Source organism: Dryobates pubescens, assembly GCF_014839835.1.
Source record: "Dryobates pubescens isolate bDryPub1 chromosome 38 unlocalized genomic scaffold, bDryPub1.pri SUPER_38_unloc_1, whole genome shotgun sequence".
Taxonomy (NCBI): domain Eukaryota; kingdom Metazoa; phylum Chordata; class Aves; order Piciformes; family Picidae; genus Dryobates; species Dryobates pubescens.
In genome coordinates, this window is record NW_026530684.1 from 146,193 (window position 1) to 218,281 (window position 72,089).

Genomic DNA, 72,089 nt, shown 5'->3' on the forward strand with positions numbered 1-72,089 from the left:
GATGTGGTCCTCTGAGCAGCCTCTTCAGCTCCATGAGTTGCAGCAGGCGGATCTTAGGACACAGAGAGAGGGTTCCGTCTGCTCCTTCCAGGCTCCATGGCCTCTTTTCTTCAGAGCGGCATTGCCCTGGGCTTTTCCTTCGCTTGTGCTCTCCTTCTCAGACGCATTGTCCTTCTCCTGTGTTTTCCTTCTGTGTTTTTGGTTCTCTGTTTTTCTTCTACCGAGCCAGTAGTTGTTTGAGTCTTTTTATACAGTTTTTAGTCCTTAGGTATGTGTCCAAGTATTGTCCCTCAGGAAATCAGGGGCCAGGTGGTGAATCCATTGGCTCACCATCCTCTCTTTCCAGGCACCTTCCAATAGTCGTTCCAGTGGCTCTACCCAACACACATCAGATATTGTCTGGGCAAGCAGCAAGTGATTTTATCTTTGTTGAGTCGCACCAGGAGAGACAAGCTTTAGTCTCTCACAGTTTTAATAAATCATCAGTTGTCAGTATCAGACAACTTCGATCCTTCTGTAATGTTTCAAGATCAAATTTTAACTGAAACCAAATGTGGCAAACAAGGATGAATTCTGAAGGAACATCCAGTCCAGGTGCTGAGAACTGAAGGAGAGCCAATGCCACTCCAGGCTTCAAACAGGGCAAGAAAGGGGTCTCAGGAAACTACAGACCAGTGAGCCTCACCTCCACCCCTGGAAAAATGATGGAGCAGCTCCTTCTGGAGGGCATCTCCAGACATTTGGAAGAGAAGATGAGGATCAGGAGCAGTCAGCATGGATTCACCAAGGGGAAATCATGCTTGGCTAATCTGATAGCCTTCTGTGATGTCCTAACTGAATGGGGAGGTACAGGGAGAGCAGTGGGTGTAGTCTACCTTGACCTTTATAAGGCTTTTGACACTGTCTCCCATACCATCCTTGTGAGAAAGCTCAGGAAGTGTGGGATAGAAGAACACACAGTGAGATGGATTAGGAACTGGTTACAAAATAGAGTCCAAAGAGTGGTGGTCATGGTGCCAAGTCCAGTTGGAAAGCTGTGACTAGTGGAGTCCCCCAGGGATCAGTACTGGATCCAGTCCTGTTCAACAGAGTCTGCTCAGCAAGTTTGCTGACAATACCAAACTGGGAGGCTTGGCTGAGACTCCTGAAGGCTGTGCAGCCATTCAGAGACTTGGACAGACTGAGACCTGGGCAGAGAGGAACCTAATGAGGTTCAAAAAGGATAAGTGCAGAGTCCTGTACCTGGGAAGGAAGAATAAACTGCAGCTGTACAGACTGGGAGGGGAGCTGCTAGAGAGGAGCCCTATGGAGAAGGACCTGGGGAATCCTGGTGGGCAGCAAGTTCTGCATGGGACAGCAATGTGCCCTGGTGGCCAAGAAGGCCAATGGGATCCTGGGGTGCATTCAGAAGAGTGTGGCCAGCAGAGCCAGGGAGGTTCTCCTCCCCCTCTGCTCTGCACTGGTGAGACCTTACCTGTAATATTGCATCCAGTTCTGGGCTCCCCAGTTCAGGAGGGACAGAGATCTGCTGGAGAGAGCCCAAGGGAGGGCTACCAGGATGATTAAGGGACTGGAGCACTGCCCTATGAGGCAAGGCTGAGAGCCCTGGGGCTGTTTAGTCTGGAGAAGAGAAGACTGAGAAAAGGTTTAATAAATGTTCATAAATATCTGAGGGCTGGGGGTCAAGAGGGAGGGGACAGGCTCTGCTCAGTTGTACCCTGGGATAGGACAAAGGGCAATGGATATAAACTACAGCACAGGAGGTTCCACCTCAACATGAGAAAGATCTTCACTGTGAGGGTCACAGAGCCCTGGAACAGGCTGCCCAGAGCAGTTGTAGAGTCTCCTTCTCCGGAGGTTTTCAAAACCCATCTGGATGTGTTCCTGTGCAACCTGTGCTAGACTCTATGGTCCTGCTTTGGCAGAGGGATTTGACTCGATCTTTGCAGGTCCTTTCCAACCCCTAACATCCTGTGATCCTGTGATGTTAAGAGGCATGTATGCGACCCAGTTCAAATACTGATGTGAAGAAAAACAAATGTTAAACACTGTGTCCCAACAGACACAGGAAGCTCTCCTCATAAATTGTTTTATTCTTTGGCAGATATACATTTAGGCTGGTTCCAGCAAATGATAATGTATTTTCTATGTTGTTGTCTGGTGAATGTATTTTGCTGATAGTCTCCATTCATGTTACACTTTGTCATTGTATTTGTTGCACAGATAATGTGTATTCTTACTAATTTCTTTCACAATTATTAAAGAGTTTAGTTTATGTAATCTATTACTTGACATGCAGAAGAGATTTTGTCTAGGTTTTAAACCAAATTCTCATTTACAATGTAATTTTTCATTATATAATATTGCAGGATGACCGTATGAGTTATCCAAGAAACCATTAAGAGTATTATAAAGGTTGTGATGGAGGCTTTGCAACCTATGTAGAGTGTTTAAACTTCTGGTTAGCTTTTATGTAACACAGTACTTAAATCATCTGAGTCCCACAGAAGATTACTTGTCTAAGTAGCAGAGGCAGGTAGGAGTCAGCTTTGGTTACTCATCCTCTTTTCAAGATACAAAGTGCTCTTAAACAGCAGGTTATGTGCATCAATGTTATATTTTTCTGTACTCGACACTGTGTATTTTCTCATTTGTTTGTTTTCCTCACCTTACAAGGTGTTGCACATATCATTTTTATTGCTGAGTTTCTGCAGTAGCATGTATGCTTTGAGGAAAATATGTGTAAATATGTTTTCAATATTAAAAAAAAAAAAAGAAAGCTAAGAGTGGGCAAAATAAGAGCCTGATGTAATTTTTTTAAAGTATGTTTGTACAAGTTTAAATAAATTAAACAGAGTTTTAAACACTGTCTGTACTCACCGATCTTGACTTAGTATCGCTATAGTCAGCACGCAGAACCAGCTACCATTTAAAGACTAGTAACAACAGTACTGTCTTTGTAAGGATTATATTGAAATGAGCTATTTCTTATCTTCTCCATGAGGTTAAAGTAAGCTTCACCCCATACAGCAGTACATTCTGTTTACATACATGCTTCAGATCATTCCAAATATTTTTAAACCTGTGTCATGTCTGTGTGAAAGCCAAGCAGTTATATTTCATCCAGGTTAAGAAACACCACAATCACCAGTCATAAATGCAGAGTGCAGTCCTTAACATTTACAATATAGGTACCTTTTTTTCCTTTTCTTAATTTTTTTTTTTTAATTTGACCAGTGGATTTAGACATGTCATAATAATGGAAGCTCTGAGTTTAGCTATCATAGGCAGCACGAGAAGTGACAGAGCTTTCATTGCAACATGAAATACAAAGTTGCCTCAAAGCACAAACAGTAAGCAATTTGTTTTCATGAGTATTTTGGGACATGCTTGCTGTAGTTCATCACTATTGCTATAGCTTGAATTTGGGCATTAATCTCACTATATAGTAGATACATCTTAAAATCTGTTTTTAAAAATTCTCAGCCTGAGAACCAGGGTGTACAAAAGCAGGATATGGAGTTGTGTTGATGGATGAGAAAGAGAAGCCCTCTGCCTGAAAAAAAGCACACAGTACGTCTTCTCTCACTCAAGCATTAAACATGTTTTTCAGTAGCAAAACACTGAAGACAAAAACTTAAGGAGAGAAAAGCGTGCCTAGCTCAGGCCCCCTGTTTGGCTTTCTCACCAGTTTGGGTGCAGCATCAAAGGGTAGCACCTCAGTTGCTTCCATCTCATTGTGGTTCTTTGTGGTGGCAAAAAGTGGATGACAGAGGAAGACTTCTAACTAGGTGAGGCCTGAAGTTCCCAGAAATCTAGAAGATCTGTAGGCTCCTGGACCAGCTTGTGCCTTTTTTGCACACCTTAGAGTACTGCACTTAGCCACACTGCAACGTAAAGCAGACATGACCCATTCATAGAAACAGTTAAAAAAAAAAAAAAGAGTGAAATAGTATGAGGTATGTGCCATGTGAAAGTAAGCATCTCTGTGAACCTTCAGTTTGCCATCTGAAAGCAGGAAACAGCCAAACTGAGAGCTGTTTGCACCTTTTGTGATAAAAAACTTGAAGCATACATGCACAAGGAAGGACTTGGCGCAGCTGTGTTGAGTAAAATACCATCTAGACAGTTGTATCTGTAGAACCATATTGTTTAATGTTGGTGACAAGTCATATTTGACTCCTGCACAAAAAGCCTTGTAAATGTTGGTACCATTCATCAACCCATTAGCAAAAATTGCTTTTATTAAACCACTTCACTGCATGGTTATAAGAAAGGACTGCAAAAAATGTTCTTCATTTGTGGTCAGAAGTATCAAGTACAACAAATTACTCTTACTGAATACTTTCAGTTACAGTATTTGGAAGAGAATTTATTTTAACTCCAGAAAAGCATTGCAACAAAAGTTTTAGCAGAGATGCAAATCAGTTGTATAATACCGGGCTTTCTGTTCCTCATGCTACAGTCCTGCTCCCAGATTCACTATGCCTACCAAGAAATCGGTTGTACTGAGGCAGCAGAAAATTTAAGCAGAAGCTGGCATCATAGCTGAGCTATTTGGGATGAAAGCATTATGAGACAATTGCAGTTCCAGCAGGATTTGGCTTAGGGATTGTGTGGGAAGCTTTTTCACTGCCAGACCAGCGATGAAAAAGAGAGAGGGAATGAGGGGGACACATGCTCCAAGTTGTGAATCACCACTCATGTTGGCCAAGGAGTTTGCAAATAGAAAGTGGAGGAAAGCAACCACTGAAGCTGCAGCCTCACCTTCCCTGAACCCTTCTAGGAAGAATTGCACATTTTGTTTCCCTCTCTGACATATGATCATTAACTGAAGGATATCCCTCCTGCATCCAAATGGCGTTATCAGTGTTAAGTGTGATGTCTGACATTCCTGCCAAATGAGCCAGCAGTGTGACATCTGACATGCTAGCTGTTTGGATGCAACCTATCAATCAGCTCTGCTAGTTCTTGCCTCAGGATTCTTTTTATTCTTTGAGACAAGCATTGCCTACCTATAGTCAGCAGGCTTGGGCTCTTGTAGAGTAGCCTGTGATCGAAGAACCAAAAATCCTGCCATTGACACCAGTCTCACAGCCAGGCATTAATCTGCTGGAATTTCACGTTCATGCCCTCACCAGGCATAGATAGTGGTGGGACAGAAGCAAACACTACTTGTGCTCATGACCCTTTCATCATTTGTCCCAGGGCTCTGAAGTCTTCGTTCATTGATCTCAAACTTTTTGTTGAGATTTCATCATTGACTACTTGGAAAACCATCAACAGAGTAGTGAGTTTGATGGGCCAGGGTCATTCTTAACCCAGGCCCCAGGGGGGCAACATACTTGCCTAAGATATGGATTGCATCTGCATATAGGACACTCAACACCCTTCAGAAGTGAGTCCCCTCTTTTCTTCTTAACTGCAAATGTTTTGATAGTGGGCTTGCTCCCTCCTAGCCTCTCCGAATGACGTAAACTGGACAAGTTCTCATAGCTGCTGTTGGTTGGTTTCCCTTGCAGACCATTGCTTTTGATAAAAACAGGTTCACCAAGAACAGCAAATCTATTCTTCAGGGTCACCTGGGGGGTTTCAGTGGCTATTGGGGTGCCACACCTGCTGGACTTGGAGGAATTTGTCTCCACTAATCTCCAGCTTCTGAGTCATCCTGTTTGGGAAGCTGGCAAGAGGGTAGGGAGCCCTCAGTGTCCTGACTTCTGCATGGCTGTTGGGACTGTTTGAGGGACTGTAAAGTCTGATTTCACCAGTCTAGCTCCCTCTTGCACTCCCTAACAGTCTGCAGACTTCCACCTTCCTGTTTCAGCACAGCCACCAGACTGAGAAGGTCTCCCACCTGCTCACAGTGGACCCAGGTGTAGTCTCTGCAGTCTGCCATGAGAAGCATGACTCCAGCACACTCCACAGCCAGGAGCCTGGATACCTGCATGCTTATTTTGGATCTGTGTCTGGGCTGACACAGTTCTTTTGGAGACAACTTTAGGCCAAGTTGCAATCAGTGCTGTTCCTGCCCGCATGGCCTACCTGAAGAAAACTTCAGCAACAAACCCACACGACTCAACCCCTCCCTCTGCTGACTTTACCAGGGAGCGGCTGTGGCTCCGCTCATGCCTTGCCTGCCTCTTTCCCGAGAGATGCTGGCTCAGGGAAGGAGGAAGGGACACCCTGCTCTCCATGTTTCACATGGTTTCTGTTCTCTAAGAAGCCACTACACTGTGCCACCTCGCTCCTCCAAGCTGCTGCGATGACAGAGCAGCTCCAGAGGCTGAGATCACAGACACTACAGCAAAATACTACTGGGTAAAAGACAGGAGCAAGCACAGGTGCAAAAAAACAGCTGAGGGAGAGGAGTTTAGGATCAGAATTGCACACATTGTGAGATATTCCTCATCCTTGTGAGCACATCTTTTAGCCAGCTGTTTTGTGAGTTACTTCCTACTGCAGGGGACAGGTACCTCTGCAGCTCTGCACCAGATCCAAATGCCCTGAAACTGGAGTCAGCAGAGATTGGCATTTTGGCCAGGTCTACAGTGGAAATGTATGTCTGCCACAAAGTGGCTTCCAAGTCTGCTGGTCTCCCAGGCAACCAGCACCAGAACAAGGGGACACAGTCTCAAGTTGTGCCAGGGGAGGTTTAGACTCGAGGTGAGGAAGAAGTTCTTCACTGAGCGAGTCATTCGTCATTGGAATGGGCTGCCCAGGGAGGTGGTGGAGTCGCCGTCCCTGGAGGTGTGCAAGGGGAGATTGGACGTGGCACTTGGTGCCATGATCTAGTTGTGAGGTCTGTTGGAACAGGTTGGACTTGATGATCCTTGGGGTCTCTTCCAACCTTAGTTACTGTGATACTGTGATACTGTGATACTGTGTAATTTCCCCAAAATGTTCTACAGAATGGAGATTTTACTTCTCCCTGCTCTTGGGCCCCAGGCTGATCTCTCAAACTATGCCAGGCAACTGCACAGGCACTCAGGGAGTGAACCTTAATATAATTTAATTCCTACAAAAGGCCTGCTTTTCACCCTCTTTCCTGGTTTCTGAGGAAACAACTGCATAAAGTGCTTGACCTGGTGTCTCAATACACAGAGCCACCTGTGTCTGTGTCATTGTGCCCATGTCCAAGTCAAACAGCTTGTTTCCTGGAGACCCTGGCGGGATGGAAATATCATGGCGCATCACAGCTTGGAGTGAAAAGTTGATAGTGCTATGGAGAGCTCTCACTGTGACCAACTCTGATGTAGGCATTGGTCCTGTGAGCTAATGACAGCAGAAGGCTTGTTCCTGTGCTTGATGGCAGAAGAGAGGCATAAAAATTGGGTGGACAAGAGTGAGCAGTTTTTCCCCAGAAACCTATCTGTCTTCTAGCAGATATCCAGCCCAGCATCTGTGTGTTCTGGGAAGCATAAATAGACATGTTGCTCCACTGATTCAGCCCCTAGGCTCCCCAGCTGCTTGGCTCGGGGTGGATTTGGCATACAGTCCTGTGAGCTTATTGCAAAAGTAAAAAATTTTTCTCAGCTCTTCCCACTTCCCCATTTCCTGCCAAGACTGTATAGAAATATATTGCAGATTGGATGACAGTTAAGTTTCTTTCATTTTTCTGTATTTCTTCCTCTCAGCAATGTACACACATTTCTTCTGTGGGGTGTTTCCCATCACTGCCGTTTTAGCCAACCTCCATCATGCAGCACTTTGCTGGGACTGGGCTGGGAAAACCATCTGCAGATAAGCCATCTGAGACAGGAGCTGGCCTTTGCATTCCTCATATATGGAAAGGGAGGGAAGAGGGATGACATGTCTCTCTATTTGTTTAAATGGGTATATAGGTGGCATCAGTTAATGATAAGACAGACTGGGAAAGTGGCAGTTCAAGATGAGTGCCTCCTGCTACTGCCACAGAAGCTACACCTCTGGTGTCCTGAGTGTCCAACCCAGTAAGGTGTGCACAGGAAACAGCCTATTTCATACCCATAAATCCTGCACCCTGTAAATCCATCTGCGAAGTCTTTCTCTTCCTCATCCTAACCTCTCTGCTCCCATGGGAGATGCTCCCTGTTGGGTAACAGTGGGGGAGTTATCTCAAGGCCTCTTAGGCCTGGCTAGGCCTAATGCCAGGAGGAGAAGGGTGTGTGTGTGAGTGTGTGCAGTCTCAGACCTAGCCAGCCTGAGACGAGCCTAGCAGTGGTGGGGAGGAAAGAGCCCTGGGGCTTTTTGGGTGTACCCTCAGGTGGAGAGAAGGGAAGCAGTCTATATGCTTTGGGGTATCTTGCCAGTATGCTTTGTAGTTTCTGTTAAACACCAATTGCTTTTCCATTTAAACATTCCACCACTTTTGCAATCCATTTGTGTGATGAGTGTCATCCTTTTGTCCCTCTTGGGGCAATAGAGGATCTGTCCTGCTCAAAACCAGAACAATGTCTTTTCATCCAAGATCACCAGTATAGCATGTGCAAAATGAGCGTTAATGAACTGTGTTGCCTCTGGGTGGGAGAAGGTTTTGTGATATCTCTGTCTACCCCATGCTCACCCAGCCTGGCTTCCTGCAGAGGAGCTTCTTTCCAATGTATGTTATTGGAGATGCTACCTCCTTCCTCCAAAGCTCAGCAGCTGACTGATTCTAGTGTGAGTGTTCAGAAAAATATTCTTAAACCATGGTGTCTCCAGAGTTTTGTGGTAAGAAAACAATGTCATTTGCCCTGTCTAGGAGCAAAAAATTAAATAAAATACACTGGGTTGTTCATTCCAAATACCTGGACATAGCATTCTAGCTGGAGATAAGTACCATAAATTACTTTAATGTGCTTTTTTCTTGTTTATGAAGCAATGCAGTATTTATGCCACAGCACTAGTTCACTGTACAGCACAATTCACCTATTTTTGCATTTTAACGAGCAGTAACTCTAATTGCCATTGATATTGCATTGGGTGTGAAACTGTGCTTTATTGTATTTTCCAAAGGGAAGTGTGTTGCATCAGCTTCTAAAAAAGTTCAGGATAACTCCCTGTATCATGGAAAAATAAGATTTGATTAACACAGGATGCAGAAAGCAAAGTAAGTACTAGAAATGTGTAAAGCAGTTAAGGTGGTGTAGGGAAGTCATTGTGTTACTACATTTTCAGTTGTAGGTATCTGCTTGACAGCGTTGGAGCTATTTCCATGTGCTACTCAAAATCTCAAGTATTGTGAAAAGTTGGACCTGCATTCTTTCCTAATTTGCAAATACTGAAGAACTAGTAATGAGAGAGAAAAAGTGAAACCTTAAAAAGCATGGCCATCACCAAAAAGCTCTGGTGTGCACATGTGGCACCTCTTCTTTGAACCCCATAACTGCTTAAAAAAATTAATCCCTCACATGAAAGGTAGAGGTGATGTTAGATGGGTAGTGGGATCAGTTAAAAGGCAGGAGGAATGCTTTTAAAGATTTTGAGTCCTGACTCAGAGCTGCTCTTAGCCTATTTTGTGTTGCTAACACACAGAGATGCAATTAACACATTGCAGACAAAAAAAAAAGTGGGTGAGAAGCTGAAGTTATTTAAATCAGTCACATCCAGTTAACTTGGTTATGCAGAAAGCATGAATTTTCATGTTCTTGCCCTGTCATTTAAAGAGAAAGGTTCTACTGACAAACCCCATCATTATTTGTGCATATTTAAAAAAAAAAAAAAAGCAAGCAACCCAAAACGGTGTTTGGGGTTTTTTTGTTTGTTTATTTGTTTGTTTCTCTTTTCCAGCAATCATACTCCTTTTAGACTTTCTAAGAGGTGGGTGCAACATGTGGTTAAATCCTGCAGACAATAGTCTTGCTGATCGCCGAATTTTCCAAAGATTAAAATGCAGATGTCTGTATTTCTCAAAACCCCACAAAACTTAAGACCCATTCCCCAGATATGTGAGATGGCCATAAACTCCTTGAATATCCTGGCAAGGTTTCCTGTAACAGACAATCTGCTGAATAGCTCTTAGTGTCTTATTAGCAATTTTAGGTTTTATATTTAGCAAAGTCAAACCTTATTCCTTAGCTTCTGCTTAAGTACAATAAATTATTTGTAAGGTGCACCCCCATGTGTAAGTTGCAATAGTTATTCCAGTTGTGCTGTGTTCATGACAGAGGACCGTTCAAAAGACACATGTAGGGGTGTTGTGTATAAATAAAGAAGCCTCCTAATAAATCCTGCCACTCCTGTGTTAGTGCTGCTTCCTACAGGAGCCTGAGTCCAAGGGGTACTGCCCAATATGCGACCTTGGATGTGGGCTTATCTGGGTGAGAATTTGTGTTACCAGAATAAAATGGCAGTCGTTACCCAGAGATCAGCCTGAAGTGCTCAGGCACTCTGAATTCCTGGTAAAATCTTGTCAATGCAAATATTTATGTTAAGGGCTTGTACATGTATTTATACTGCAGAGTTTTCAGATAAAGTTACAGTGTGATAGATATGCCTAATCTAGACTAGTTGGCAGGAAAGAAGCAGTATTAAGAACAGAAGCAGCACGTGTTCACCTGCTTGAGTGAAATCTAGAAGGTCACAGCATGTGTGTGTCTTTTTCATTTACTTAAGTCGGTTTAAGTTTCTGACATAGTAGCTGCACGCCTTGGGTAGCCATACAGTTCAAGAAATGGAAATACATTTGCTGATGGAAAATGCCGTGCGTTTATGGGATAGCCGGCTGGCTCCATGGCAAGCCACTTTTGATTTTCTGGTCAATTCTCCATTTTAAGTTTTGATTCAGTGGCCCTTTTTGACAAAGACTGGGGCTGAAGATGCTTCTGGCTTCCACTTATCCTGGTGTTTTGGTCCTTTGCAGAAAGCTGCCTGTTTGACAACATTGTCAAGCTTTTCTCTTGTGGATTCAGCTTTTTTCATTGCTTTTCCACTTGAGATTTTTCTTGGTTTAATGCTTCTTTTCTGTTTTCAGTAAGCAGTTTCTGAAGGTGAATTCTCCTGATTTTATATAAACTCCTTTTTTAAATTAACTTGGTAATTTAATTTTCATTCTTCATTTTGAAGATGAAGATCACAGGGCTGTGGTGATTGGAGGGCTTTTGGTTGGTTTTGAGTTTTTTGGAGCAGGGAGGGGAAGTGTGAGGTAAAGGAAATCACACCTCCCAGGGAAGGTGCTGTTGATAATTATGGCTTGTAGATTATTTCTTAGTGGCTCAGATACAACTACTACTTGTGCAAACTTGTATGTGCTATTCAGGACAAAATAAAACCTCTTCTGTATGATCAAAAAACCCAAGCTATTACTTCAAATATTTATTTTATGGGGTCAGGAAACTGAATCTGTAATTCTTATGCATTCTATAGCTCCGGAACCTCTTTCCACAGAGGGTACCCCTGCAGCTCCCCCTCCTACCAAAACTTTGCCATATATCACATTACAGAAGTGCAAAGATGGGCTTTTGGGACCCTGTTACTGCTGGATTCTGGTAATGAGAACTGCTTAGAAATATATGCCATAGGACAGGATTTTTAACCTTGTCCAGTGTCTTTATAAAGTTTGGAAAGATGAAGGTAAAGGGTTGTGCTAAATAGGTCATAATGGTAATGAAGGCACAGCCTGAAAGGCAGAGAAGTTCTTGGAGAATGACAAGAGGGCTGCTCTCTCCTTGATTGTATTTTTTCATACTCCAATGCTCATGCTTTCACCACTTCAGATCCAGTACTGGGAGCAATAGCAGGTACCTTCTGGTGATAAGAAGTATGTGCAATATGAACTGTTCAGATGATACAGGTGTTGAGTCAAAATTGAATGACTCATTCCCAAATCTTCAGATGGGAGTAGATCCATAAATGCCTAAACCTGACGTTCTCCGTATCATCACACAGCTGCTGGCTGGATCCTGGATGGTTACCCAGCATCTGAAGCTCTGCCTTTGAGCACGCCCAAAGATATGTCAGCCTCAGAAGAACCGAACTGCTCTGTGCCAGCCTCCTACTCCCCTATTTTGTCCTGCAGCAGCAGATGCAGCACTCCTCCAGATTACTCTGCAAAAAGGCTACCACAGGCTCTTGCCTTACTTTGAAACACGGCCAGTACTGGGATGCAGCTGCGGTTCCTGCTCTCCTTATCAAATCTCCCAGGGTGAAAATGCTCCTAAGACCCCCTAGGGCTCAGTCTCCTCTTTCACCTAAGAGATTCAAAGCACCTCTCCCATTCTCTCTGTGTCTGAATTACCAGACCTGCATAACTGCTTTGCAGTAGAGTCACTGACCAAAGGCTCCCTAGAGGTCTGCATGTACCAGTGGCATTGTATACAGGAAGTGTACAGTAAGAATGGCTTCTGCACTCTGTGTCCCAGAGTGATTGTTCAGAAAGGTATCTCAAGGTCCATGGAAAATTTTGCTGCTGATTCCAATTAGGTACATTATATGAATGTGGTGATAGCTGCTGAAATAAACTGTTTGCTGAGTGCAGTTCACAGTGGAGTTTGATGTGCCATTTCCTAAGGGTTCAGAAAGTATAGGAACAAACCAGGGCACTGATGTGGAACATCACATACCTCACTAAAATGGTGGTAATAAATCTCAATTTACAAAGCTTGTGGGAAGGGCTCACGTAACACTGGAAAGGAGTTGTTGGTACTTATTTCTTGACCCTCAGAATTTGTACAGCCTGGTACAGGAGATGAAGCATAACAAACAAATTCTTGGTTGTTAGAAGCAAAAAAATACTTGATTTATTGTGCTTTTCCTTCATCTTCATTAACAAAAGCCCATTTAATGAGAACAAGGCTTGTGCCTATTAGCTGCTGTCACTTGTGCACACAAGAATGACAGCAGGCATTGACTCCACATGAGCAGCTACGACATACCTCCCAGAACAGCACAATTTGAAGCAGTGAGTTCTGCTCCATCACAGTCACAGAATCACAGAATATTAGGGGCTGGAAGAAACATCAAAAGCTCATCCAGTCCAATCTCCCTGCCAGAGCAGGATCACCTATACCAAATCACACAGGAACACATCCAGGTGGGTCTTGAATATCTCCAGAGAGGGAGACTCCACAACCCCCCTGGGCAGCCTGTTCCAGTATTCCATCACCGTCACAGTGAAACTTACAGTGTTCTCTGTTCCCTCATCCAGGTTGTTGATGAATATATTGAAATAGCATGGATCCCAGTACTGACCCCTGAGGGACTCCACTAGATGTAGGCCTCCAACTAGACTCTGTCCCATTAACCACAACTCCCTGACTTCTTTCCTTCTAACAGTTCACAATCCACCTCACTCCCTGATTATACATTTGTTCTTTATTCAAAATATAAAGCCACCACAGTGACATATGTGTTACTTCAGAGGATTAAGAATCCACCAATTATTTTATTTATCCTTCGTATAGCCTTATACTGTCAGGGCAGTTGCTTCTGCAATCCCACTTCCTGGCCCCTCACCTTGGTTCTGGGCTGGAAGACAGACTTCCACCATGAGGCGGCCTGCACATATTTATCCCCACCATGTTTGCTTAGCCATCTTGTGAAGGATGCAGCTGTAGAAACAGGACAGGGGAGGTGCATACTGGTTCAGGTACAACCTGCACTCTGCTGTCTCGGTAAGCAGCCATGGCTTGAAGGTTTGACACAAATAAACCACAGATTGTGTGGGTTGATGTTAGGTTGCAGGAGCACACCTGCACATGGGTGGGGTCACTCCTTCACAGCCTTCTGTGGGCCTTCAGGATTTGCCAGCATCCAAGGTATCTAAGATGGAAGATGACAGTGAATCTAGGCCAAATGACAATTATATTAAAAAATCCTTAATTTGGTCCCCTCTATGTCATCTTGATGCATTAGTCATGAAACTAATAACCTGACACACAGTACATAGCCAATGTTTATACATGTGTGGTGTTTATGGTGTTCTGTTAGAAGCATCTCCTCCTCCTGGGAAAAGAGAATCAGAAAACCCCACATTTGTAGGTTCAGAGCTGCAAACTAATGCTTAGAGTTGAGCCAGGACAGACTTTTGTCCAACTCTTTCATGATATTACTGCGTGTTAACTTCTGAATCTCATGCTGTAATGAATCCTGTAGCTTTGTAACTTCTTGTTGCACATTACTAGCAAAGGCTCCTTGCAGATGCATCTTCACCAGTTCCCATTGTTGTGCCATTATTCACGTTGTTGTATTTTAGCTGGGTAACACAGACATTATTCTTATGCTTGCAATCACTATGCGACTACAAATGCACAGACAGCGCACCCTGATTGCAGTACCACGGTCACAGCAGAGTACATTCACCCCCTCTTCCTGCTGACACACACATGGGGTTGGGGTGGGGAGATTCTGCACACAATGCCACAATAGCAGCATTTAAATGGCATGACCAACTCTGCATCCTGAGGAGGAAGCAAGGCTTTCCCCATCATCCTCCCATGGTTTTGGATTGTTTTTTCTATTGTTGTTTTTTTGTTTGTATTTTTGTGTTACTGGCTACCAATATATGGAGATCTCATCAATTTACTGGGGTAAAAACTGGTGGATCAATGACATGTGCCCAATATCATGATCTGTTGCTCCTGGCAAAAGCAAGAGTAACTAACCTAGAGTTACCACCAAGTTAGCTGAAACAAGACCCAGGTTAGCAAGAAAGTTATTTTCTGGTGTTGGTATTGCTTCTACCCATGCTATCATGTCCGTGGTAGTTGTTTCAGGCTTCCCCAAGTGATATCTGAAGTCGCTGTGTTCCATAGGCTGCATGCCAATTCTCACACTGTCACTTGGGAGATATGGGGTTGAAGGGTTGATCCTCCCAGTTCATGATGTGGCTTGACTTTTTTTGCTGGTATCCATTCAGAACCTGTGAGCAACAAAACACAAGCACAGCCCCACTCCCACACTAACAAATCTACTGGCCCTTTCCAGGATGGGTCTCCTTATACATAGCCTATGGTTTAGTCATAAAGGCCAGTGCAGTGCTAAAGTGGCGCTCCGCTGCTGTCAAGGAGAGACAATTTCTGTTTAAAAGATTAAGACTATATAAAGCCATTGCTAGCTGATTGTGTGGTATATCCAGAGAATTCCCCCTTTCTTATTTTAAAAGCAGAACTTTCAATGTAGCATGAGTGCATTGCCTGTCCTGGTTTTTTGTTGGTTTTTTTCGTTGGTTGGTTGGTTGGTTGTGTTTTGGGGGATTTTGTGGTTTGCTTGTGGGTTTTTGTCATCCTTATTTGGGGTTATACAGAATACCTGTCTTATGCTGCATCCCCATTGCTGTAAAAATAGTTGTGTGTTACAAGCTGTGTAGCTGGATGGTCAGTGTGACATTCAACCTGTGGGGTGAGTTAGGCTGCGGCAGCACTCCTGGAGTCTTTGGTGGCTTGGAGAGCAGAGCTGGAATGGTGTTGGTCACAGCAGTGGAAGAAAGGCACTCCAGGTGGAGTGGAAGGGAGGGACAATGGAGATGAGGGGAGGGTGGCATGCAGGAGGATGGAGCATGCCAAGAATGGCATGTGGGATGGCAGGGGGAAGTGGCTGCTCTTGCTGCAATAGGTCTTAAAATCACTGGAAACACTGCAGGGCCCTCATTATTTATTGCCTCCCTAAAAACATGTTTCTAGTCTAGATCCTTTTCCCTGAATCTCCACCAGGAATGCCTGAAGTTGGGGGGTGGGAGAGGTAGTCCACAAGTACGTATTCTAGTTCCTTATTTTTTTCCATTCCATAGCTTGTTTCTCCTGGGGGAGCATTGAGGGGAGCACTCTTTCTCCTGTTGAGATGCGATACCAACAGGTTCTACTACTTCTCCTGCTAATCTTTGTAAAGTCATGTAAATTGGTCACCCTGTAAACAAGACAGAGATAGGAACTGCAAGCCCCAGCTCTTTTTTTTTTTTTTTCACTTCATGCTAAACTCCTGTCCATCCTTCCATCATAGTGCTAAATCAAAACTTCCTTCTGCAGGGAACCATGTACAATATCTCAATATGCAGTTAATCCTCTAGTTTTAGTTAAAAACAAACAAACAAACAAACATAACCAACAAAAACCACCAAACCAAACAGAAAACCCAACAGTAAGCTGGAGGCAATTCCTCACCTCCAGTGTTTGCTGCAGTGTGTGGGTGTGACCATTTGAGGCTGTGCCTTTAAGAAAGGGACAGGGCTGGAACACTCTGGCTGAGTATTTTGAAAAACAAAGATAGGTCTAAACGAATTTCATTGGTAGATTGGTAGAATGCAGCTTTAAGTTTTAGTGCAGTTGGAATAATTTTCAGTTTCTCTCTGTTCTGCCTTTCCAGCCTGTCTGCTTCTGAGCAACTAGCCAGAGTTTTGACCTTGAATACCAGATAAGCACTAATCCTGCATGCGCTTGGAGGCCTAATAAGAATTCTCTTCCTTAATAACTGCATTTTCTCTCTCTAACCCTTTTTGCGAAAAAGGGGAGGTAAGGGGAGAGAGGGGGATACAAGGGGGGAACCCTCCTCTGTCTGGAGGAGGGAATTTTGCTGTTTTATTTTTCTTTGCTGTATATTTCTGTATATGTATTGTAAATACTATATATATTGTGTATATACAACCTGCATTCCATATTGCTTGTAAATATAGCACATCCTTTGCTTCTCCAACTGGGCCAGCCGTGGGTTTTTTTCTTTTCTTTAGGGGGGGAGGGAGAGTTGGGCCTTCTCTCACCACCACAGTGGGGCAGGTGGCTGCACAGGAAAACAGGAGCTAGAAGAGATAAGGCAAGAAAACTACTCTTTCCATATACCCAAAAGACTAAGCTTTGTCAGTTGGACTGACACACAATGGTGAGTTGCTGGACAAGCTCACTTCCCATTAATGCCAGTGGGATTTCTGTGAGAGCTTAGAAAATGGTGTGCCATAAGCTGTTAGAGGGATAACAGAGGAGGAACATATTCATGCAGATACCTGTGAGATTGAAGCCACCTGTGATCTGCATTAAGTAATGCATTCAGGTGATATTTCACAGATAGTAACAGTTACACTTGAACAAAGTGGTCTCTGTGCTTTCTGCTTTACAGATGTGACAGTACTGTTAGTCAAAATACATTCTCCCCAAGTCTGAAATGGTATGTATCACTGCTTCTCTTTTCAAATGTCTGTCTTCTGTCCTCTTTTCTATTCAACTTATTTATGTTTATCTAGATAATGTCACATAAGTACTTTTAAGTATAAATACACTTCTCAATTTTCACTTCTTTTAAAACACACTTTAGAATACTCCATGGCACAAATTAAGCTCTTGACTGCTCAGTTCTGTCACAGAAGGTACTGACGACAGCAAGAGATCCATACGCTGTTCCCAGAAAGAATCTAGTTGGACTGAACAACATATATGCTAGCCACTAGATCTTTCCTGTACTCAGCTTCCTGGTAAAATGAATTAATTTTGACTGTACACAAATTGATTTTGATAGTAAACTGTTGCTGATCAATGTAATGCTGAATGGTGCTGGTGGCCGAGTCATCACTCTTGCCTTAACTACTACACAGCCTAACAAGTAAAAGTGAGGTACTCTTGACAAAGAAACAGGGGCCAGTAGCTAACAATGGAAGGAACATGGAATGAAAGAAAAGGGAATCTAGCAGCCACTTTATGGAGAGCACTGAGAGAAGAATCACTAATGTTTTCTCCAAATCTAGGCTGTATTTTCTGATGCATGTTTTGAAAATGGAATGCATGAACACTGTGCAGGAGAAACTAGCTGAGAAGCAACATCTTAATATCCAGGACAGGCATGTGTGGAACTCTTCTGATTGTAAGCAAGTCTGGGTTCTTAAACAGCCTCTTCCAATGAAAAAAAAAAATTATGTGGGAGAGAATGAGCTTGTAAAATACATTTTTCTGAGTTGCTGTCTGCTTATTTAAAGTATAAATCATCTTACAGAAGTTCTATGTGTTTTCTTTGCATATCAATGTTAAACTTATCGTATAAACGCATCTTCAATATATAAAGTTAAAAACATCCATTCTAAAACTTGGATGCAAAGAGAGTTTGTCTTGGATGCTTGCTGGCATGAAGAGAGAGACATCCTGTCTTACACTTTTTTGTTCTGTGATACAGTTGTAGCATCATCTGGTATCCAGGGCTTTGAAGGATATATTGTAAGCATGTCAAAGACTTCTAAAATTGTTTTTGTGAATATTAGATCACAAAACCTGAGGAGTGAGTCCCACAGGCCTTTATTAAACAATGTGTCCCATTACTGTTTTTCCTGCTTTGGATTTGAAAATAAACTATTATTAATAATAATCTGCATAGTTATTCTTTCAATTAGAAAAAAAAATATGATCACTCAGCACAGTCCCTGTGTGCTGCTTGTGGACTTAGAGAGAAGAGGTGCCTTACATAAGATCCCAATGACCACTATGGCACTTGGCACTGCTGTCCTGATATGAGTTTTTCACCTCCTCAGAAACTTGGGCAGTCCAAGACTAACAAGCTATGGACTTCAACTTGGCAGTTTTACACTTGAGAAGAGAGCATTCCCACAGCAAGTGGTAACTTGCCTACCATATCTCTGGCTAACACCCACAAGTTCGGAGAACAAAGGTAGGTAGGTGCCACATATATTGAGAAGTTAGTGCAATATGACCATGAAGGCTGTGTGGCTGGAAGGTAGGAATGGCTGAGCCTGAACTGAGTCTAGATGTGAGGCTGGGACAAAGTGGGTAGACAACAAATAGCAGCTTTACATAAGAAAGAGGACAAAAAGTAAGAATGGGCAGAAACCCCTCTGCTCCCTTTAAGCTAGACTTACTTCAGGAAATCTCATGTTGGCATGTATTTGTCAGCACCCCTCCAGACAGAGTCCAAACTCTCCTTCAGTCTCCCTCTTCTAAAAACAGTGATAACATTCAATTATTATCAGTTATTCTTTTGGTACCTCATGGTGCAAAGTTCAGTGTACAAACGTAGGAGGTCTTGCTTTGATGAAGTGGAATTTGTGGTTTTTTTAGCATTGTTTTGAAAAAGTCTAAGAAATTAGTACCTTTTAGTACTAATTAGTATTAATATTGTAATAACTGGGAAAGGTAGAAGAATAGTCAAATGGTGAAATGGAAGCACTCAGCTACGAATTGTCACATTTAAGGGATTTGATTCGATGCTGCTATCCAAAAAACAAGTTTGAATCTAACTTTATTTATGCTGATATTTCTTCAATGCAAATATTTGTGTGAAGCTGTTAATTTCCACAGATCTCAGTACTGTAAACAGTCATCACAACAGGAGCACTTACTGGGTATTTCAGTTTCATTTTACACATGGGGATAAACCTCCTTTTAAGCAAGTGGACAGCTCATCTAGCAAGGCACGTTTAGGATTTGGGATATCTTGGTACCTTTTCCTTAATTCAAATGACTGTTTATTCTGAGCCAGAGCAGTACATAAAATATACAGGGTGTAGATGAAATCCTCCCTCTACAAAAATGAATCTAACTTGGGCATTATGGTGCAGATGCATATCCTTAAGGCCTGAGCCATTCTGTTCACCAAAACAAATTGCTTACAATCTGGCAAACTAACAGATTATCAAAATGAAATTCAGATGTTCTTTAAATCCATGTATCATCAACTCCTTCCAGATGTAAAAAGTCCATACATAGTTTTAATGAACCTCAGTCCTGCAGTCAGTTTCCATCACAACTCTCAAAATTAGCGCTCTTCACAAGCAATATACAACATTTGGTCTTTTCAGGAAACAATACTTGTTGCCTTCCTTAGAGCTAGGTATCCTGTCACCACATCTGAAGGGAGCATCCGAATATATGCAAATTCTTCTATAGTACTAAATCTGAGCTTGCTCTGGGGATCTGTGTAATTTGCCTAAAAAAGAAACAATGGCAGAGATGTTATTCAAATAAAACATTGAAACAGAATGCTAAAAAAGTCTCTAATTGCAACACCAGAAAATAGTGAGTTTCTTTTCCCAGTAGCAACACTGCTCTTCTACCAGTTTATAAGTTTATACTTTTTTTAATTTCTCCTTGTGTCAGAAATGTGGAGACGTTAATAGATCCCTTTAAAATCACAGTAGAAACACACTAAACTTAAGAGAGGGCTAAAACAGTTTCATATAAAACACAGTGCATAAGAAATTCCTCAACTCTCTAAACTGACCCTAGCAACTCTGTGCCTTGTGCAGTCTCTCTCAAGGTGAGTGTCCAAAGCGCTGGGCTGCTGCCAATACATTACCCACAAAGAGGCTGAATTATGGGTGTTCTGATACCTCTGATTTTCTCTTCCTGTGTATAACTTAGCTTTTTATTTAAAGTGGTTGTTAAAGCAAGAGAGTTCTGGCTTATGGTTCTGTGACTGAACTGCTAATAAATTTCAACTGTGTCATGCTTTGCTACAGATGCCTGCTTTCAGGATAGCAGCCTGGACAGCTAACACTGGGCAACGCGTATCTTCCAAAAATCCTTCTATATTAATAGCAAGAGGAGGGCACTCCCTGGTGGACATGGAGGGGAACGTAGTAACAAAAGATGAGGAAAAGGCAGAGGTACTTAACACCTTCTTTGCCTCAAATTTTAATAGCAGGACATAATGTCTTCCAGACAGCTGGCCTCCAGAGCTGGCAGATGGAGCCAGGGAGCAGTATAGTTCCCCTGTGATCCAGGAGGAGGTAGTCAGAGATCTCCTCAGCTGCTTGGATCCCCACAAGTCCATGGGACCAGATGGGATCCATCCTAGGGTGCTGAGAGAGCTGGCAGATGAGCTGGCCAAGCCACTCTCCATTATTTTTCAGCAGTCCTGGCTCACTGGAGAGGTCCCAGATGACTGGAAGCTGCCAACGTGGTGCCCATCCACAAGAAGGACTGGTTGGATGAGCCAGGGAATTACAGGCCTGTCAGCCTGACCTCAGCGCCAGGCAAGATTATGGAACAGGTCATCTTGAGTGCAATCACACAGCACTTAGAGGATGGCCAAGGGATCAGGCCCAGCTAGCATGGATTTAGGAAGGGCAGGTCCTGCCTGACCAACCTGATCTCCTTCTGTGATCAGGTGACTGCCTGGTGGATGTGGGGCAGGCTGTGGATGTAGTCTACCTGGACCTCAGCAAGGCCTTTGACACCGTCTCCCACAGCAAACTCCTGACCAAGCTGTCAGCCCATGGCTTGGACAGGAGCACACTGTGTTGGGTTAGGAACTGGCTGGAGGGCTGAGTCCAGAGAGTGGTGGTGAATGGTGCCACATCCAGCTGGCGGCCAGGCACCAGTGGTGTGCCCCAAGGATCAGTGCTGGGCCCCATCCTGTTCAATATCTTTATTGATGATCTGGATGAGGGCATTGAGTCCATTATCAGTAGATTTGCAGATGACACCAAGCTGGGGGCAGGAGTTGATCTGCTGGAAGGTAAAGGGGCTTTGCAGAGGGACCTTGACAGGCTGGACAGATGGGCAGAGTCCAAGGGCATGAGACTGAACACATCCAAGTGCTGGGTTCTGCATATTGGCCACAGCAACCCCTCGCAGTGCTACGGGCTGGGGTCAGAGTGGCTGGCGAGCGGCCAGGCAGAAAGGGACCTGGGGGTACTGGTTGATGGTAGGCTGAACATGAGCCTGCAGTGTGCCCAGACAGCTAAGAGGGCCAATGGCATCCTGGCCTCCTGGCCTGTATCAGGAACAGTGTGGCCAGCAGGAGCAGGGAGGTCATTCTGCCCCTGTACACTGCACTGGTTAGGCCACACCTCAAGTACTGTGTCCAGTTCTGGGGCCCTCAGTTTAGGAGGGATGTTGACTTGCTGGAAGGTGTCCAGAGAAGGGCAACAAAGTTGGTGAGGGGCTTGGAACACAGCCCTATGAGGAGAGGCTGAGGGAGCTGGAGTTGCTTAGCCTGGAGAAGAGGAGGCTCAGGGGAGACCTTATTGCTCTCTACAACTACCTGAACGGAGGTTGTAGCCAGGTGGAGGTTGGTCTCTTCTCCCAGGCAACCAGCACCAGAACAAGAGGATACAGTTTCAAGCTGTACCAGGGGAGGTTTAGGCTGGACTTTAGGAAGAAGTTTTACACAGAGAGAGTGTGCACCATGGGCACCATGAGTCACCATCATTGGAGGTGTTCAAGAGGAGACTTGATAGGGTGCTTGGTTGCATGGTTCAGTTGATTATGTGGTGTTGGTTAATAGTTGGTTAATGATCTTGAAGATCTCTTCCAACCTGGTTTTTCTTTTCTTTTGTTTTCTTTTCTTTTTCCTCTTTTCTTTTCCTTTTCTTTTTTTTTTTTCTTTTCTTTTCTCTTTTTTCTTTTTTTCTTCTTTTCTCTTTTTTTCTCTTGTCTTTTCTTTTCTCTTCTTCTCTTTTATCTTTTCTTCTCTTTTCTTTTCTCTTCTCTTTTCATTTCTCTTCTCTTTTCATTTCTCCTCTTTTCTATTCTTTTCTCTTTTCTTCTCTTTTCTTTTTTCTTTTCTTCTCTTTTCTCTTTTCTTTTCTCTTCTCTTTTCTTTTATTTTCTCTTATTTTCTTCTCTTGTCTCTTCTCCTTTTCTTTTCTTCTTTTATCTTTTCTTCTCTTTTCTCTTCTTTTTTCTTCTCTTTTCTTCTTTTCTTTTCGTCTTTCTTTTCTCTTCTCTTTTCTTCTCTTTTCTTTTTTCTTTTCTCTTCTTTTTCTCTTTTCTTCTCTTTTCTCTTCTCTCTTTTCTTCTCTTTTCTTCTCTTTTCTCTTCTCTTCTTCACTTTTCTCTTTTCTTTTTTCTCTTCTCTTTTTTCTTTTCTTCTCTTTTCCTTTCTCTTTTCTTTTATCTTCTTCTCTCTTTTCTTTTCTTTCTTTTCTCTTCTTTTCTTCTCTTTTCTCTTCTTTTTTCTTTTCTCTTCTCTTTTCTTCTCTTTTCTTCTCTCTGTTATCTTCTTCTCTTTTCTCTTCTTTTCTCTTCTTTTCTTCTCTTTTCTCTTTTTTTTTCTTTTCCCTTTTCTCTTTTCTCTTCTTCTCTTTTCTGTTCTCTTTTCTTCTCTTTTCTGTTCTCTTTTCTTCTCTTTTCTCTTTTCTTCTCTTTTTTTATTTTCTTTTATTTTCTTTTTTCTTTTCTTTCCTCTTCTTCTTTTCTTTTTCTTCTCTTTTCTTCTCTTTTCTTTTCTCTTTTCTTCACTTTTCTTTTCTCTTCTTTTCTCTTTTTTTCTTTTCCCTTCTTTTCTTTTCTTCCCTTCTTTTCTCTTTCTCTTTTCTTTTCTTTTCTTCTGTTCTCTTTTTTTTTTCTCTTTTCTTCTCTTTTCTCTTTTATTTTATTTTATTTTATTTTATTCTTTTTTTTTTTTTTTCTGCTACATTTGGACCCTGAGTGCCTGGGAGCAGTGTCAATTTCCTGCCATCCTCTCCCCTTCAGTATTGTCACAGAAACCTTGCACTCAGATGAGCCTGGGGGCAGCACAGGATGCTAGGCCGGAAGAAGGCAGGTCTAAGTGTATTGCCTCTCCACCTTCAGCCTCCAGGACATCCACCAACTGTTCATCATTGTATTACCAAGTGCCAGCCAAGGGTCTGTGTCATTTGCACATTTCTTTAACAGAGGCAGCTGAGATCCCTTAACATGTTACTAATAACATAAAAAAAAAAAAAAAAAAGGCCAAGAAGAGCTGGATCACTACCTCCATACAAACAGCTGAAGTGCAGGACCATCTACCGTTTTTATATTGTAAAGGATCTGTTGACCATGGTAACAATCCAACTGACTGCCTGGACTGATAAGACTTAGCAGAAAATTGTTATTTGTAGCTTGGTTTATTACAATGAAATACTACAAGATTAACTAAATGTAGTCAGCTAACAGTCAAGCCACCAGTTCATTTCCCAGCAAATGCTCCCATGTAAGAAAAACCCAGCCAAGTAGACTGCTTTTTAAATGTTCACGACTGTGTAATAAACTAGTCAAACAATATCTGCAGTTTGTATTGTATATCAATGTAGGCTAAAAATACTATGGCACTTCTTCACTATTCTGATGCGTCATATTGGGCTGTGATGTTTGCACATACTAACGTATGGTAAAAGCACATTTATGCCATGACTTCAATCTGAAAACACACTTTACCACTAATTCATCAATAATTAAAACATGAATCAAATCACTGGGGGCTGCAGGTGAAAAGTGGAAAGATACACTGTTACTAACAACTATTTTGTTCTAAGTGAAAATATTCATGTCACATAGGAACTGTGTCAGCAGCATATACAAATTTTTTGTAGGCAGAACTCAAGTGCTTTACTTCTGTTTTGTGCCAACAGAATCTCTAGGGAATTCAGGCGCCAAAACGTACCTGAAGAGACATTTTGTGGCATGTGCAAACCATATCTAACTTATTTTTTCTTGAACAAAATTATGTAGAAAACAGCCCATCTGTGACACATTGGCGATGCATCTGTCAAACTCCCAAGCCCCAGCCAAGTGTCTGACTCAGGTTGACTTGTTTGAAGAAAAGTTTGGGAGCAATGATAACAAGCTGGGGGCTTTTTAACCTGGGACAATCAATATAACTTTGCCTAATCACATGCTTGGAAATTGCTGAACTTTCTCTAGCGATACAATGAAACACACTCATCATGGAAACTTTTAGCCTCTGTGGTTAAACCTTGGTAAAGTTAGCAGTTAGCAGTTAGCAGTGCTACCAGCTTTTGGTGTAAGCAATCTAACAAATCAGAAATGATGGGGACCAGTGCAGACTCTGCAGGGGTTTGGCACTAAATCACTGGACAACTGTTAAGTTCAAGGCTGAACAGGAACCACAGTAAGCACATCTTTTACAGAAACATGCACCAGCTTTATTTCATTGTGAAAAGTGAGAGGAAAGTTTTGAAGAGAAAACTAAAATATTTATTGGTTAAAAAAGTACTTACTGGAAGTCCTGAAATATCTGAGTATTTCTTGGCAGGCTTAAAGGACGGAGGAGCATCAATATTAAAATCTAGAGAGAAAAAAAAAAGGAAAAGATAAATTCAGTGTGCTATATACATTTTAAAATGTCAACCCCAAATGTAAATAGCTAATATTTTTTAAATGCTGCCTTTACTTTTTGTATTAACTACCAGTGCTAAGGTAAAGAGCTAAGAAGCAAAATTATCTCTGAAGACATTTAACCTGTTAGCCCTGTAACCAACATCCTGATTCTGCTCCTCTCTCTAATACAAGGACTTCAATAAGCAGAACTTCCCTCCCCAAAAGGAAGAATGTGACAGCTATTTGAAATATGCTGATTTATTCCAAATCTTAATGAATTCCCTTGCAGTTATTTGCCATTATCATACACATGCAGTATGTTAAGACCATGAAACACTGCTCAAGATTGCAGCTCTGAAACACTATAATCCAGAGAAGCAAAGTAATCTTTTAAATCAGTTAAATCTTTACACAGGTGCCTCTTTAAGCCCAGTCAATGATCCGTAAAATTGTCTGAATGCTTTAATTAAATGATGGCAATTGCTGTTCTTTGGTGTCCTTTAAATAGCAGCTTCCATTCATCAACATTTTTAAGATAAGAGTTGGTATGTTTAGGTAGTTAAATCCTCAATTTTGGATCTTTACAAAAATATCTTGCAACTGACTTGCTTCTTTCGTCCTTCCTGATCTCCTTTGCACCTCATTCAGATGCTATGATCAATTCAAATGTTCCATCCATATCAGATTTCTAGTTCACCATCTCATAACTAAAAAGACTCTAATTCCACAGACAGCTGGTTTTAAATATGCAACTGAATTTCTGCCAAGAGGGCCAATGGCATCCTGGCCTGCATCAAGAACAGTGTGGCCAGCAGGAGCAGGGAGGTCATTCTGCCCCTGTACACTGCACTGGTGTGGTGGGTTAACGCCCTTTTCTGAAAACAAAGCTGGGTGGAGGGTTTGCGGGTACTTTACCCTCCCTGTGGGGCGTTTTCCCCTAGGAAGCTTCAGTCTGTTCCACTCCCCCCTCCCTGCCCAGCTAGGGTATAAAAAGCAGGACGTCATAGCTGTTGGCTCTCCTTTTGGCTCCTGCCTCTGCTGGATGAGAGCTGCTGCATCTGCCCTCCTGCTCCTCAGCCACGTGGCCGGACCTGATCCTTCTCCCTGCTGCCTCCACACCTCCTCACAGAAAGACTGGTTTTGTATTATTCTTTCTTGTCCCCTTCCCATCCATCCTTGTTCCTTGCCCCTTGTGAACCTTTCCTGTTATTGTTATATATATATATATATATATATATATATATATATATATATATATATATATATATATATACAGTTTAAAGAAAAAGTTCTTCACCTCTCTACTTCCAGGCCGACTCCAGATTATTGTTTAGTGGATTTGCTCCTCACCCTTTTTTGTCCCCCCTCTCTGTTTTGGGGGGAGGAGGGGGAGTGGGGGAGAGATTCTCAGCCTTTTCCCTATCTGGGCTTTTGACTCCCAGCTAAGGCTCAAACCACTACAATTTTTTGGCGCCTCCAACGTGGGGTTTGGAAATTAATCTTGCATTGGGAGAGCAATACTTTGTCTGAAAAAGGGACTGGAAGTAGAGATGGCAATTTTAAAGAACCTGATAGTCCAAGCCTTTGCATGGGTGTTTGGCTGGATCTTTTGGACCCACATCTACAAATTAATAACTTACCATGTGGTGTGGTTAATGATAGAGATGCTGCTCAACTGGATAAAAACTTTACCAATGAAGCTGGGCATGTACCTCTTGAATTCGTTGAATTTCACTGTCAGTGGTAACTTTTCTAACATAGGAAATTATCCTGAAGCAGGCTATGAAGCCAATGGTGTAGATAAAAGTGCCTGTGATGGAAAATTGCTTTACATTGCAATATACTCCATATGCTTAAATGTAATCCTTATAGGGACATTTGCTGTGACCATGTTGGGTGGGGGACAAGCTAACCCATTAAGAGCTGTTTGGAGGGTGATAATACACTCCTTTGCACTCTTTAACGACTGGGGGCGTGTCTGCTGTGGGTATTGTAAGCACTCTGTAAACAGAAAGAGGGAGGGGTCAGGTTGTAATGAGTGTGCCAGATCTCAGCCTGAGCCCCAGGCACAAGGGGCTGGTCCAGTAGTGATGCTGGTCTGGACAAAGAGTTGGCCAAACTCGATGGAACACACACTCTCTGGGCCCGGATACTTAATGCCATCAAGAGCCGGTACCGCTCAAGAGATGACCTGCCCTGGGCCCCAGTTAGATGGACAACTATGGAACAGGGCATTCGGTATCTGAGGCAGATGGCTGTGATGGAAATAATTTATGGGGATGGCCAGCTCCCCAGAGACCCAGATGAGGTGCCCATGAGACGGCCCTTCGTAAAACAACTCACCCAGGGTGCTCCTCAGAAATATGCTCACACATTAGGAGGGATACTCCTGACTGGACAGGATGGAAGTCCTAAAACTCTCTGTGAGTTTGCCAGTGATTTAAGGGAATATGAGGACAGCGTAAATCAGAAACCCCTGATCTCAGCCATAGAAACTATGGCTAAAGACATTGTCAAAGAGATCAAGACCTCCATGTCTGAACTGAAAAAGGGGAGCGATGCCTCCTTTGCCCCTTCTCCTTCAGAATGGGTCCAGGTTTCAGCAATCAGGAACAGACGACCTTCCCCCAGAAGATCACCCCAAGCCAGTTGGGGGATGTCAAGGGTGTCTCTGTGGAGGTTCCTCTGTGACCATGGAGAGGACATGGACACCTGGCATGGCCAACCCACCTCTGCCCTCTGGAACAGAGTGCGGGAACTGCAAGGTGGGCACCACGGGGATAACTCATCCAGGAGAAGGGCTGCCCCAGTTTCCCGGAGTCAAGAGACTCTTACCCTAGCAACACAGGACCCTGTGACAAGTGTGGACATCGCTGCCAGCATTAGAGGTGCCCTACCTCCAGCCAGGTGGAAGCCAGGGACAACAGAGTATACTGGGATGTGTATGTGAAATGGTCTGGCACTTCCTCTTTCCTTCCCTCTCCGAGACTTGGTAACTGGGGGAGAGATCTCCCGGCCATGGGCCTGATTGGGCCCAAGGCCACTGGGGGATAGGCAGTCTCAGATCTGGCCAGCTGAGACCAGCCTAATAGTGGGGGGGGGAAGGAGGAGCCCTGGGGGTTTTGGATGTACCCTCAGGTGGGGTTTGGGGTCTTTCTGGGTTTACTTTGGTTCCTTTCTTGTCACTATGTTTCCTTTTGTGCACACTCACTGTTCTCTATTTAAACTCTCCACTACTTTTGCAATCCATTTGTCTGAGTCGTTATTTCTGCGCGTGGTGGGGAGGGGGTCTGCCCCAACCCATTACAACTGGTTAGGCCACACCTCAAGTACTGTGTCCAGTTCTGGGCCCCTCAGTTTAGGAAGGAGATTGACTTGCTGGAACGAGTCCAGAGAAGGGCAACGAAGTTGGTGAGGGGTCTGGAGCACAAGTCCTATGAGGAGGGACTGAGGGAGCTGGGGTTGCTTAGCCTGGAGAAGAGGAGGCTCAGGGGTGACCTTATTGCTCTACACAACTACCTGAAGGGAGGTTGTAGACAGGCAGAGGTTGGTCTCTTCTCCCAGGCAGCCGGTACCAGAACAAGAGGACACAATCTCAGGCTGCACCAGGGGAGGTTTAGGCTGGATGTCAGGAAGAAGTTCTACACAGAGCGTGTGATTGCCCATTGGAATGGGCTGCCCAGGGAGGTGGTGGAGTCACCATCACTGGAGGTGTTCAGGAGACTTGATGGGGTGCTTGGTGCCATGGGTTAGTTGTTTAGGTGGTGTTGGATTGGTTGATGGGTTGGACTTGATGATCTTGAAGGTCTCTTCCAACCTGTTCTGGTCTATTCTATTCTATTCTATTCTATTCTATTCTATTCTATTCTATTCTTTTTCCACCTTCTTAAAAAAAAAAATTCTTGTCCATTTACGATTGTAAAGAAACAGCATCAGCGGCAGATTGTCAGTTAGAATAGCATTTTTCTGTAACAGCTGTACCTAAATCACTTTAAAAAATGGCAAGCTATTTTTGGATAAAGAACCAAGTCTGACAAAACATATATGTATATGCTTGATTCTGAAATGCCTCCACTTGCTTAAGTAAAATCAGAGGATCCCATTCTGCACGCAGCTATGTTCAACAGGATCTTACTTTATGAGTAGATTAAATCTATATTATTAGCTAGAAGATTAGATAGTAGATTATATCTATATATAGAGAGAGAGAGTAGCATTGCTGCTGTAACTCTGCCCCTGCAGATGCACACCAGCTAGGACTACTAATCACAGTATCACTAAGGTTGGAAGAGACCTCAAAGATCGAGTCCAACCTGTCACCACAGACATCTTGACTAGACCATGGCACCAATCCCCTCTTGAACACCTCCAGGGATGGGGACTCCACCACCTCCCTGGGCAGCACATTCCAGTGACAAATTACTCTCTCGGTGAAGAACTTTCTCCTCACCTTGAGCCTAAACCTCCCCTGGCACAGCTTGAGACTGTGTCCCCTTGTTCTGGTGCTGGTTGCCTGGGAGAAGAGAACAACCCCTTCCTGGCTACAATCACCTTTCAGGTAGTTGTAGAGGGCAATGAGGTCACCCCTGAGCCTCCTCTTCTCCAGGCTAAACAACCCCAGCTCCCTCAGCCTCTCCTCACAGGGCTGTGCTCAAGGCCTCTCACCAGCCTTGTTGCCCTTCTCTGGACACCTTCAAGTGTCTCAATGTCCTTCTTAAACTGAGGGGCCCAGAACTGGACACAGGACTCAAGGTGCAGCCTAACCAATGCAGAGTACAGGGGCACAATGACCTCCCTGCTCCTGCTGGCCACACTATTCCTAATACAGGCCAGGATGCCATTGGCCCTCTTGGCCACCTGGGCACACTGCTGGCTCATGTTTAGGCAGCTGTCAATCAGCACCCCCAGGTCCCTCTCTGTTTGGCAGCTCTCCAGCCACTCTGACCCCAGCCTGTAGCTCTGCATGGGGTTGGTGTGGCCAAAGTGCAGCACCTGGCACTTGGACTTGTTGAATGCCATCCTGTTGGACTCTGCCCATCTGTCCAGTCGGTCGAGGTCCCTCTGCAGAGGCCTTCTGCCCTCTAACTGACCAACATCTGCTCCTAACTTGGTGTCATCTGCAAATTTGCTGATGACTGACTCAATCCCCTCATCCAGATCATCAATGAAGATGCTAAAGAGGATGGGGCCCAGCACTGATCCCTGGGGGATGCCACTGGTGCCTGGCTGCCAGCTGGCTGTGGCACCATTCACCACCACTCTCTGGGCTCAGCCCTCCAGCCAGTTCCTAACCCAGCACAGAGTGTTGCTGTCCAAGCCACAAGCTGACAGCTTAGACAGCAGTTTGCTGTGGGGGACGGTGTCAAAGGCCTTGCTGAAGTCCAGGTAGACTACATCCACAGCCTCCCCACGTCCACCAGATGGTCACCTGATCATAGAAGGAGATCAAGTTGGGGAGGCAGGACCTGCCCTTCCTAAATCCATGTTGGCTGGACCTGAGCCCTTGGCCATCCTTCAGGTGCGCAGTTATTGCTGCCAGGATAATCTCCTCCATCACTTTCCCTGGCGCTGAGGTCAGGCTGAGTGGCCTGGCGTTACTGGGTTCCTCCATCTGACATTTCTTGTGGATGGGCACCACATTGGCCACTTTCAGTCATCTGGGACCTCTCCAGTGAGCCAGGACTGGAGGAAAATGATGGAGAGCGGCTTGGCAGCACATCTGCCAGCTCTATCAGCACCCTAGGATGGATCCCATCCGGTCCCAAGGACTTGTCGGTGTCCAAGTGGCTCAGCAGGTCCCCAACTAATTCCTCATGGATTTCTGGGGCACTACACTGCTCCCTGACCCCATCAGCCTGCTCAGGAGGCCACTGGTCCTGAACTCCTGCCTTGCTGTTAAAAATTGAGGCAAAGAAGGTGTTCAGGACCTCAGCTTTTTCCTCTTCTTCAGTCACAGTGTTCCCCTCCAGGTCCAATAAGGAGTGGAGGTTCTTCTTGCCCTTCTTTTTAGTGTTAATATATTTGCAAATTGCTTTTTGTTGTCTCTCACAGAGGTGTTCAGCTTCAGTTCCAACTGGGCCTTTGCCTCTCTAATTTTATTCCTACATGATCGAACAGCTTCTTTAAACATACCTCGAGATCACAACTGTTAATAATGTAGTTTCAACTGTGTAGAACTAAATAGGAGATGTAGAATTTAAATCTCCCAAGAAACTAGGATAAGGGTTTAGGTGGGAAGCTTGGGTTTACATCTAAGCTACTGCAGGCATGTGGCTTAGCAGAATCCATCTGAAAATATTTTTTAAAAATAGCCAATTAAGCAGAAGACATTTGGGCAGCATAAAGCAGTTAGAGTGTGACAAGAACCTGATTGAAATAAGGAGTTTCTGACCTGGCTTGGATAAATACATTTTCTTCAATAAATTCTACCCCAAAATGTATTTGAATATTCTCACAATACTACAAATTGTTTGCTTTCCTCTACTTTCCACCCAGGTCTGTTGAGTGTGCTAGGACTTGTCTTACATGTACTACTGGATCCCCTTCAAGCAGGATACTACATCATGATGAAATTATTTAGTTTTGTTGTAAAGAAAGTTATTTGTGTGTATTTTAATATTTATAAATACATCTAAAGCATCTATGCAGCTTACAGCTAGGATCATTTAGTTGCCATGGCAATGCCCTTTCCGAAGCAAGAATTTGTTTTAGGTTCTTCCAAGTCCTGTTCTTCTTGCCAGCTGCTGCTCCACCAATGCTGGAATGCTAGAATTAAAAATATGGTGCTTAGAGAAAAAAATAATAAAGAACACTACTTCAGAGCATGAAATTCCTATTTCATAGTCTTTCTTATATGCCTCATCTTGTCACGAACCATGTGTTATCCTCACTTAGGATTCACTCATTTCAGCAGGCCACAAGAAAAATCAAAGCTTTTTGGACTGTCAGTTAAGCATGTTTATGATTAACTGAAGGAAATGAAAATCTTCTCACATGGAAATAGAAAATCAATGTGCTTAGGTTTAGCCTGAGATTACAGGATTCTGTACATACTTCCCATAGTATTAAAACCTATTACTTTTAAATTGTGTCTAAAATTGTGATGACAATGCTAAATTTTCTCTTTCCTTTTTATGGCACATTACAGCTGCAGCTCTAGCTCTTTTACATGACTGTAGAAAACACAACTGATCTTGCAAAACATAGTGAATACTATGAGAAACTTTCTGGAAATTTCATTTTTCTTTCAAATGATAGTGGAGAGAATATAAAAAGAGTAATAAATGTTGTTGGCTGCTGAGACAGTTTTGCATTTTGAAAGGTACACTAATAGGCAGCTTGCCACAGGTACTATAATGGTAGTTTCAGCTATCAAATGTGATTACTACAGGTTAATTTATTTATGTCCCTTCAGAGACAGAAGTTGCACAACCTACTATACTACTTCTAAATGATCTCAGGACACAAATCTACAGCTTCACTTTAGAAAAGGTCTGTGAAATTGGGAAATTGTTATTTCTGTTAATAATTACTACCTACCATATTAGTCTCATCAAAACCCATCAAATTCTTCTAACACACTTTTGCTCTGATTGGTTTATAAATTAGCCTGTTAAATTGCTGAAGATGATAGGAGGAAAGGATTCAGTGAGAAAGACTATCTTCAGACATGGGATATACTCAGAAAACATGCTCATGAACTGGTGATGTGATGAGTTTTGGCAATGGATACCCAATATACAAAATACATTCAAATGTTTGCTCTGAGGGTAACACCTCCAGAATTAGGGTGACAGATCTAGAGACCATTGTGAAGCAGAGGTTGCTGGAATATAAGCTAAAAATAAATGTACTACCACATTAATAATTCAAATTCAGTACATGAATTTGCCCCAGAATATTTTTTTTCTCAGTAATCTGGTTTCTCAAAAGCAACTATTTTGTTTATATGATCTTATGCCTCCTAGAAACAGGGCTGACTATCACCTCACATACCTAAAATCAAAAAGCAATGACTGCCAAGCACAAGTGAACCAAACTACCTCTGCACTAGTCAAGTTCAGAGGAACTTGGAGCTAAGACAGGCAGAGATAGTCATTACTCTACATAGTTGTCCTGTCTCCTTTCCTTTCCCAATTGCCAAGGGATGCAGATTTCATTCAGGAAGTTTAGGAAGAGGTAATGTCTTCCCTCTTCTCTGCTTTTAAGCCTGTCCTCTGCAATGAGGTAATAGAGATAGGCATTACTTGAGTTCTTTTCTTTCTTTTATGGGAAATTAGGCAAAAAGTCATCTAAATTGTTACTAGCACTTCATACCAACAAACAGCTAGTTAAAACCCAATACATTTTTAATAATTAGTTACTGTATTGAAGGGGACAATTTTCTGTTTTTATTGTAACTGCCTATTATTTCTGAAGCAGTTGCTAAAGGCTCTGTACATTCATTATTAATTCAAGCATGCAGACATTAGTACTGCCTCTTTCCAAACCATGATGTCCCTCTAGAAACTTAAGGATCAGCACAGGCCTCATGGATATTTAAATCCTATACAGAAGCTCCAGGGAATGATTCTGGGTGAAAACTGAGCTTTTCAAATAAGCCCCATTTCTTAAAGAAGCTGGTATTCACTGGAGGCTTAGCAAGTGAAGTGCACAGTCATTTGAATGCTTCTTGTGACAGAAGTCACCTGTAAAGCACACACAGAGCAACTTGCAAGTCAGATTAATTCTATACTCAATGCCAAACCTGTGCTTAGAGAGCTGTGTGATGCCCAATTACTCAGGTTTTATGCTGTGGGATATTGTATCTCACACATGGAAATTTTATCATATAGAATGAAATGTGGGATATAATCTTTCTTTTCTAAGTACTGGCTTAAGACCAGCAGCCTGAGAAGTTTGCTTATCTAAAAAGCATTTGCCGAGTGTATCGATGAGTTCACCCTGGCATAGCAAGATGAAAGCAAACAAAAAACCAAACCAAACCAAACCAAACAACAAAAACATCCACTCCAAAACTCAGCAGTGACAGCACTACTAGCTGTAGTTTTCCTTCACTTTCTCCCCCAACATAAACTTTGGAGTGCTTTAGCAGCTTGTATTTCATCTGCTGTCAGAGTTTATATGACTTCTGGATGACAGCAGACCAGGATTCTGGGGAGCATGAAGTGTTTTCTTCTAAATCTATAATTCCTCTAAATTACCCTAAGGACACCACAGGGCTGTTAAGTTTCATGGACCAAGACAGGAGCAAAATGCCAGTTGCTAATGATTCTCTGGCTGATTTCTAGTGCAATTGCTTTGAAGCTTTGCAGCTTCTCTCCAGCTGTGGTAGTTTGTGAGATACTGCATTTACCATGATCTGGTAGGTTCTCTGACTCCGTTTCAGAATTTAATATAATAGTTCTGCCTCTGGACCAACACCATTTTCATTCTACAAAATAGCGTGTGTGGACCATATACTGTGGCACTGACTTGAGGTGGATTTCTTTAAAATTCTCAACCTTTTGCTTGGCCATTAAGCTGATTTTCTTAACACTTATATTCTTAATATGGGTATGTTTTACTGGAAGATCTCTGGATTTCAAATTGTTAACATAGTATACACACCACGAAATTTGGATCTTTAAATGGTAACAGCTTGACAGTTGTTTCCACTGATCCTGTGCTGGAGTCTGTGTTCAGAAATTTGTTTTCGCTCATGGCCTCTCCACCTGCACTCTGAAGAAAAAAAATACAATCTTATTGCTTGTTACTTTTAGCTATTTTAACTTGAGACAGGACTGTCTGCTACATTACCTACCTGTTACCTTCTTGGCCTTCCTATCTCTTTTGAATCTTTAAAGATGTTGCATGCCATCAATGCAGAAGCATGAAACTATAGTATTTGTCAAGCAATGTACAACGGACATATGAATAGAGTGGTCAAAGCTTACTGACAAAAAACAGCATCAGGTTAGTTTCAGTATTAATGAAAGCCATCTCTGTGAAGTGCAAGACAGCTTGTGAAACCTGAAACAGCAGAAATACACATTGGTCTCTTTCAGAATGGTCTGTATTAGAGCACTAACAGGAATATATAGAACTGATTTAAAAGGTTTTTTCAAGGTTTTAAAGAAAACTTGGTTAATAGCTTATATTCCATCCTTGGGTTCAATCACGCCTGATTGAGGATTGAGAGAAAAAAATCAGAGATATTATTTTCACATACAAACCTCAAAACATCTACACAGGTACTCGCTGTTTCTAGGCTTCTCTTCATGGTTTATTTATTTAGCAGGACATGCAGTTAGAGAAGGTGTGTGTGATGAGAAAGCTAATAAAATTGCATCCTGATACTTCTGCATGAATGAGTTTACGTTGTTTTTTATTTTGTGAGCACCTTGAAGTCTCCACACTAGCAGAACTAGCCCATGCTACACAGAGAAGTGTTCCTTGTGAAATCCCGACCTGCACTGAAGCCAATGAGAATTCTGCCACCGAATGTGGTACTCCAGTCAATAGCATTTCATACCAGGATTCTTATTTCTTTAAGAACAAAGAGCTGATCTAAAAGTGAAATCAATATTTACTAACAGGTGGTTAAAATGTTTCTCTACCTTCAGACAGATAACACTTAGAATGAAAAAAAAAGTTTTCCTATGAAAACCTGTACTGAAAAAACTACTGTTTTGATACAATACTCTTTTAAGCAGGCAGGAAAAAAAGATCATTATTATTAATTACATGAAAACACAAAAATCACCTTGTGAAAATGATGATTACATTAAGAACATGAGAAGTGCCTCAACAAAGATAAGACTACTGTGAACGACTGGCCTGATGTGTCAGCTCTGCCCACCAAGATAGCAATTGTCCAGGGAGCGTGGTGGACTGCTAAGAGAGGCAGAGGTCGCTCAGCGCCAACCCCTGTAAGCCCACTGGGAGGCACCTGAAAGTCACATATGCATTGCAATGTGACAAGGGCATGGGCCAGGTGGAGCTATGATGAAGGAACCAGGAATGGTATAAAACCCCTGAGTTATGCCAGCTTAACATGGGGGAACATCATCTGGAACATCTCAGGCTAGAGGCAGTAGCCCAGGAATGTCTACCCCCCATCACCGAAGATGGAACCTGAGGTGGTAACTATTTCTCCCACTCTTTCCACTCTCTCTCCCTTTTCTTTACTTTCTGTTTTGTTTGTAATAGTCTACCTCCTCCATTCTTTTTGCCTCCATTCTCTCTCTCCCCCTTTTCTTTCCCATCTTTCTCTGTTTTGTTTGTAAGTAGTTTGTGTCTTAATTTCACTCATGGGAACGTTCTAAAGAAAGACATCTTTTTCCTGATTTCTGGATTGAGACATATGGCAAAGGCCATGATTCAACATATCACTCTCCATGTGATTACAAGGGAAGTGTTTGTATTCTGAACTAAATGCACAGGTAATTTCAGGATTAGGAACTAGACAAATTGAATTCTTTTTTAGGGAAATACATCCATTTTTCAGCAGTGCCCATTTTTTAACATAGCCAAGAGTGGTCTTAGATATTCAAAGTATGGTATAAAGAAGTATTCAAGTAAAATAGTCATGTTTTCAATGCTTTATTAAAATAAAATATATGAATAGAGATTATTTATTTTCAAAACAACTGTCAGTCCTCTGTAAGCTCATAGTAAAGCAGATACTGGCATAATAACATCAGTGGAAGCAACATTGAAGTATGTAACCTAAAACTGATTCCTCCTGTGCTGAGTCTTTTAGACTGTGACTGACAGAGAAACAAGAAATGCAGATGGATGCTTAGAAATGTGCAGAAAACAACATCTTCAGCAATCCCGTGTGAAGCGGTTTAGGTTAGGTTTCAAGCTATTCTTGTGCATGCATGCTTCCAGCACTTCAGATTTTGGCAAGAAACATGAAGTTAATCTTGAGAAAGCCAAGGCTTGAGATACAAGGTTATTTTTGACACATCACTTATCTTTGATGCTGCTCATCATCAGTGTTACTTCCCCAAGTAGAGGAATCAACATTCACAGCTACTCTTCATAAAGTTCTTGCCTTTCATTTGGTACCATTTGGTCAAATTTAAATCCAGTCCTAAAGGTTTTTTGTTAATTATTACTTTTTTCCTTTGAAGTGGTCTTCTAAGCATTCTGCTGTTTATGAAACAGGTTTTAAGTAGCATTTCAACAATTTTTCAAAACAGTATCTAGTATTTTGAGACTGACAAGTAAAAATAGTTTAATAAGTAAAGAGAAAGAAGCTCCTTAACTTCTGGAGCCTAGTACACTTACATATTACACTCACTGACTTCAGTGGGTTTTTCTCTGTGGATTCAGTGATAATTTTGCTGGTGCATTAGGAAGGAAAGTAAAGAACTATTCCAGGCAGAATAATTCCTGAATATAAATTTTTACACATTGTTTCTTTTCTGGACCAATCCCTAAGGAATTTCAGGTACTAGTGCTGCTAAGGATTGGGATAACCCATGTTATAGGACAGATACTAATTTTGCTTGTGCTAGTATCCTTTGCACAGCAGTAGGAGCAGCAGAACCCAGGGCAGCAGCTGCTGCTTTCCTGAGCCATGTGGACACCTAGTCATCCTCCAATCCCATTAACAAATAATGCCAGCAGTAGCCAGCTGGATCTGTCATGGACAATTTGAGACCATTGGTTTCCTGTCAAAGGCAAAGAGTGCAGGCTGGTGTACAGGACTGTAAAGCAGTTTGCATACTGTTCAAGTGATACCTTGACTTCAGAGCACTGTGAAATAGTGAGAAGTAATTGAGACAGAGTACTATCATCCCAGTTAAATGCTGAGAACTGAGAAGAAGACACTCTGTGGAGGCATGCCACTTCAGCTTGTATGAAAACTCTGGGTTTTTAGCAGTAGCATTATGAAGAGAGATACTCAGCTAATGGGCTTCTCATTCTGGAAAAAAAACATTAAAGAGCTGAGTAGAAGCACTGCTTCCAGAATCATGTGCCACTGGATGGAGGAATGAAGTCTAGTAAGTACAGAGCTTTGAAATGCTCTTTCTGTGCAGCATGCAGAAGTCTCAGGTGACATCCTTACTTGTTTTATAGCCACCATCTGAAAAGTGTCTCAACAACTACAAGTCTGCCCAGCCCAAATTTTAAAATAGCAGGATTTACAGCATAAGAAACATCATTTAATGGTTCAGGTTTGGGTTTTGAAAGCTTTTTTAAAGGTGAGAGGGAGATGTCAAATGAATTTCAACCAATATGGATTTACTTTTGTACTGCAAAATCCATGGTTCCTGAAAGTAGGTAATACAGTGATAATCAAAACATCATTTACATACTGAAAGAAGATTCCTCAGTGAAAAACCACTATCCAGTAAAGATAATCTTTTAACTTTCCACATTAGTTGAAAAAAGTCTCTCAAAAGTGCTTGTTTGCTTAGTCATTCAGTTTGGAAGACACATCATTCTTCACTGTCCTGTGTTGGGGCAAACAGGTATGAATTCAAATGTAGTCCTGTGAAACAATGGCAGCCTCTGAGCACAGTGAGGAAGTGCCTGTCACTAGGGAACTACTGATCAGTGTGCACTGTGTGGGGTAACTTCCTCTTCCTGTCCAGCCCACAACCAGTGCCCAGCACATTTTCACTACACAGTCAATCCCTTAACAAACTCCTTCACCTTAGAATAATGCCAAACATTTTGCAGCAGGGTTAGGAAAGAAGTGGAATCGTGGACTGAAACTCCCGCAAGCTTCTCTAAAGCTTCTTTTTAACTGATCTTGTAATGTAAACATCTCTTATGGGGAGCTCAATATACACTTCAAGTAGAGGAATAGTGATGCAGCTTTTAATGTGAACTTTATAACTAAACTGTGTCTTTTAAATGGTGGATTATTGTCATGGGTTCTTTTCAATCTGCTGATGAGTATTCAAACACCATACTGACATCCTGCCAGCTTTAGAATGAAAGTGCCAGCCATAGCAAATATTGTGGGGCTTGTAGTTTGGATTGTAACATGAGAGGTTTCCTCTTTGCAGTTGCTGCTTCTGTTTCCTGTTTTGGGGTATTGGTCTTTTCTGCTGGGCTGGCTGTGGGCTTGCAGGGTGGAAGAGGTTGTATTATCCCTAGTGTCTGCTGCTGCTTCTGCTATGCTTTTCTGTGAAACAGCCTAAGGTAATTGTACCTTGTATCATTTCATTAAACACTCCTTATCTGAACCCATTTTTTGCGCGTGTTACTTTCCCTCCCATCTGTGGGGTGGGCCTTGCTTGTGAGAGCAGGCTGTCTTAAACCAGGACGGGTATGTAACTAGGTGTGAGAGACTACTTGTCCCTCCTTGTTTGACTCAACAAAGACAAAATCACTTGCTGCTTGCCCAGACAATATGTGTTGGGCAGAGCCACTGGAAAGAAGGTGCAAAGATCATGTAGGAATCCTGTCTCCCAATCCTGGATGCAAATCACCTTACGATTGCATCCTGATAGCACTGACTGCAGCTGGCCTACAACAATGGCCCAAGGACCCAGCCATCACGCCTTCAGGACAGGATCATTTTCAGCTATCAGATACCCCCAGGAAGGGAGGATGGTGAGACAATGGACTCACCACCTGTTTCCTGATGTGTAATGAGTGTGTGGGCAGGTTAGATGGAGAAGGGGAAGGTGGAGGCCCTCCCCCCCCTCCATCTAGACCCCTGCCCAAACACACAGAAATGCACAGAAAGATTTCCTGGGGAACGATACCTGTATATTTACCTAAGGAGGATTTCCTGGCTCCTGAACTCCTGAAGGACAATGCTTGGACACATACCTAAGGACTAAAAACTGTATAAAAGACTTGACCACTACTGGCTTAGCAGAAGAAAAATGCAGAAGAAGGACCTGCCGCTGAGAAGGAAGGAAGCAGGTCCTAAGTCCCGCCTGCTGCAACTCATGGAGCTGACCCAGGCTGCCCAGAGGACCACATCTCTTCTCCAGCCAAAGCCTCAGCACCTTTTCTCTGCAGACCCAGGCTGCCCAGGGGGACCACATCTCTTCTCCAGCCAAAGCCTCAGCACCGTTTCTCTACAAACCCAGCATCTCCTGCAGCACCTTTCCTCCACAGATTCAAAACTGTCTTGGGGGGGGGTGAGGGGTGTGGTAATAGAATTCCTTTCCTCTTCTCTCTCTTCTCTCTCTCCCTATTTTCTCCCTCTCCCCTTCTTATTTCCATTTCATTTATGTAATAAATAGTCTAGTTGTTGATATTTTGGCCTCGCTTGTGCCTCTCATTTCACAACATGGGAATATTCAAAAGAACTGAGTCTCTTTCCCTCTCCGGACCGAGACACTAGGGCTCAGGGAATTTGTGCTTTGATAGTCACTCATCAGAGTATGTTTTTCTGCAAAGGTCATTGGAAATTATAACAAAGACTTTAGAGTGGATTTACATTTACAGGCTACATCTGTACTGGCAAATGAGGGTGTGATTTCAGCTCAGCTAAACATGCATGCACTAGTTTTACACCCAAACCAATAAAAACACTACAGCAAAGACTGCAGATAAGCTGTCAGTAACTATGTTCATACTTTCCCATCAATTGGCTATTAATTGCCACATGAATCCATGCTACCTTCCCCTCTCCTAGTATCCTCCTTAGACAGGTATAGAGCAACCTTGACTGCAATGGCATGTTTAACAAGTTGTAGACAGTGGGTCAAGGGCTTTTTAGAGGACCACCTTTGCAACTTTGTTCCCTCTGTAAAACTCTGTTTATATGCTTTAGCTGAATTTTAACTATTGCCACCATGTAACAGGTTGGCAGAATCTATCCCTCTTGGGATAGTCTCAGGCTGCACCAGGGGAGGTTTAGGCTGGAGGTTAGGAGGAAGTTTTACACAGAGAGAGTGATTGCCCATTGGAATGGGCTGCCCGAGGTGGAGTCACCACCACTGGAGGTGTTCAGGAGAAGACTTGATAGGGTGCTTGGTTGCATGGTTTAGTTGGTTGGGTGGTGTTGGATGATAGGTTGGACACGATGATCTTGAAGGTCTTTTCCAACCTGGCCTATTCTATTCTATAGATAGGAGCAATAATGAGGGGAGCTGCCTCTTTTTTTGTTGCTTTTCTTTTCCTGAGACTATCAAGTTTTTAGTGTATCTCAGATGGGTGGGATATTGTTTTCTTCATACTAGGACTGTGTGACAGTTGCTGAGGGAGGAAGCTGGCTGAGCACTTCACTTGGTTAACAGCAAAAATTCAAGAGAGAGTGAAGAACTGTAGCAAACACTTGGGGGTCCCAATAGGTTTGTTGCAAGAGCAACCATGTCTGGGGAAGAGCTGAGCTGAGCTAAGGGAGTGTGGTGGACAGCTAAGAGAGGCAGAGGTCACTCAGTGGCTACTCCTGTAAGCCCACTGGAAGGCACTTTGAAATCACACATGCATTGTAATGTGACAAGGGCATGGGCCAGGTGGAGCTACGAAGAAGGAGCAGGCACAGTATAAAAACCCTGAGCTGGGGGGAATATCACCTGGGACATCTCAGACTGGAAGCAGCAGCCCAGGAACGTCTATCCCCCATCACCGAAGATGGAACCTGAGGTGGTAGTTATCTCTCCTGCTCTCTTTTTCTCCACTCTGTCTTTCTCCCTTTTCTTCTTTTTCTCTTTATCCCTCCATCTTTCCTGCCCTCTCTTTTTCTCCATTCTCTCTTTCTCCACTTTCTTTTCCTTCTTTCTCTGTTTGTAAGCAATAGTCTTGTTTTGATATATGACCTCATTTTTGCCTGAATTTCACTCCCAAGAAGGTTCACAAGAACTGTCTCCTTTCCAACTTTTAGACTGAGACAACCCTCAAGACCTTTTCCTCATGGCTGCGTTCTATCACCTCATCCCACAGTCTGTATCGATAGGACTGTTCTGGCCCAGGAGCAGGACCCTGCACTTGCTCTTGTTGAACCTCATGAGGCTGACCTGGGCCTGCCTCTCCAGCTTGTCCAAGCTCAAGTTAAAGTGATGGCTAAAATATTTCTCATCACCAATGCTATTAGCACAGTGTATTTCTGAAAGCAAACTCACAGAAAACTCAGTAAGAATGCAAGACTGGAGAAATAGGATGCCTAAAAAAGTTTAACTCCCTCCATATCTGTGAGAGAAAAGGTTGCTGGAAAGAACTTGTTCAGTACATGAATAAACATGTTTTCCCAATCTGGTTGCATTTTACTTGTTCTTGGATTCAGCAGAATAACCTTTTTCTGTTCTTCCTTTCCACTCACTAAAATGAAGCCAAATTAAATTTTATTAATCTTTTTCTGTTTCATCACTCTGGTACATGGTAGGATTTTGGGAATGTTTCCCCTGCACAGAAGGTCCTGCCTTGTTTTGGAGTGGAACGACAAGTATTTGAACTTGAAAATGTTCAAATGCCAGGCACAAAAACCCCCAAACTCTAATCTTGCATATTCACAGCAAATTTGGTTTCAAAGGCTACTGAAAATCCAATTTACTAAACAAACAAACCAAAAGGTGTAGTACCCTACTGAAAACAGATATTAAATACAGTGCAGTGCAGTGCAGTGCTTTGTTTCAAGCAGCTAGTCAGGTGGGCAAGACAGTCATTCATATAAATTGGAAATAAATCCACTTAAGTCACTATGTTTCATCACTGCCAATCCATCTTAAAAGACAAGGTTTCTGGTACAAGTTTCTGCTTCCATTGACATCAGAAGTAAATCTACCAAATCCTCAACATCAAAAATAATTTTGTATAAGTTAGAACATTGTCCTCAGATGCTGCTGCTGCTTTTGTTATAAAGAAAGCTGATGGTGTGTTGTTAAAAACGAAACATATCAACACAAAGCTTGAAATCAGGTTATTGAATTATTATAACAATAGTTTAGAATTCTAAGTACATGTCATTGAACGTACTTCAGCTTTCCCTAAACATTCCCCAGAGGACTTCTGAATCATGTGTCAAGCTACTTTTCTGTGAGAAACTTTCAAAACCTGCCCTTCCTAAAGCAGCAGTTCTTTTCATTTAGCTTGCTGAACATTTCTGCTGATCATCAAGTTAATCAACTATGCAAATTAACTCCAAACATATGATTAAATTCTAGAAATAATCATGCCTGTAGGGTGTATAAGAGGAGAGGGGAGGTGTTTGAAGCAACAAAAAAAGTTTCAATAGCAATCTAAATGAAAAAATACATAAAGACACATATGCTGTCCAGAAAGCAATTTGTACCTTATGCTTTCGAATTCTGACACGGCTGTTTAGAGGTGAATTAAAACACCTTACATTCATACCACCTTAGAAAGGCTGAATAAAATTTTGTTCATGCACTAAAAGATAGGACTGTCACAGTGATGGATGTCTTTTCTTGTGCTCTCTGTAGGGCATTTCAATACCATAGGCTCCAAGTGCTCTCGATTAGAAAGTGACATTCTCATTTAGGGTCCCGTCACTGCCTGAGCTTCAAACCGTTATCATTTGCCTGCACTGGTGCTTCCAGTGACAAAATGCTTACCAAAATGTATAAAATACTAATTACTTTAAACACTTTTAGACAGGTAGAAAACACCCTAAAGCAAAGCTCTATTATGCTGTGTGAGGGTTTGAATTCAAAACTAAAATTACAGCCAAAGCGAGAGTAAGATTTTAATTACATTCAAATCTTTCTTGAAAACCTAGGAAAAACAAAGAAACAAAAAACCAAACTAGCAATTTCATGACACAAGAACTCCCTTTTTACATTTAAAGGGAAAAAATGTTTAAAGCCCCTCCAGCTTCCTTTCTGCTCTTCAAAATGAAACTTTTCAAATATAGAGACTAACAAGCTTCAATAAAAAGCTCTGGTTTCTTCTCTAGAGATTTCAGATGCTAAACATATTTTCCCATTTAAAAACTTCCAAGCAGTATGAAGATCAAGTTTTACAATTTACATTCAAGGGGGGAAAAAAAAAAGTATTTTCTATGAGGAAAGCCTCAGATAAAATGTAATTGAGACAGAACTGTGAATAGCTTCACACTATCCTAGAAAATCTTGGTTTAATTTGCAATTTTCCACAAAGCACCCTTCAGCTTAAATACTTGCAAAGGATCTCACACTTTTAGATTTCATTTAGTCGATTTGGACTATCCCTTGTTTACAACATTTGACAGTTTTCTTTATTAATAAAATTGGAACTTGGACAAACTCATGAGCTAAAGAATGGCATGCTGAAGTAGCTCTGGAGCTAAAGATTTCAGTATATATGGAATAGAAAATCATGTGTTAGTTCATACTTTCACTAAGGGTAAAACTCAGCCCAGCTACTAGAATATTTTGATTTCCCATGAGAAAAAAAAGTTTCTTCTAAACTGATGGATCTGAAGACTGAAAATTAATGGAAGCACACCAGTAAAAAATATTAGACTCAGTTACAGTCAATTTTTTATAAATACTGCCAGTATGTTCCTCTCTCTTTCAGAAAAAAATAATTTCAGTCATGGACTTCGGCTAAACTGCTTGCTAAAGTTTAAAATACATAGTTTGATATAGCACAGTTAAGGTCTAAGTATTTCTGGACAAGAGACTGGAGTATTACACTATGTTGATGTGCTGTTTACACTGTAGTGCAGCTCAGGGAGCACATCAAAATCTCTGTCAAATATCAGGCTTCATCCAAGGTAGGAGAAAGATACAAGTCTATTATCTGCAAGTGATTGAAGCAGAGCCAAGGAAAGCAAGAAGATACTGGCTCTTATCGCTTACAGGAAAGCAATTCCATTCTGAAAAAAATACTCAGTTTACCAATTCTAATTTATTCTTTAGAACATTATCTATTCTGAGAGGGAACAGCATTTGAGTAATAAACCCAAAACAATTCTTCAAGGAAATGCAGTTTATTAGCTTTGAGTAAACATGGTGTGTATCCTTCTTCCAGAGCTCCTATCCTAGCTATTTTTCTTTGGAAAAGTAGACTAAACCATATTAGACAAATTTTATATTCAGATGTTACAGAGCAACTGGTAAATTGATACAGAAAACAGAACTGTAATTTTTCATTTTCCCTATTTTTTAAAACATTTTAGCACTTCCTTCAGTCTTGCCACTTTAAGTACACTAAAATTCTATTTTATTACATTACACCTACTGATACCATGATGAATTTAGCAAACCTTACTTGGAAGGTTTTTCCATTTTTGTGCAAGACTGTCATACCCAAACACAATGTCAGACAGACAAATCTTAGGTATTCTGAGGAACATTCCTCTTCTAAAGCAACTGAGAATAAAAAGGTCCTTTCTACAAACCTTCTATAACTTACTAAAGGCACAACATAACACAATGCAGTAATTGTATCAGATGCTCCTAACATAGAATCACAGAATCAACAAGGTTGGAAAAGACCTCAGAGATCATCAAGTCCAACCTGTCACCCAACATCTCATGACTACTAAACCATGGCACCAAGTGCCACATCCAAATGCCCTTTTTAACACCTCCAGGGATGGGGACTCCACCACCTCCCTGGGCAGCACATTCCAAGGGCCAACAACTCTATCTGTGAAGAACTTTCTCCTCACCTCAAGCCTAAACCTCCCCTGGCACAGCCTGAGACTGTGTCCTCTTGTTCTGGTGCTGGTCGCCTGGGAGAAGAGACCAACCCCTCCTGGCTACAACCTCCCTTCAGGGAGTTGTAGAGAGCAAGAAGGTCTCCTCTTAGCCTCCGCTTCTCCAGGCTAAGCAACTCCAGCTCCCTAAGCCTCTCCTCACAGGGCTGTGCTCAAGGCCTCTCCCCAGCCTTGTTGCCCTTCTCTGGACACGCTCAAGTGTCTCAATGTCCTTCTTAAACTGAGGAGCCCAGAACCGGACACAGGACTCAAGGTGTGGCCTAACCAATGCTGAGCACAGGGCAGAAGGACTTCCCTGCTCCTGCTGGCCACACTGTTCCTGATACAGGTCAAGATGCCATTGGCATTCTTGGCTGCCTGGGCACACTGCTGGCTCATGTTCAGCTGCTGTCAACCAGTACACCCAGGTCCCTTTCTGCCTGGCTGCTCACCAGTCACTCTGACCCCAGCCTGTAGCACTGCATGGGGTTGTTGTGACCAAAGTGCAGCACCTGGCACTTGGACTTGTTAAATGCCATCTTGTTGGACTTTGCCTATCTGTCCAGCCTGTCAAGGTCCCTCTGCAGAGCTCTCCTACCCTCTAACAGATCAACTCCTGCTTCAAGCTTGGTTTCATCTGCAAATTTACTGATGACTGACTCTTTAAAGAGGACAAGGAAAGAAATTATACCTTATTTATAAAAAATCTTCAGGGAAGAAATGCCATGTCCTGTACTCGGCAAAACCGTTGGTGCATTATCCTATGGAGATATATATATATGTAACTGTATAATGAAAAAAACTCTGATGACTGAACCAAAATAAACATGCAGTGAATTCTAATTTAGATGAAAATTTGGTAACATAAGTGTCTACTGTAGACTATTTGAAGGATGCTCAGCACAAAATGGGAGAACAAAGTTGTACAGTGTTGCTAATATCAAGGCAAATTTCTGAATGCAGTAACATTTGTACACGTAGATGGGTATTTACTCAACTGTGTATGCTCTGTGGCCATATACTTCACCCTGATATTATGAAGCTGAGGAACTGCAGCACATCTGAAAAGGAACAGGCAATTCAGTGTTTTGCATATAATGCTGGAAGGTGTCCACAGAAGGGCAACAAAGCTGGTGAGGGGTTTGGAGCACAAGCCCTGTGAGGAGAGGCTGAGGGAGCTGGGGTTGTTTAGCCTGCAGAAGAGGCGGCTCAGAGGAGACCTTACTGCTCTCTACAACTCCCTGAAGGGAGGTTGTAGCCAGGTGGGGGTTAGTCTCTTCTCCCAGGCAACCAGCACCAGAACAAGAGGACACAGTCTCAGGCTGTGCCAGGGGAGGTTTAGACTGAATGTTAGGAAGAAGTTCTTCATAGAAAGAGAGATTGTCCATTGGAATGTGCTGCCCAGGGAGGTGGTGGAGTCACCATCACTGGAGGTGTTTAGGAAGAGACTTGATGGGGTGCTTGGTGCCATGGTTTAGTTGATTAGAGAGTGTTGGATGATAGGTTGGACTTGATGATCTCAAAGGTCTCTTCCAACCTGGTTAATTCTATTCTATTCTATTCTATTCTATTCTATTCTATTCTATTCTATTCTATTCTATTCTATTCTATTCTATTCTAAGTATCCTGACAGCCTTTTTTGATAGACTTGAAACAGAACTAACTTACCAAAAAAACTTGACTTTTCCACTACATTAGAATTAGTGAAGTCTTTGTGTCACATCCACAATCATAGGTGAGAGGGAAACATAGCATTTAGTATTTGTGATGGGTTTAACAGGATACTTATAGAAGTCTCCCACAATTAATTATTTAGCAAATAAAAAAAAAACCACAAACCAAACCAGACCAAACCAAAACCTTTTGAATAGATGGAAAGGAGAAGGATAAAAAGGGCAATTCTGTGGCTTAAAAAAAAAACGACTCTAGCTGCAACAAATAGTTCTAACAAAAAATAAGGTGAATATTGAATTTCTGACATGAGAAGATTTTTAGGTTGTTAATGTGAGACTCAAACTAGCATTGCTATTTCTGAACTATGTAAACAAAGATAACTTACAGAACAAGGACATCTCATGTAACTACTTTGGTTTGAGAAGCCTGAACATACAGTGCATATATCAAGGAAAAATGGTGTTTTCCTATTCCAATTTGTTGCTTTTCTTCTTAGAGAAAAGTAGTTCTACTAAAACTTAAATGTTGTTAAAGTGTAGAGAGAATGAATACCATCTAAATATATTGAGTTTTGGGTTTCAATAACACACTACAGAGAAAAAATAGCCAGCTGGGGTAACCTGACATGCCTGTGGAAGTAGTGTATGACTGCTCCTCTAGAGAGAAGATGTCCTCACTTTAATCACATAAATCAGACTTCTGGTAAGGCTGAATTACTGAGACTGGAAGGGGTCTCTGGAGTCACTAGCACATCTGCTCAACACAGAGTCAAATCTCATCTTGGACAAGCTGCTCAGAGCTGCCTGGGGAGGTGGTGGAGTTGCCATCACTGGAAGTGTTTAGGAGGAGACTTGATGGGGTGCTTGGTGTCATGGTTTAGTTGATTATATGGTGTTGGATGATAGGTTGGGCATGATGATCTCGAAGGTCTCTTCCAACCTGGTCTATTCTATTCTATTCTATTCTATTCTATTCTATTCTATTCTATTCTATTCTATTCTATTCTATTCTATTCTATTCTATTCTATTCTGCTCTGCTCTGCTCTGCTCTGCTCTATTCTACTCTATTCTAGAACACCGCCAAGGACAAAGATTCCACAGCTCTCTGGACAGCTCTCCTTCTCTCCAGTTAGAAATCAAAATCCTACGGAATAGAAAATACTGTGTTCATTAACATTTACTCCTGTTCATTACTACTCTTCATTTTTGCATGGCACAAATGTAACAAAGCTTCTAGGCAGAGGAATCATCTTCTATTAAATGTATCTGCTTATCTGGAAAATTATCACAGAATCACAGAATCAATGAGGTTGGAAAAGACCTCAAAGATCAAGTCCAACCTGTCACCCAAGACCTCATGACTACTAAACCATGGCTTCAAGTGCCACATCCAATACTTTTTTGAACACCTCCAGGGACAGTGACTCCACCACCTCCCTGGGCAGCACATTCCAAGGGCCAACAACTCTCTCTGTGAAGAACTTTCTCCTCACCTTGAGCCTAAACTTCCCCTGGCACAGTTTGAGATGAGCTTCTGGATGGACTGCATAGCAGTACACCACTGACTCAATAGAAAGACTGTTTTTATGACACATAACTTTCAGAGTTTCCTATGGGGTTTTAACTCCCTCTTCCCTTCTCCTAGATGATAAGTATTCCCTTTACACCTAGGATGCCATTAACCTGTTCTTCAAAGATGGTCTACTTCATACATACCTAACCAAACTAAGCAGTTGTTCTGCATTTATCTTGGAAATTTGCTGTTTCATTTTCACATTTGAAAAATGGACTTCTATTCTTGAAAGTTTATTTGATTTTTTCAGCTATACCACTAAAGTGACACTATCCATACCTGTAAACCTTGTCTAATTTATGCAGAAACTATCACAGGCATCTGAGCCTTTTCTGCCCTTCTTGTTCTTTCAGTAACTCAGAAAAGCATAATCCAGGGGAAGCAGTAAACAAGGCTGTTGTGATAAGCACCTTGCATGCTTACGAACACAAGGTAAGTGGTGCTACAAGCATGCCAACACTGTAAGGGTAGAAAAGTAAAAAAATTATAACTTGCCTTAAATTGTGTAGAATATTTCACCTCTATGGCAATGGTTGTTTGAAAAATAAGGTATCTTTTAAAATTATGTTAGATTACATGTAATTCACCTATTAGGTTGCACATGGAAGTGCACAGAAGTCTGTTTAATAAAAATCAAGGACATATGATATACAACAGATTATTTTTCTCTGTTCAATAAATAATAAGAGGACAGCCATGATACTGGAAGTCTCTCCTTATGCAGTAAATCCTAGCAATGGCCTGCAATGGTTTACAGAAGGAATTTTCTTTTAATTCCACAAAATACTGCTTATCCACAGCAGGGTCCTACATCCAGCAAGGATGATTCTTCTTCCCAAGTGAGCCAGGACTTACTTCCTGGCGAAGGATGACTACAAACCATGTAAGTACAGATACTCACCCCTCCCAGAGTTATGTACTTTGCTACAGTTTAATTACGTATTACTCACTAAAAAGCTTCCTTTTATCCATTTCAAATTTGTTTCTTAAATTAACAGTGACACATTTTTATTACAACATAAATGCATGTGTTATTGGATGACTACAATGCTTTTTGCTTCAGTTTTGAAAAGAATTCCCATCACTGCTTGCACAACTGTGTGCTTTTGGATTAAAATTATCACTGGACAAAACATGTAACAGAAACAAATACCTCAAATACATAAGCAGACCATTCTGACAACTATTTAATATGAGACTATGGAGTCATTCCCTCTGGAACAGACAGAACCTTCATCCTTAGCTGCAGAGGACAAAACATTTCCACACTCCCCTCCCATCACACCAGACTGGCTTCCAGACTAGTGGTTAGGGTGTGTGCAGGGAAAGACAGGGTCTGCTCAGGCAGGAACAGGAATAAATTCAAGTGGAGGACACAGCAAGCACTTTTAAGAACATATATAAAATACAAGCATCAGTGCTGTAAGTGTGATTTCTGTTCTTCTTTTTAAATAACATATTAAATATCTGGTTTCAGAAAGACAGGTGTTCACAGATCTGTACCTCAAGTAGAAAGAGTTGCCTAAACCTTCAGGGAGAAGTATAATCAGGACTTGTCCCTGTGCTAGTTTATTTCAGTGGCATCTCATAGAGCTTGATAGAGTTTGTAGAATCAGTTTAGGCATTTAGATACTGATAAGCAATATGGTAGCTGAAGCTGTTACTGTCTACATCTTTCTACATGCAGGAACACAGATCTTGAACTGCTTGAGCTGCTTCAGTTTTCATTTAGTTTTTGTTGAGATAAACTAATCAAATCTGCAGTTAAGAGTATCTAAGCTCATAAAGTAGTTCACTTGCAGTGGAAAAACAGTTTTCCTTGTCACATGGTCCTGTTTTTACCTTGTGCTACCTCCAACACCTGTTTAGGTTTCCCTTTGAATCAGTCCAATTCACTGGTGCAGCAGGAGACAATAAAGCTTTCCAGGTGAGGGGGAAGGTTTTTAAGTTAGTCTTCTGACTAATGATGTCTATCAGTGGCTGAGCAGGTCTGCTGGTGTGATACAGGCAGTACAAGTATGCCATTGGTACTTGTGAGGCTCAGTGAGGAAGACAGGAAGAGACTGGACTCTTTCCTTTTTGATCATGAGAAGGTAATAGATTGCCTAATCAAACCTCTAAGTTGCAGGTATGCTTTGCAGTGAGACCAGAAGTGCTGTTCATGGATAAGAGTTCTGCTGCAACTGCCTGGTATATTTCATAATAGAGAATACCACAACTTTTATGGATTCCTGCACATCTAAATAAATAGCCACTGCCATTTTGTTTTCTTGGAACAACTAAAAAAATGTGTTCAAAATGCTCTCAGGCTACCAAATGAATGTTTCTATTAGCCTATCTAATCCAAAATTAAAATGTTTATGTAATGACTGATGCCTTGCTAAGACAAGAACTGAAATTACCTAACAGAAGCATTACACTTCATAGAATATGTGAAAACCAGTTTGACCTCTTCAAGTCTGCATTATCTAGACAGTTTCCTTTTGTTAATTTGAACCTTTAATGCTAACACAGTTCCGAGATAAATTTTTAGAACCAAAATCTTTCAGACAAAATGCGGTGCTGAAGCGCACCGAGTGTTTTAGATTGCTCTTCCTCTTGCAAAACATAACCCATCCTATTTTATCTCCTTATGACAGATGCAGTGAACCATCTTCATTACCTCTTCTGAGTTTCTTGCATGTTTATAGTGAATCCTAAAACTAAGTGTGACCACAGTAAAACTCTCCATTTTCTGTTACCTAAAGGAAACATTAAAATTCTCTGCTAGGATAGGGGGAGAAGGGCAAAAAAACCCACACCACCAGCATACTGATGCCGATAGTAAAACTCAGCACACATATGCTTTTGTCTTTCCACAACATCTGTGTTTACTCTAAAATCTAACCACATTGGCTGGGAGGGTGGTAATTCTCTGAGACTGGTACAGTCTGGTTTGGAAATTCACATACTTTGAACATTACAGATCACCCAAAGCCTTCAATATGTGAAGTCAATATAAGTAAATTCTTAGGTCTCAGTTTTGATAGCTTCCCCTTTTAATCTAGATTGCTCTAGAAAAGCAATTCCCCCTTTGTTTGTTGGGTTTTTTTTAAAGCTAACACCCTTTTGCCAGATTTCCCTACCAATCTGATTGTCTTCCAATTATCATATTCATCCATCAGAGATTCAAGGGAATCTGGTTCTTCAACAAGTTTGACTTCAAATGTGCAACTGGTACCTCAGGATAATCCTGGCTCTCGTTTGTGGGTGTGACCGTTTGACGCTGTGCCTTTAAGGAAGGGGCACACTGGCTAAATGTTTATAAAATATTTTGGTAGCCTAAACGAATTTCATTGGCCAAGGAGGTGGGAGGTGAGATTGGACCCAGGGGAGCTGGGAACTTTCTCTCAGTCTTCCTTCCTTCACTGTCCCTTTCGGCTGGATCTGCTTCTGGGCTTCTTGCCAAGAGATAAGAACTAACTCACTCCCTGTAACAGGCCTGTCCGCTTCTTCCCCTGTCCTGCTAACCATCCTCGTCTCTTCTTCTACCTCTTTGGGGGAGAAGGGAGGTAGGGGGTGAAGGGGGGCACAGGGGGAAGCCCCCTCTGTGGGGGGTCTGGTTTCTGGTTGAGTTCATTTGCTGTATATTCCTGTATATATTGTAAAATCCCTGTATTGGTTGTGTTACATAGAATCTGTTCCCTTGTAAAATATAATCTCATTTCTCCGACTGGGTTTAGCCATGGTCTCTTTCTCAGTGGGGGAGGGAAAGCAGAGCCTTTCCTTTCAAACCACTACAGTGGGCCACGTAAAACACCAGTTGTTTTTTGGGAAGAGTATAAAAAACCCACAGAAGAAGAGATGCTCGGTATTTCAGTTCACTGCATTGTGGCAGAAAGTATCTTTGTGGTCACATGTTCGAAAGGATTAGGAGATGTAAGTACTTCAGAGAACTGCAAGGGGGACTTCCAGTGCTCTGCAGTCTGGTGACATGCAGTACGATGCCAGGTTGTGTTACCTACCTGTGGGAGAGCAATCTCAATTTAAACACTACTTGCTGAAACTCTTGCTAAGACATGACATTTGAGGTGGCTGATAGTCTTCTAAAAGCCAAGACCCCAGGGTAGAGTTGTGAAGAAATGTGCAAGCGGCTAGACTGGAAGAGCTCACCTCAGCAGTTATCAGTAATTTGCTATCAACTACACCTTATCATGATATGAAAGTGTCATTTAAATCAATTTAATTAATTTTGAGATAAACATCTCCTGGAAACATGTGACAACTTTTAATGACATAATTCCAGGCAAGCAGTACCTTCAGATTGGCACTGCTTTACTGATCAATGTATTATTAGCTACTGCCATAACATTAAGGGCTGAGATGTTTAAAAAGATAAAGTGTAGTCTAGAACATAATGACAGCTTTTTAGTAAGCTGGCAAATACGTAGGCACTTAGATCTCCCTACTGTTAGGCTGTATCAGGGACCTGCTGTTCCTTTCAGGTCTGGTAGATTGGTGAAAAATGTTTCCAGCTACAAAGGAGCCTTTCTGTTCAAGAAAATCTTACAGGGAATAGCATTATGACAATAAGTTTGATGTTACACTGACTGAATTTAAAAAGGTCTGAATTCTTAAGTAGGTAATTTTTAAGTGGTACTTGTCCCAGAACATGGCGAGAGTAGCAGTTAAGCTCAGTCCTTGTAGTGGTACCCACAGATTCTGTAGAACTCATTCTCCCTAACCTCATTTTTCAGGAAATTACAGCCAGATCAAATAGACTTGTTTGCAACAATGCTACTTTTAATGCTGATTTGATGGTTTCCTACTTAAAGTGATAGGCTTGGTAAAACAGCATAAAAGGAGAACTAGTTAAATTTACAGCTGGTTTACAGTCCAGTTCCATGATATTTTGTACTAGGACAAGCTGTCTTTGCTGGGCAGCTTTTGTGTACCAATCAGTAACCATGTTAATATATGCACTTATGTCTTCTTGTTGAACTTACAGCAGTTTATCAGAAGGCTAATCTGATGATCTTCAACTTACAATAGAAAACATCATCATTCTGAATAAAAATAAAGAGTTCTAAGCATATCTTACAGTCACTCCTTTTATTTTCATGATTTGATGTCAAGAGCTTATTCAAAAGGATAATATCTTTAAACCATTCTGACTTTATTTCATAATGCTGTTGTATAGTTTCTGGTTTTAAGCATAGGACATGAACTAGGGTAAGTGTTCACTACACATGTGAGAGCTAGTTATCTAGAATGAACATTGCCAGTACTACTGCTGCAATATTCACAATTAGCGACATCACAAAAATGTTTAATAATTTAACTCTTAAGCACTGCTGCTTAAGAGGAAGTTCAGTCATTATTTTCTAAATGGTATCAAGACATGCTAGAGGTCGGTTTACATTAATTCAAAACATCAGATGAAACACAATGTCATTCTCAAAGTAAAGGCATTTACTTCATCAATAATTCTGAAGTTGCTTCACAAATAATGTAAGCAAATATACACTTGCCATAATAGTGTATTTTCTTTGTAACTGTCCACTGACAAAATCAGAGGCTGCTTTCTTTTTTCCTCTTACCAAATAATTTTCTTGTCTCATTACAAATGTTATCTTTAAAGCTTCTTAGCTGTCATGGCATTTTGTTTCATCAAGTGCACCCTAATGCAGAATATACTCTTTTAAGGGCTTCTCGTTCTGTATAATCTTGTAAAAATATTGGTGTGAACATGAAGGTATACAAATGGGTGACATTTTAAGATAAACATCAAAGCTTCTACCACAGCTTAAATGTCAGTAACTAGAAAGTTTTGCGGCCTGGAAAAAAGTCAGCACAAGAGCCAGCTATGGAGCTGAACCAGTGCAGCAGCTATTGGGAATCACTGGGCAAGGATATTTAATTGAGCAATGCTGTGTAGACCACTAAAAAACACTGGGTTTGACACGAGTGTTACCATTTAATAATAATCAACACTGAAAATCTGCTGCTGCAGCAAAGACTGAGGTATTTTTCAGTGGCACAACTGCATGGGAGGAATAATTGTGTAATGCTAATGAAAGTGATGTAATCAACTTGCAATCATGCTTTCCTGTAAATCTATGTTTCATTTTACATTTGGTAAATACAGGCATTATATTAAAAAAACATGTGTCTCTTTCTTGTAGACATGACTGAAAAGCCCTGTGTGCAACGTTTCCAAAACAAACATGACTCAATACCTTTGGGTCAGTAACTCAAACAAATGATGCAGAATGTCTTTTGGTAATGTCCCTTAAGTGTCTCAGAGAAAGTAGCCATTCATATGTTGGAGAAACATAATCAAAACTTGGCTTATAAAAATCAATTATGTTGTGTGGTAATTGTGTCTTCTTGCAGGATACACAGGTACTCAAACTGGTTGATTACATTACTATATCTAAGCAATTTTGTTATATATAAAAAACCAATAGAATAGAATTAACCAGGTTGGAAGAGACCTTTGAGATCATTGAGTCAAATCTATCATCCAACACTATCTAATCAACTAAACTATGATACCAAGCACCCCATCAAGTCTCTTCCTAAACACCTCCAGTAATAGTGACTCCACCACCTCCCTAACATCCAGCCTAAACCTCCCCTGGTACAGCTTGAGAGTGTGTCCTCTTGTTCTGGTGCTGGTTGCCTAGGAGAAGAGCCCAACCTCTGCCTGTCCACAGCCTCCCTTCAGGGAGTTGTAGAGGTCTCCCCTGAGCCTCCTCTTCTCCAGGCTAAGCAACCCCAGCTCCCTCAGCCTCTCCTCACAAGGCTGTGCTCCAAACCCCTCCCCAGCTTTGTTGCCCTTCTCTGGACACCTTCCAGCAACTCAACATCTTTCCTGAACTGAGGGGCCCAGAACTGGACACAGGACTCAAGGTGTGGCCTAACCAGTGCTGAGTACAGGGCAGAACGACCTCCCTGCTCCTGATGGCCACACTGTTCCTGATACAGGCATTGAAAAAAACCTACAGATCTACTAAACCAGCACATCTCTCAGAAGGAGCACTGTGATAGACAGTTGTAACTCGGCAATTAACTAGAAACTTTTTAAGGGCTTTTAGAGATTAAGATTAAATAAAGTACTGAATTACTGAAAAAGTGCCCAATGATCAATGTTTCTAACTTCAAAATTGCAAAGCTCCATTTCATTTGTTTGAACTGGCTCACTCCAGACCTAGTCAGCACCACAGTGTGACTGTTAGAAGATGAATGAGCGGTTTCTGTCCCATTCCTGAGGTTACACATTTTCTGAGGCTTATTTTTTCTTCTCCTTATGGGATTGATCTGCATTGCTTAAGTCAGTAAATGTGTATGATGATTTGGACATAATCTTGATAAACTAGTCTTGTCTCCACTGAAAACACTTGTGGGAAGAACTATGAAAACTGTTTTTCACACACTATCAAAAATCCATTTTGAGTAAAACAATCAGAGGTCGTCTCATAACACTGGAAACTGTCCACAGGTTTAAGTTTGATGTGAACTTCAGAGAACAGTTTTAGAGGCTGAAGGGTTTGGGAAAGTTTTTTTTAATATTAAAGATTTTATACACATTTAAATTATATAGCAGTATGAAATGTTCTATATCTCCATACACATATACACACACATGCAGAGAACAGTCCATGCTGGAAAATCCAGACTCTTATCTTTAGCAGGCCTTGAAAAAGTTGTCAAACATGACCATGCCAGGCTTTAGTTTTTCACAGTTGCAGTGGTTTCTTAGCTACTTAAGCATTATGGTTCATATTCCCTCTCCTAGGGATAAAACCACCAGAAAACCAACTATGTTTGTTTGCCACAAGGTAAAAACAAGTATTGTAAGAGCATTAATCACAGTGAGGATTTGTATCTGTGCACAATGGCTTTTAATTGTCTGGATAGAAGATCTGATGAAAAAAATCAGAAAAGTTCCCTGTACCTGATGGCTTACATGAAAAATAAGCAACCTTACTGGCAGTCAGGTGTGTTTTGTAGCTATGCTACTCTTCTAGTTCCTGAAAAGAACCATTTTGGGGTGAGGGGAGGGGGGGGGGGTGTGTATGAACAAAAAGGTTTTCTAAACCTTTCCTGACCATTTTATCCAACCAAAATTTTTCTATAAAGTAATCCAAGATATACTGCATCTAAGGTCTATAGAGATATCACATACACACAGACTGAATCTCTTTCAGTCCGTAATTTTGGAGCATAACACCATCAAGACGCAGATGTCATCAGCTGATTTGCAGAGCTGTTTGACGGTGCCACACAAAGCAGAAAGGGAAGCTACACTACCTACTGCAACTGGGGGCAGAAGGTTAGGACAATTAACAGTCCTTCTCCCTCCCGTGATCCTGTTCCCCAAAACTCAGGTTACACCTCCATTTCACAGTTCACTCTTGGGTCCACTTAGCTAACTCAGAGGTGGTCATAAAGCAAAATTGCACAGAAGCAACAGCTATTAAATTGTGCTAATTTGATTGCTGGCCCTCCGCTGTAAGAGCTAAACTACCTCAAATTAATAGCAATCTTCATGCACAACCAGCAGCTTGAGCATGTAGGTGTACACACCGAGCTCCCCTATGGAATAACGTCAGGTTCATCGCAAACTACTGAAGGCAAGCACGAACAGCAATGAATTGCAAGACAGTCTGATCAGGGCGCCAACACATACACCGCCAGAAGTCAAGTAATTTTAAACACAGTTTTAACTGCACATCTGACTGGAAGAGGCAAGAGAACTATACTACATATTTAGCTACATACAGGATAAGGACACAATCTCCACACCAGAGGGAGATGGTAAAAGCTTTGAAACTCGGCATTTCAAACACCTGGCAAGAGAAAGCCAACTCGAGAGGAACGGGAATCCTTCCTTGGAGTTCGGCAGCTTCTAGTCCCGCCACGGGTGGGACCACGAAGGGGGACGCAAGGGTCCGTGGGGAGGCGGCGGCAGACAGCAGCTGGCCCCAGAGCCGCCAGGAACACACAGCACCCAAGGACAGCCCCGAAGACACCAGACGCCCACCCCGCACGCCCCAGTCAGTCTCGCAGCCGCACGCAGGGGAGGGGACAAGGCGGCCATGGCCGCGCATGCGGTCTCGCCTGCGCGGGCGCATTACCTGCGAGCCGCTCGGCACCGCGGCTTTTTTTTTCTTGGTGGGGCCGCTGCCGGTGCCCGGGCTCGCCGGGCGTTTCTTGCTACGGGAAGAGGCCCCGGCGGGAGAAGAGGCCGCCGCGGGGATCAGAGTCGCCATTTCTTCCTCTTCCCAGTCTCTCCGTGCCTGGGGCAGAACTGAGACTGGGAACTCTCCCCCCGCCCAGCAGCCCAGCCCCCCAGCCCGCGCGCCCACTGCGCGTGCGGGCGGCGTCGTGGCGGCGCTGCGGCGGCGCCTCGCAGTTAGCGGTGGGGAGGGGATGGCGTCGGGGAGGGAGGCGGTCGCGGCGGTTTGGCCTCCGCTTGGAAAGGTTTCCATCGCGGGCGTACGAGTCCGGGTGCTCTAGCAGCTGGAGTGAACCTCGTAGGAAGCCGCCTAACTGCTTTCTCCTTCGGGCCTACATCCCTAGCCCAGACAGCTTTCTGGAGGCCTGGCTGTGGCGGCAGAGCTGGTCCCCGGGGTAGCTCACCTCGCCTTCCTGCTTGGCTTGCACCCGTGTGTGGGGGAAGTGACTAAATGTGGCAAGTTTTGGGTTTCCTACCTGTAGGAGGTAGTGAGGGTGCAGGGGTGGGCCGGGCGCGGTGGCTGAGTCCTGCCTGTCGCTGAGGGTTTGGAGCCGGGCAGTCGTGCGGGAAGTCAAAATAAAAAAGCTGTGTAAGACTCCAAGCTGTAGTTTGTCGGAGGGGGGACTTAGCCCCTGCTGTTAGGCCGCTGCTGATTTAGGCCTGCCTAAAGCGAGGTAAAGGTTATGCAAGACGCTTGGACACCGTGAAAGGGTTGGTGAGTCTCAAATTTGTCATTTTTTTCCGGTTGTCTTGATAAAACATGGAGCGGGTTTGAATTGCTCCCCTTGGTTTTAAGATGATGAGCCCTGAGAAGCCTACTAATAAACGTTCATAGAACATTTAAGTGTAGTCGTTTTTAAATGCAAGTTGGAATTAATTGCAGTTGTCATTAAGGATTTCAAAATACGACTACAGATAGCTGATAGTGACTGAAAGACAATAGATGCCTTATGATTAGGATAATTTTAAGATTTTTTATTTTTTTTTTCTTTATGGAGGCAGAAAGGGATGAGAGAAGAAAATGTCAGGAAAACCAGTATGAGGATCTTTAGGGTAAAGCAGAACAGAGTGAACCGCTATGCTCTGGCTCGGTGCAGGCTGTACTCAAGACTGGGGGGATAATGGGAGGGCTTTGCCTGACAGCTGGCTCCCCTGTGAACCGTGAGGCATAGCATCAGCCACTGGGACAGTAAGGGCTGAGGAGGATGACCTACCATTATGAACGTCAGTAATAGGAATCTGGAGGTGCGGGGACAGCTGATGGAGAAGACCCATAGGGAGAAATGGTTGGGGAAGCATGTATTTTGTCAGCTGCTCCCTGCCTCAGTCCCAGGAGCAGCTTTCTAATGAGTAGAAGGTTGTGCCAGTTCTCTTCCTACTGGTAGTGGTGAACTAGCCCAACAAAGCAGCTGGTCGCAGTGGGACATGCTGTGACTGCCGTGTTCAGGATGTGTGGGAGTAAATACCTTTGATACGTTCGGACCACATGCATTGTTACTCTTCTGCTTCATCAGAAGCCAGTATCCACAGCTGAGCATCTATTCTGTTCTCAGCTTTGTCTTTCTCAGTAGCTGCTTTACATCCCACCTGCCTGTTTTAGCTTTCAGCGTTCCTGCTCTTCTTACCTACTACCAGAAATACGGGTAGGTCAAAAATGAAATTCTGTGGCTTCATTTGGCTATACTGCAGTTTATAAGATGATTAGGTATCTAAAGTTGTGAGAGAATATAGATAAACTTTGTCTAAAAAAAATAAATGTTTTTTAAGCCTAAAATAACCTCTATGCGTTTTTTTTCATATCTACAAAGTGGGGATAACTTTTTGCTAGGTGGTAGGAAGTTGTGGAGGTTGAGAAATACCACCTCTTAATGTTCATGTAGTAATTTGTACCATTACAATTTCCCAGCAACAGTACCAGTTAACTTGTATGTTCATTTATCCATCTTTAACAGCATTGCAAAGGTGCAGTTTGTGCTATAATTTTTAACTCTTTAAAAAGACTTAAGTTTTACTTAAAAGCAAACAAACCCACTGGGTTTTTTTGTTGTGTTGGCTCTACTGGGTGTGATTTGCATTTCCATAGAGGCTCTGTATAAAGAAATAATTTAACTTCTTAGCTTCGCCACTCTGTTGGGTAAAAAGCAAGGAATTCCTTCAGGGCAGATTGTGATGCTTGGTGGCATTTTGTACGTGATTCTTTAAAAGTACTTGTAAGATTTGATGACTGACTTCTCAGAGCCTGCAGTGTGAACTTTTGTGATTTGGTTTTGTTCCCTGCAATTTGCAGTTACAGGCATTGCATTAGCTTTGTTTAAATACGCCTTTAAAATAGGTATTTAAACTCTGGATTAAGGAGGCTGCTTTGGTAACATTAAAGGCCTTTTTACTGTGCACATCAAACATCTAATTTTTACTACAATCTTTCGAAAAGGCCATTTCTGTATTCTTAGTAACAAAGAAAGTGAAGCAGGGCCTTTAGAAATGTCTTTTGTGCCGTTTTCGTGGTAGCCTCTCCTTAAAGCTTATTTTAAAATGTGATTGACACATGAGAAATGAGCAGTAAGGCAAGACTTAAAGTGTCGTTCTGTTTGCAGTTTAGTGTACCTTGAATTTTTTGCTATTAACTTGGTGTTGCTTGCACACTTGCTGCGTATCAGCATAAATACCTGAAGTTTGGACTTCTCACTAAAATTTACATGCTTGCTGTGCTGGGCAAGTTTAACCAATGTATTGTGTAGGCAGAGCAAGGTTAACCAAAAAAGTTACTGGGGGGGAAAAAAAAAAGTAGTAGTATTTTACTTCGATTTTAAACATTATGCTATTTGCATACATGATAAAGAAACTGGCTACTGTGCAGGTAATTGAACCCTGTATTTTATATATCCTGGATATTTATTATGCGCTATTTAGCACATTTACCCACCATCACAAAACTTTTATGAATTATTTTATCATATTGGATTTAATTTTACCTTCTTGAAAGTGAAAATGGGTTAAGAATTTCCATATTTAGTTTGCATTCAGATTCTGGTGTTTTCTGCAGATACTCATGTGAACAAGTTTTTGATTTCTGATATGCTCAGATGTGAAAGATAAAAATGTCATGATACTCATTTGTATAGTCTTTAATGCAGTAACCACCCTGAAATGCTGTAGATTTTCAGACTGAAAAAAATGTGCATTACCTGAGTAAGCTGATTTATGAACATAAGGTCTTGGTGGGATGGCAAATAGTTTGTGAGCAATCTGGAGACTGGGCATGGTCATGCAATTCATTTCCCATTGAATTAATTAATACAACAGGGGATAAAATCAGTGAACAAATTGCTCACAGGGATTGGCTTGTGCATCTCTGTGAAACAAGTCTTCTAGGATATGGCAAGTTAACATAGCCATCAATATCTCTTAATTGTGAGTGAGCCACCTGTGAATGTTACCTGCTTTGCTCAGGTACTTCTTTTGATGCAAACCGCACCCCAAAAGATGAAGATACAAAGTGCCAACAGTACATGTCACCTACTTGATAACATCTTGACTTCTGTAGTTTGTTAGTCTTCCTTTTTATTATTTTCCTTTGCCTTTTTTTTTTTTTTTTAATAATGCAAACTAGGAATTCAAGTACTACAGAAACCACTCAGGTTGGTACTGGTCAGACTCCACCAAATGCCTTAGCCAAGGTCTCTGGTCTGCTGAGTTGCGGCTGTGCAAACCAGATAGAACAGACAAAAAAAAGAAAGCCCAAACTAAACAAAAAAACCCCCAATCAGTGATTTTAAGTGTCTTATCTGTTGATCTTGGGAAATCTCAAAAGTTCACATGAGGTGAGCAAGAGAAGCAAATGGATATTGCTTAGCATCTGTGTAATTCTTGTGACATTCTTAAAAAAGATGGTCTTTCTTAGGGTAAAAAGTATCCTACAAGACAGAAAAATAAACCCCTGTAGATAATTTGAACTACACAAATCATGAGCTGGGGTAAAAATCACTGGATAACAGTTGTATTAGAAGGCATTGCAGAGCCTGGCTGAATTGAGCTGGATATGAATCAGCAGCATTTCAGTACCTTGAAATGTGCATGTCACACAAGCAGGAAGCCTCCAAGGCACATGTTGTAATCCTTTCACTTGTTTTGCTTTGGTTAGGGTCAATTTGAATGCTATGTCTAGCTTTGGGCATTAGACTTCTGGACTCTTTCCAAATCTTTCCTGTCTAGAAGAGAAAGCTCTGAGGTGTAGGAAGCATGATCTGTGAAGTGATTGAGAATTTGGGTTATATATTGGGCATAAGGAGGAGAAAGGGGATTTCTGCAGGAAGGGAATAAACCATTCTGTGTCCATTATAGACTCAATTTGCTGAGCAGCATGGGCCATTCTTTATCTACTAACCATACATACTCCATGTGTTTGTTTGGGGGATTTCTTTTGTATTAGCAATGATCCTACTTGAAGAATCTGTTACTTTCTGTGATGAGCTCGTGGGTAATACATAGAGGAATTTCAGTATTCAGGGAGGGTTTGTGTTTGTGGTTTTTTTCCCAATGAATTAGTTGACTGCAATTTGAGAGGGCTTAAGTTTTCTTTCTAGGTTTTAGTGGAGAAGTCCAAGGATATGAAAGCACGCTGCAAGGGGGAAGGGACCATCTCTCTGCGTGTCTGCAACAATGAAGAAATAAAATAACTTTTGCAGTAAGGAAGACTCAGGTTATATTACAAAGAGCTTGCTTTTTTCAGAGCAGGCCAGCTTTGCACTAGAACAGCTCGCTTTTGAAAGTTTTGTAAAACAAGTTAGACATCTGCTGCAAAAGTTCACACACAGCTGGTTCTACCAAGAGACAGGAGTGTAGATTAGATGACCGCTATGGAATTTTTGAGTTCTGTTTTTTGTAATTCTGTCAATTCTGTTGTTACTCCTAAAGGTCTTATGCTTTTGTACAGAGAAGTGAGAATGTGAGGCTGGCTGCAGAGGGTCAGACTGCTTAACCCAGTACGCCAACAGCGGGAGCTGAAGCAGATATTCAAGTGAAGGCTGTACAAACAGGGCAAACTACACAGGGTGATACTTGTTCTGTAGATGGTTTCTGTGTCTTTACTAGCTCTTAGTAGATTCCAATTTGCCTGGTGTCCCTTGAATGAAATTGAGCTGTTTATGTTCATGGTATCCATGGGTCTTACAGCTGAAACATTTGTAAAGACCCATATCTTTCTCTTGGTTTTGAACCTGACTCAATTGTAGCTTCATTTGGTGTCTGTTGGCTCTTTTTCTTTGAAGAGACATTGAAAACCCACCCACTCCATTGCCATTAAAGACTTAATAGAACTTTACCTTAAACACTTCGGTTTCTAAGTCTCAGGAGTTCTAGCCTTCTTAGCTATTTCTTATATGAGGCAATGCTTGGTTCATCTTGCTGTTTGGAATGTTTTCTGCATCCTTTTAGATGGAGGGAACAAACTGCACACAGTATTTAAGATACAGGTAGAAAATTTATAGTTTCTGGTTTATTCTCAATTAATTTTCAAATAAATGATTTTGGGTTTTTGACTGGTGAGCAGTAAGCCTGTTTCCATAATCTGCCTAGCCAAACCTCAGAGTCTCTCTTCTTGAATACCCCAGCTCAACTCATATATTTGAAATGTAGGCAACTTTCTTCTCCTGTGTATCTTTTTATATTATTTATATTGATTTTTTTGGTGCTGATCTATTACCTAATTATTAAATCTGTATGTTAGTAACATAAAGTCTGTATGTAGTTCTTCATGATGAGCCCTCCTCACCATGAATAATAAAGCAGCATCAGCATTTTGCCACTTTGCTGCACCACTTTTCTAGCTTGCTTATAAATACAATGAGCAGCACTGTTGTGTTTAGAGAAGGATAAATTTGGTAAGAGATAAATCCCCTTATGTTCTAGCTGGTCCTCAGAGATTAGAGGGGCTAAGCACGTCTGGACTTAATACATGTGTCAGTTGTGGGTACTGTAGGACCAACACAAGATACCCAAACAGGCTGTCTGCTGTAGGTCCAGCCGCATTCAAAAGAAGCAGTTGAGTGCACAAACAGTTCAGTTTATTTACATGTAATCCTCAGAGTCTTTAGATTTCTGGTGATAAACATATTAAACTACAGCTCCAAACTATGATTGTAATCACACTCAGTCTCCCAGGGAAGCACACAGCATAGCTGAGGTCACAAATCTTACCCAAGAGATGTCCCTTCTAGGGAGTGGGAGGTAAGGGTGGGACAAACCTGTTGATCTGTCCTGGCCCTGTGGTGTCCAGCTCTCAATCCCTTCCAAATGAGATATGAAGTTTGGGCAATATTTATATAATTTTTGAGAGTGTGGGGGTGGAACTGCTGTTATGTTATCATTCCTGGTGGTCAGCCAGTTGTTTGTTTGTTGGTTGCACAAGCTGTTTCTTGGGTTGGTTGGTTGTTTTTTTTTGGTGTGACTTCTCTGGTCAGCAGTATTGCAGGTGATAAGTGGAAGAATGGAGTGGTGGGCCTTCACTTTCCCCCTTCCATTCTGCCTAGTGCCATGGCAACACAGAACACAGGGTCTCCACCCAGCCCCTGTGCCTGCTTTGGGCACCACTTGTTTATCAGCAACAATGGGCTGAGTATTTTTTCTATTTTATGCTTCCAACAAGCATGAGTCTAGGACTCTGTAAGGACTACTTACTTCCCTAACTATTTTAGGTTATTACATTCTAGTATTTTTTAAAGTTCTCTATCTATGCAAGAACCTTCCTTTTTTTTTTTTGTAGATGCTTAGATTCCTTAACCCTTCTGGAAATCCAGATAGAGTATATCAACTGGATTTCCACTGTCCATGTGCTTGTGGGCATAAAAATATGACAGTAGTAACAATGTGATTGCCTTTTACATGAGAAACTGCTCTTTTTACTAAATACAAATTGGTTTATGACAGCATTACATTCCTAGTTCTGGCACATAGGCTTGCTGTGCTTTTCAATGCTCAGAATACAATGATTTCATCATCTGTCTTCCATTTTTGGAATAGTGGAATTATAAATGGATGCATTTTACTGCTTGAAGAAAGATTTTGACAAAGAACATTAACTGTGCTGTTGAGTATATCATACTGTGTCATTGAATCTCTTCAGTGGGCATGTCTGGTATTACAGAATCAGAATGACAGAAAACATGCAGTTGGAAGAGACCTCAAAGATCATCCAGTCCAACCTTTGACCCAGCACTGAAGGGTCAACACTAAACCATGTCCCTCAGTGCCAGGTCCACATGCTGCTTAAATACCTCCAAGGATGGCGAGTCCACTACTGTCCTGGGCAGACCATTCCAATTTTTGATAACTCTCTCTGTGAAGAAATATTTCCCAACTTTCAGTCTGCACCTCCCCATGCACAGCTTGTACCCTGTAGTCCTGTCATTTGACACCAAGGAGAAGAGGCTGGCCCCCCTCCTCACTCCAAGTCCTTTCAGGGAGTTGTAGAGAGCAATGAGGTCTCCCCTCAGCCTCCTCTTCTCCAGACTGAACAACCCCAGCTCCCTAAGATTACTCCTATTACTGTGGGGGGGTTCTCCTGCAGGCCACCTGACCAGCAGAGCCAAGCAGATGAGGCCCTCCATAGGCAAATAGAAGCAGCTTCCAGGTCACAAGCCCTGGTCCTCATGGGTGATTTCAACCACCCTGACATCTGCTGGAGGGACAACACAGCAAGGCACCAGCAACCCAGGATGTTCCTGGACTGCGTAGAAGATGACTTCCTCCTCCAAATGGTAGAGGAACCAACAAGAAAAGGTGCTATGCTGGACCTTGTTCTCACCAACAGGGAAGGGCTGGTAACCAATGTGAGGCTCAGAGACAGCCTTGGCTGCAGTGACCATGAAGCAGTTGAATTTAATCTCCTCAGCGCAATCAGGAGGGAGTATTCTAAGCTTACAACCCTAGACTTTAGGCGTGCAGACTTTGATCACTTCAGGGATCTGATAGCCAAAGTGTCGTGGGATAAAGCCCTGGAGGGAAGAGGGACCCAGGACCCAGGTCAGTATTCAAGGACTTCTCTGTGTCCAGGAGCTATGTATACCAACAAAGAGGAAAGCAGGAAAGAATGCTAGGAGGCCTGCCTGGATGAGCAAGAAGCTCCTGGACACACTATTACTTAAAAAGAAACTCTGCCGGCAGTGGAGGGAAGGACAGCTAGAACAGGGGGGATATAAGGAAGCTGCCCGAGCAGCAAGAGACCTGGTTAGGAAAGCCAAAGTAGAGTTTGAATTGAATCTAGCCAGGGAGGTTAAAGGGAATGCTAAGAACTTCTACAGGTATATGAATGGGAAGAAGATGACTAGGGAAGGTGTGGGCCCCCTCAGAAAGGAAACTGGTGAAATGGTCACAAGTGATGAGGAAAAGGCTGAGGTACTCAATAACTTCTTGTGACCGTTTGACACTGTGCCTTTAAGAACAAGCAGTGCTGAGACACTGGCTAAATGTTTTCGGTACTAGAACCAAAACATTCTGATATTCTAAACAAATTTCATTGGTTGATAGACAAAAATGCAGCTTTAGATTGTGAAGCAGTTGGAATTCTTTTTTTTCCTCAGTTCGGTTTGGGAGTTGGGGGAGTTGGAGTTTCAGCCTGTTCTCCCTGCCTGCTTCTTCTGCGAACTGCTGGAGTTGGCCTTCAGATAAGCAAACACTAATCCTGCATGGGCTTTTGAAGCTTACTAACAACTCTCTTCCTTAGTAACTTGCCTTTCTCTCTCTCTAACCCCTTTTTGGGGAAAAAGGGAGGTAGGGGGGGAGAGAGGGGGTTCCAAGGAGAGGATCCCTCCCTCGGGGAGGGATTTTTGTTGTGTTATTTCTCTTTGCTGTGTATTTCTGTGTATATATTGTAAATACCTGTATATATTGTGTTATATATAACCTGCTTTCCATATATGCTTGTAAATATATAGCTTGCTCTTTCGACTGGGCTAGTTGTGGTTTCTTACTCTGTGGAGGAGGGAGAGCTAAGCCCTCTCTCAACCTACCACACTTCTTTACCTCAGTCTTCACTGCAAGGGCCTCTAGCCACACTCCTGATGTTATAGAAGACAATGCCAGGGACAGGGAGGAAGAACTGCCCATGGTAAGTGAAGATCAGGTTGGTGATCACCTGAAGAACCTGAAAGTGTTCAAGTCCATGGGACCTGACGGGATACACCCACGGGTGCTGAGAGAACTGGCAGAGGAGGTTGCTAAACCCCTCTCTATTCTATTCCAAAAGTCCTGGCAGTCTGGGGAAGTCCCCACAGACTGGAAAAGGGGAAACATTACCCCCATTTTCAAAAAGGGTAAGAAGGAGGAACCAGGGAACTACAGGCCAGTCAATCTCACCTCTGTGCCTGGAAAGATCATGGAGCAGATCTTCCTGGAGGCATTGCTGACTCGAAAGAATAGTGAAGAGGTGATTTGGAACAGCAGGGCTTCACCAAGGCCAAATCCTGCCTGACAAACCTGGTGGCCTCCTATGACAAGCTGTGGTGGTGGGAGAGTGTTCCAGCAACTGTCCCTTTCTTAAAGGCACAGCCTAAAACAGTCACATAAGGTCACAGCATTAATAGCTGAGGGGCAGCAACTGGTGTCGTTTACTTGGGCCTGAGTAAAGCCTTCGACACTGTCCCGCACCACATCCTGGTCTCCAAACTGGTGACACATGGGTTTGATGGGTGACCACTAGATGGATACAGAACTGGCTTGATGGCTGCACCCAAAGAGTGGCTGTCCATGGGTCCATGTCCCAGTGGAGGCCAGTGACAAGCGGAGTCCCTCAGGGGTCAGCCCTGGGACCAGGCTTGTTCAACATCTTTGTTGGTGCCATGGACAGTGGCACTGAGTGCACCCTCAGCAAGTTTGCTGATGACACCAAGCTGTGTGGGGCAGCAGACAGGCTGGAGGGAAGGGATGCCATCCAGAGGGACTTTGACAGGCTGGAGAGGTGGGCGCAAGCCAACCTCATGAGGTTCAGCAAGACCAAGTGCAGGGTCCTGCATCTGGGTCGAGGCAATCCCAGGCACAAATCCAGGCTGGGCAGATTGGGTGGAAAGCAGCCCTGAGGAGAGAGCCTTGGGGGTGCTGGGGAGGAGAAGCTCACCAGGAGCTCTCAGAGTGCACTTGCAGCCCAGAAAGCCAATCAGATCCTGGGCTGCAGCAAGAGAAGTGGCCAGCAGGGCAAGGGAGGGGATTCTCCCCCTCTGCTCAGCTCTGGTCAGACCCCACCTGGAGTACTGCCTCCAGTGCTGGAGCCCCTAGGACAAGAGGGATCTGGAGGTGCTGGAAGGTGTCCAGAGAAGGGCCATGAGGATGAGCAGAGGGCTGAAGCACCTCTCCTGTGAGCACAGACTGAAGGAGTTGGGGCTGTTCAGTCTGGGGAAGAGAAGGCTCTGAGGTGACCTCATTGTGGCCTTCCAGTATCTGAAAGGGGCCTACAAGAAGGCTGGGGAGGGACTGCTCAGGATCTCAGGCAGTGACAGGACTAGGGGGAATGGAATGAAGCTGGAGGTGGGGAGATTTGGACTGGAGGTGAGGAGGAAGTTCTTCCCCATGAGAGTGGTGAAGCCCTGGAATGGGTTGTCCAGGGAGGTGGTTGGGGCCCCATCCCTGGAGGTGTTAAAGCCCAGGCTGGATGAGGCTCTGGCCAGCCTGATCTAGTGTGGGGTGTCCCTGCCCATGGCAGGGGGATTGGAACTGGATGATCCTTGTGGTCCCTTCCAACCCTGACTGATAACTATGATACTAAGATACTCCTTGTAGGTTATGTGGTCCAGGCCCTTCATGTGCCTTGTTGCACTTCTCTGGACATGCACCCGCACCTCAAAGTCCTTCCTGTAGTGAGGGTCCCAGAACCAAACACAATACATGAGGTGTGGCCTCACCAGTGCTGAGTACCAGGGGATGATCACCTCCTTGTTCCTGCTGGCCACAGTGTTTCTAATATGAGCTAAGGTGCTATTGGCTTTCCTGGCCACCTGGGCACATTGCTGACTCATATTTAGTTGACTGTCAACCAGAACACCCAGGTTGCTCTCTGAGTCTGTAGCTTACCGTAGGGTTGTTGTGACTGAGATGGAGGACCTGGAACTTGGCCTTGTTGAACTTGTTATTTATTTATCACCTGGAATAGAATAGAATTAACCAGGTAGGCAGAGACCTTTGAGATCATCGAGTCAAGCCTATCACCCAACACCATCTAATCAACTAAACCATGGAACCAAGCACCCTGACCAGTCTCTTATTAAACACCTCCAGTGATGGTGACTCCACCACCTCCCTGGGCAGCATGTTCCAATGGCCAATCTCTATGAAGAACTTCTTCCTAACATCCAGCCTGAAGTTCAATTAGTCTTGGCCCATGGGTCTAATCTGTTCAAATCCCATTGTAAGGCTTCCCTACCCTCTAGCAGATCGATACAGCCACTTTTCAGCACTGTTTAATGTTGTTATTGCTGATATTATTGAAAGAAAATAGGTAAAGAGGTGTGTTAACCTGTTAGTCTTCTTTTATTTCCCAATTTGTAGTTGAATATGGCTCGGCAATGTTGAATGAGAGGACAAAGAAAAATTAAACCTTAGAGTCAGGGTTATGTGCTCCTTGTCATGTCTCTTGCTCTGAGTTTAGCAAAAGAGTTGAATTTACTTATTTGTTTAGGTGGATTTGTATGGCCTTTTGCAAATGAGGAATTTTGCTGATTATTTCACAGTATGAGCAAGCTATGATCTCTGCTCCTTTAGTGGAGGGCAACTCATCACAGAAAAGGTAATGTGTTTTCAAGTAATTTAAAAATGGTGCATCTAAGTACATTTCAAGGTGTTCTCCTTTCTCCAACACACTTTAGGCATTCCCTTTAGCAAATATTAAGGGCTGAATGAACAGAAGACACTGTCTTAATCACCTTTCATCCTTTGTGACTGAAAATAAATGTTTTGATTTTTAAACAAACCACAAAAAACCCCTACCAATATCATTTTTGAAAGGTTCCAAGGAATCTGCCTTCTTCAGCTAAGTGAGACTGCACATAATTATACCTAATGATTTCACCACCGTCAGATTAGATTGATTTATTTTTTTCAGTCACTTTTGTGCAGATTAGATTCAAGTCAGGTGTTCAGAGTGGAAGAAGGTGCATTAATCTGCAGTGATGTTCTCTCCCAGTTAGCAAGTTCTAAGATGTTAGATAATGCAAGTTTGGGAATATGAAGCATTTTTGTTCTCCAGTAGGTTTAGTGAAGTAAAAGAAGTTTAGATCTTCAAAGATAACCATCAGCAACTTAAGTCTCAGGCTTACAAATAAATGGAAATAAAGTGTAATTCTGACAGATTTAAAGGCTGAGGAAAAATTACAGTGGTTCAATTGAGATTTTTAGCAAAATTAAAAAAAAAATCTTTCTGTAATGTAAGCCCTGTAGTGTACACATTTTTGTGCAATTAAAAAGCTGTCTTCAAAACGTTTGGTTAGCAAATCAACATTTATAATGTGTGTAAATTTGCTTGTAGTGACTTCTCTAATGCTGCACAACCTCCTTACCTGGAATGTATAGTGTTGAAGGTCACACACTAATTTCATCCAAACTGCATGTGGTCAGACCATAATTTTAATTATTTTCAAAAGCAATAGCGCATTAGCATTGCAGAAGTGAACAGTGAAGGACAAAGTACTGAATTAATCCTGGAAAGGCTTTGCTGTAGCTCAAAGTGTATGTTTATTGCTTAATTATCTCAGTTACTGAATATGCTTATTGCATAACCTGGGGAGACATTAATGGAGTCCATTACTACACTTGCCAATTTATAGTACTTCAGGGGGAAAACAAATCTTGACTGTAAGCAGCTGTAACAAAATCAAAACTATTGATACTATCTTTCTTTTATCCTGATAAAATCTGAAGTTATTTTCTTAATGAGTCTTCTGCCAATGCTTGTTGTAAGTTGCCAATATTTTATTTTTTTGGCGAAAGGACTCTTATTCCAATTACATTAAAGTATTTTCCTTTTCACATGTGCCTTAATATTCAGCTGAGCTATTAATTTTGGTTTTGTTTAATGTTGGTATTAGCTAATGTCAAGAAACCACTTCTTTTTAATAACTTAAGAAGATTGGGTTTTGATTAAATCAGAGCAATATGGAGTGTAATTTTAACTGACGGAGCAATGAGGATTTTGTAGGCATACAGGCAGTTTTCTGTCTTCTACTTGAAAAGATGATTTCAGGAATGTTTGCCCAAATTGCAGTTTAGTGTTAAATGAAAACCTTGAGCTGGTGGGATATTAATACCAGAAACTAGTTTGAATGGCACGCACAGGTTTTCCTGCAGTTCTTAATGCCTTGTAATTTTTAGGTTTTAATGCCTTTTATCTTGCCAGGCTATGAAGTCACCAAATCCCAAAGCGATGGTCAATATCTATTTTACCACTTTCATAAAACTGATGGTTTAAAACTGTCCATAGGTTGGAAGGAGGGCATTTTGCCATGTCTGAAATAATCCATCAAAGGAGAGGCTTGGTTTGGTGTGGTGTTTGTTGATTTTGGCTGCTTGGTTTTTGTGTTTTCTTTATTGATGATTATGAATTATCCAATGCTTTAAAATCTATAACTACAAGACCCAACTCCTGTATCAGCAGGAACGCCACATTGTTGTCTGAATGTTCTGTTTGGATGAAGCAAGGCCTGGACTGATTCCTCTCGACAGCAGAGGAAATATCTCCATTTGCCATAGTGGGAGCTAGCATTTTTCCAGAAAGAGGCATTATTTCATATACTCCAGAAGATTGTGACTCCAAAAGTATCACAGTATCACCAAGGTTGGAAGAGACCTCGGGGATCATCAAGTCCAACCTGTCTTCACAGACCTCATGACTAGACCATGGCACCAAGTGCCACGTCCAGTCCCCTCTTGAACACCTCCAGGGATGGTGACTCCATCACCTCTCTAGGCAGCCCATTCCAATGACGAACGACTCACTCGGTGAAGAACTTTCTCCTCACCTCAAGTCTAAACCTCCCCTGGCACAGCTTGAGACTGTGTCCCCTTGTTCTGGTGCTGGTTGCCTGGGACAAGAGACCAACGCCTTCCTGGCTACAACCACCTTTCAGGTAGTTGTAGAGGGCAATGAGGTCACCCCTGAGCCTCCTCTTCTCCAGGCTAAACAATCCC

General features: G+C 42.3%; 1 protein-coding gene across 1 annotated transcript; it reads right to left on the minus strand.

Annotated features, from left to right (window-relative positions):
* Positions 1–19,127: 19,127 nt before the first annotated feature.
* On the minus strand, positions 19,128–58,003 carry LOC128899575 (INO80 complex subunit C-like). The gene is made up of 5 exons (XM_054179089.1): positions 57,823–58,003; positions 34,518–34,628; positions 31,562–31,673; positions 24,809–24,876; positions 19,128–19,806 (listed from the first exon to the last, which is right to left on the minus strand). Exons 1-5 carry the CDS (start codon positions 57,955–57,957, stop codon positions 19,675–19,677), a joined length of 558 nt encoding a protein of 185 aa, XP_054035064.1. The 5' UTR covers positions 57,958–58,003; the 3' UTR covers positions 19,128–19,674.
* Between the last annotated feature and the right edge of the window lie 14,086 nt (positions 58,004–72,089).

What these genes read in the sequence shown, in the direction of transcription:
- LOC128899575 (XM_054179089.1), bottom strand. Translation starts at nt 57,957, where the DNA reads ATGGCGACTCTGATCCCCGCGGCGGCCTCTTCTCCCGCCGGGGCCTCT. An exon ending in CGGTGCCGAGCGGCTCGCAG is followed by an intron (nt 34,629 to 57,822) that starts GTAATGCGCCCG and finishes TTTTTTCTTCAG; the next exon opens with AGTGCAGGTGGAGAGGCCAT. An exon ending in CAGATATTTCAGGACTTCCA is followed by an intron (nt 19,807 to 24,808) that starts GTAAGTACTTTT and finishes TTTCTTTTTTAG; the next exon opens with GCAAATTACACAGATCCCCA.